A 72,089-nucleotide genomic window follows, 5' to 3' on the forward strand; every position below is an offset into this window, starting at 1 on the left:
TCTACCATCCTAGTCATGTCCGTTGTGTCCTTGGGCAAGACACTTCACCCTTGTCCCTGATGGCTGCTGGTTAGCGCCTTGCATGGCAGCTCCCGCCATCAGTGTGTGAATGTGTGTGTGAATGGGTGAATGTGGAAATACTGTCAAAGCCCTTTGAGTACCTTGAAGGTAGAAAAGCGCTATACAAGTATAACCCATTTATTTATTTATAACCCTTTTGTGTGAATGAGTGTAAATGGGGGAAGGAGGTATTTTGGGTTGGTGCACTAATTGTAAGTGTATCTTGTGTTTTTTATGTTTTTTTAATAAAAAAAAAAAAAGATAAAAAAATGTAAAAAACGATACCGATAATTAAAAAAACGATACCGATAATTTTCGATATTACATTTTAAAGCATTGATCGGCCGATAATATCGGACATTTCTAGTCCTGAGTAGTCCTGGGTTCAATCCCGGGCTCGGGATCTTCCTGTGTGGAGTTTGCATGTCCTCCCTGTGACTGCGTGGGTTCCCTCCGGGTACTTCGGCTTCCTCCCACTTCCAAAAGACATGCACCTGGGGATAGGTTGATTGGCAACACTAAATTGGCCCTAGTGTGTGAATGTGAGTGTGAATGTTGTCTGTCTATCTGTGTTGGCCCTGTGATGAGGTGGCGACTTGTCTAGGGTGTACCCCGCCTTCCGCCCCAATTGTAGCTGAGATAGGCTCCGGCGCCCCCCTCGACCCCGAAGGGAATAAGCGGTAGAAAATGGATGGATGGATGGATGCTGTAACTAGATTATAGAAACGCTCATAAAAACATATATATGACAGACAGAAAGTTACAGGAAAGTAAACTTTATCCCATGCTTACTGTCAGGAACTCGCATGGCTGCGGTTGTAGTAACCCCAAGATGCAGGAACCAGGAGAACAAAGAGCAGGTAACATGATTGTAATATAATTAACATAGGAAGAGCAGTCATGCATGCAAATAGTCAATCCTCGAGCACTGAGGAGCAGGCGAGGCAGGCATAAATAGCAGCCTGCTGATTAGCACCAGGTGTGGCCAGGCTACCAATCAGCAGCAGGTGAGGGGAAAACAGCGTCCTGGGAGACATGCAGGAAATATAACAAGAATGAGGGTGCTCACAGGAAATAAACATAATTGAAGTGACAGATCGCCACGCTTACATCTAATTGCGCAACATGAGATTGTTTTAAGGGAAACTAAAGAATGTGTAAGTATTTCCATGAGCAAAATTATTGAAAAAAGTGGATGATTTTGTTGCCGTGCTGCTGTCAAACTTTGTTTTTGGAACATATCGCTGAATGCCCTTGTCTGCCTTAGCTTGCATTAGTGTGGTGTGACTAGGAAGAGGGTGGCTGGGTTATGAAAATGTTGGCTTACTCTAACACAATTTGATGCAAACTACATCTTTGCACAAACACCGGCTGGAAGCGAACCCACGGGTGGGAGCGAGGATCCACAATTTCATCCAACTGCGGCCGCAATTTGCCGTTCTTGTGCTAGGGGAAGAAGGGGTTACCGTTTTCACCAGTGGCGTGCGGTGAGGTTAATGTCTGGTGAGGCACGACTGCATCATCACAGTCAAATTTAAAAACATATGAACCTGCAGTGCAGGTGTACCTAATGTTGTGTCCATGCGGTCGTTCGCGGCTCCTGCAGCGCGAGCATTGTTGTTTTTGCACTTTTTGGCTTCTTGTTAAGTGACTTTTTTGGGTGGATTTGGTCTTGCACGTGGAGGGTTTGGGTGTGGGCTTTGGTTGGTGTGGCCGGGGTGCTCCCGTCGGGCGGTGCATTCTGCAGCGGAGGTGCTTGGCACCAAGAGGCGGGGTTATGAGACGAGCCTCACACAGCGTGTCTTCGCAGCAGTTTTATGAATGCTCAGCACTAAAAATATGTTACACACATACAGTTGTTGACAAAATACACTGTACATTATATACCTCAGCTAACTAAACTATGGAAATGTATAATATAATTCATATAGCAATACGGTCTCACTGCACAGCAGCTCAGCAGTTAGCCGAGTCATTGCGCACAATCCATGTTGAGGCACAATGCAGTGACGTGCCTCAACTGGCTGCTGATCACCGCACCGTCTCTTCTCAGTATTTGAACGGCAAATGTGAAAATAAAAATAAAAATAATCTAAAACTGGTGAAGTTAAATGGAAAATAACTTTAGTATAATCACTGGATACATATAACAATTAAATTATTATTTTTTTGTTTTTCTTTTTTTTTTCTTTCCATGATGGCAGGTGAGGCCCCGCCTCCCCTGCCTCTAGTGACGGCATGCCACTGGTTTTCACAGACTGGAACTTCCCCTTCCTAACATCTGCCCGCAGTTTGAAAAAAAGATCTTCAGTCTGTACATGTTGCGTCAAACTAACGTAGAACAAACTAAGTAAGTCGTCTACGTTAGTCCTAGTAAGGAGTTGGTTAAGTTTAGGGCGAAGGAAAAGGGAAAGGCCAAAGTTATAACAAGACAAAATGTGGTGTTACCTTTTATACGTTGGTGTACTTTTGTTTTGAAGGCCAGAAAGCAGGAACTGGATCTGGCTGTCAGATACAAAATATGACAAAAGAAGAAATAATGGCTTTTTTGCCAAAATTCGATATTGTCCAACTCTTAATTACTGATACCAATATCAACCGATACCGATATATACAGTCGTGAAATTAACACATTATTATGCCTAATTTGGACAACCAGGTATGTTGAAGATAAGGTCTTTTAAAAAAAAAATAATACAATTAAATAAGATAAATAAATTAAAAACATTTTCTTGAATAAAAAAGAAAGTGAAACAAAATAAAAATAGTTACATAGAAACTAGTAATTAATGAAAATTAGTAAAATTAACTGTTAAAGGTTAGTACTATTAGTGGACCAGCAGCACGCACAATCATGTGTGCTTACGGACTGTATTCCTTGCAGACTGTATTGATATATATTGATATATAATGTAGGAACCAGAATATTAATAACAGAAAGAAACAACCCTTTTGTGTGAATGAGTGTGAATGAGTGTATGGGAGAGGGAGGTTTTTTGGGTTGGTGCACTAATTGTAAGTGTATATTGTGTTTTTTATGTTGATTTAATACAAATAATAAAAAATTAAAAAGCAATACCGATAATAAAAAAAAACGATACCAATCATTTCTTTTAAAGCATTTATCGGCCGATAATATTTTTTAGGCCGATATTATCAGACATCTCTAGAAATAAACAATAGCCTACTTGCTGAAATAATCTCTCATCAAATATTTTCTCCGGACAATAACGTAAACGTGCCAACATGGAAGGAGAAATTACATCACATCCAGTAAGCCTTGCAAAATTATACGCAATTGGTCGATGAAACGCTATCCAGAAACGCCCATGACGGAAACGCTCAGGCCGCAGCTGGTTCATGGGTATATGGGTTCACGGATTTATAGTTTGATCAGTTGAATGTTTTTGCTGATAGTTGGTAATGTTTTTTTAATAAGATAATTCATATGTTAATTAAAAATGTGATATTTGGGGAAAACTAGTTGTCGTAACTTGTTATTCCAAAACGAAACTACTAATTTTTGTGTTGAAATGAAAATATCACAAAACCCTCAACCTTGGATCCCCTTTGGTTAAGAGGGCCTTAGGTGTGACTGTCAGTTTGACCAAGTTTGTGCAAAACATGGAGGCCTAATTCTAACTTGGACGAATTACCAAGGAATGTGATGAAATATTCCCACGTAGTGATCATGTTGTAGTGGCCGGGTGATTATTCCAATGGTGATCAATGATACTTGGATAATCCTCTGGGCTACCACTGAGTACTGTAGTCTACAGTAGGACACACTCAAGGCTATTATTGTTGTGTATCAGAGAAGGGAAGGAGGCAACAACCAGGGTTCCTAGAGGCACCTCTCTGACCTCGCTCTGCTGCTCGTTCACAAAGTCGAATGTCAAATTGGAGGGCCAGTTCAATGAGGTCTTTGCAGGACATGGGTCTGTCTCTCAGTAGACCATCCTTAATTTCCTCGGAAAGGCCGCGACGGAATGCGCTTTGGAGCGCCCGGTCATCCCAACCGCTGTCTGCCGCCAAAGTCCGGAACTCTAAGGTTTTAGCTGCCACATAACGTGAACCCTGCGAGATGTAGTGCAGACGTCCGGCTGCTTCCCCCCCCATCCTTGGGGTGATCAAAGACAACCCGAAATTCTGCATGGAACACAGAATAGTCGGAGTTGAGCCCAATGGTCCTGTCAACTGCAGTTGTAGCCCACTTGAGAGCCGGGCCGGAAAGTAAGGAAAAAATAAATGCAATCTTGGCGCCGTCTGAGGAATAACGGGAGGGCTGGTGCTGAAAAATGAGGTCACGTTGTACCAAAAACCCTCTACAAAGTTCAAAGTCCCCTTCCAAGGGTTTAGGGCTGGCAATCCTGGGCTCTCGTTCCAAAATGCTGTGTTCGGGTCCAGGAACTGGAGAAGCACGTGGAGGTACCACCGGTCCAGAACTGACCCCGGGGCACATGTTGTCCAGCTCGGAATAAAGTCTGGTAAAAGCTCTCTCAAGATGATCCTCAAGGGCAGTAAACCGAACCTGGTGTTAGCTAACGACGGAGGTAAGGATAGCTAGGTCGGAAGATATGGCGATCTGGGCCTGGGGCTTGCTGCTGTCGCCTGGTTCCGACATGTTGTTGGCCAGAACGTACTGTTGTGTATCAGAGAAGGGAAGGAGGCGACAACTAGGCCAGGACTGCGGTTTACAAGGTTTATTTGAAACCTTTGATGAATGCGTGGCGTGTGTATGCTACTCAAAGTGAGTGAATGTTGACTATGTGTAAAATTAATACTGTAAATGTTACCAAGGGTTGTTGTCTGTAAATGTTGGTTGTATCTTTCGTCGTTATCCAAAGGGGCAAGGCGAAGAGGCAGTTCGTGGACAGGCAAGTGGTCGTGGGCAAGAGCAGGGCAGCGTGGTCTGGGTCCGAGCAGGGAGGTCGTGGATCGAGGAGGGCAGTTAGGAATCCGGATGGGTGTCGAGTGACAAGGCACGATCCCGGAGGACAGGGGAGTCACTGTGGAAATACAAAAGGGCATGAACCAGGGGGAAACACGGAGAGATAGAGCAAAACAAGGACGAGGAAATCACTGGGAAAGGAATGCCAGACGTGATGCTTACTGGAAGGTTAGCGACGTTCTGGCAAATGTTCCTCGGGTCCGCTGGTCTTTATGCCGCTCCCCCTCGTCAAGTCCAGGTGCGCAGATCAGTGATTGCTTGCAGACTTGTTGCTGTGTGGGCGTGTTGTGCTCAGTGCGAGCGTGCTGCCAGCAGAGGGGTTAGCAGAGGTGCCTGCAGCTCCAGCTGCAGAGGAAACCTGAGATCGACTCTGCAACATGACAATTATATCGGGTAAAACTAGGGCTGGGTGATGTATCGAATATACTCGATGTATCACGGGTTTGTCTCTGTGCGATGTAGAAAATGACTATTTTGTGAGTATTTCAGTATATGTTCCCACTCAGTTGCTTTTAACTTTGGGCATTACACTACAGGCCATTTTCACTCTTTCTTGTCTGTTCTTCTCACAGAGACATAAAACAATCGCACATTCTTACACACGTCACATACTGTCGCGCGTGCAACGTCATACGCCCTCGCGGAGCAGAGAGGTAGCGGCATGGGTAACGTTAGCAGTGGCAGGTGGTGCAAGCTGAGCGGTGCGAGTGGTAATAGGAGAGAAAGAAGGTGCGAATATGGTAGCAAACGGAGGAAGAAGAATTAATTCCCAAGATAAACAACACAGGGTCCATCGTCTGGCGGTGGTTTGGCTTCAAGCGGCAAGATGTTGAACAGACAACCGTAATACGTCAAGTATGCGGCAAAAGAGGTGCTACAAAAAGTAGCAGCACTACTAATGTGTAGCATCATTTGAAAAGTCACCCGCTGGAGAATAAGGAGTGCTTGAAACTCTACATGTCAACATCTCCGGCCGGTGCCACACTCAACAAAATGCGGAAGCAACCAGCACTGACCCAATTGAGGCTGGCGTCCTCCATTTCCAGATCAACACCGTATGAAAAAATAGTCAACAACAGAAGGAGATAACCTCCACAGTAACCTACCACATAGCGAAGGACATACACTATTTGATTTCCTATTATGCAGCTAATTTTTATTTTACAGTTTTTGAAATATCTTGTGTAACATCATGCACAAAAGGGCACTTTATTTGTTTTAAAATATTGTAGTGTCGTTCTGTATAAAAAGTGCAGTTTAGATTAGTGTTGTTTTGATATGTCATCTTAGTGACATCATGCGCAAAAGTGCACTCATAGCTTGTTTTAAAATGTCTCTGCCAATCTTGCACTTTCTGTTTTGAAATGACATGAATGTTTGTGCCACTGCTTAATAACTGTTTAATAAATACAGTTTTGGTAAATTGACTTAGTTGTGATTTCCCTCTCTGCATGAAAGTTTAAAATTAGCATATATTAATGCAGTATGAACAAGAATGCTTTAATGTAGATACATAGAATCATCATACTGGAGTGATTATATGCATCAAGTGTTAATTCAAGACTAAGGCAAAATATTGAGGTATATATCGTGTACTATGACATGGCCTAAAAATATTGATATATTGTCAAAACGTGGAACTTGGGGTGTTGTGTTTTCCCGGAATGCAAAGGAAAGTCGGCGCGGGCCAGGCGTGAAGGTAGGTACATGATTTAATAATGACTATAAAAAGGAATAAACAAAAGATGCGCACAATGGCGGACAACAAACTTGGCTAATGAAACAAAAACTTGCACAAAGGCAGAGACTATGAACATGAAAACGAAAACAACACTTACTGTGGCGTGAAACAGCATGAAAACTATGGCATGGAATGAAAGGTAGCATAGGTAAACAGAGATAGTAAGGATAATGTCACCAGGACGATTAACAGAAACAGACAGGCTTAAATAGCAGTGACATGATTAGTGACAGGTGTGCGAGTGCAAGGCGTGAGACAGGTGCGTGACATGAGGGTAATGGGAAACAGGTGGAAACTAATGGGTAGTCATGGAAACAAAAAAAATGGAGCGTAAACAGAAACTTAAGAGTCCAATAACTAAACAAAACAAAACATGATCCAAAAGACATGACAGATATTAATAAAAGGCCATATCGCCCAGCCCTAGGTGAAACGAGCGTAAAGGTAATTATATGGGAGATATTTCATGTTTTGTTTCGGAGGGCTCTAATTATATTGAAAATAACTTATTTAGAAGGTTGTAAACTGTTTTAAAATATTAATTACAAACTATACAAGCTAAATTAATTAATTAAAATCCTACTTCACGGACATGTGTTCACCACAGTCAGGCCTGGAACTACGAACGACTCTAAATTGCCATATTGATTACTTTTCCCATCCCAAGGTACTTCAATAAATCCAGGATACTACAGTGAAAAAACATCAGTCCGACTAGCCCACAGACTTTTATACGTTTCGTTTATCCAATGGACGTCAAGGTTTTTTAATGTGTCCCAATATAAAGTGTTTCAAATGATGGTGTGCAAATATTGGTTACAAATACATTCATTATCGAGAAAAAATAACTACACTAAAGGGTTTGTTGCGATGCGTGTCCATCAGTGATTATAAACAAATTAAAATGGATGAATGTTTCTTTTCATATCATTATAATGTTTTGGTGGATGTTCAAAGAGCATAGAACATTCAGAGTTTGAGGGGCAAAAGGAATGACAACTTTGCTTCAACCACAAAGTGAATTGCTGTTCGAATTAATTAAAAAGCAAATTAAATGAGTTAGTTTTTCGACTGAATGATCTGGATTAGTTTGTATTTTATTCAAACCTTTTCTCACCACTTCCATCTACCTTTCGGTGTATTTCACTCTCTGCTTTGAAGTGAGTCTTGCCAATTTCCTCTCATCGCTTCGTCAATATGAGTGAGATCAAAACAAAATAAAGCAATTTGAGATGTATTCATGCCATCCTTGATCCAATCTGCAGTCACCTTGATGCCTGCATCCTTTAAACAGCCACTGGTGCTGTGCATACATTCATTGACTTACTGCCCTTGCGCTTTGTTTTTCATGAACAGTCGCTTTCAATCTGCACTGACTCTTTTACCACGCACTGCATTATCGGCTAATAACCTGGAATTTGTTTGTCGAACCCCCCACCCGCCTCTCATTGGGTCTGATCAAAAGCCAATTCTATCCCAGTCAAATATTTGTATTTCTGCCTTGTCTGTTTGATTAGACTGCCATTCCTGCGAATCCCGTCAATCCCACCTCGAGTGTTCTTTCCCTGAACTCTGGCACAGCTCACTGCCCCGCAATCTTTCCAGATTGACTGTGTAACAGCTCCTGATGACAACCAGAGTCCCCACAGGGAATATTCCATGCCACTGCATTCAAGGTTATTCTAAAGTATAAAGCTGGGATTTGTTGGAACAATGGTTTTATTGAATGACTGTAAAGCCAAGCACATGGTACATAAAGATGCCAAGGAGTTCTGTGACAGACTAACACTTCAAATAGCAGCTTTTATCTGCAGCACATGAGATTTTACTCAAATGTAAGTTGAATGATGAAAGACAATATTTTAATGAATGATTCTTGGCCATTCAGTATATACAGTCGTGGTCAAAAGTTTACATACACTTGTAAAGAACATAATGGCATGGCTGTCTTGAGTTTCCAATCATTTCTATAACGCTTATTTTTTTGTGATAGAGTGATTGGAGCACATACTTGTTTGTCACAAATGACATTCATGAGGTTTGGTTCTTTTATGAATTTATTATGGGTCTACTGAAAATGTGACCAAATCTGCTGGGTCAAAAGTATACATACAGCAATGTTAATATTTGGTCACATGTCCTTTGGCAAGTTTCATTGCATTAAGGTGCTTTTGGTAGCCATCTACAAGCTTCTGGCAAGCTTCTGGTTGAATTTTTGACCACTCCTCTTGACAAGATGTGTGCAGTTCAGCTAAATTGGTTGGTTTTCTGACATGGACTTGTCTCTTCAGCATTGTCCATTGGAGCAAAGGCTTCCTTCTTGCATGGTAGCCTCTCAGTCCATGGCAATGCAAAACACACTTGACTGTGGACACTGACATTTGTGTTCCAGCAGCTTCCAATTCATTGCAGACCTGCTTTTTGGTGGTTCTCGGTTGAATCTTGTTCATCCTGACCAATTTTCTCTCAGCAGCAGGTGATAGCTTGCGTTTTCTTCCTGTTTGTGGCAGCGACAAAACTGTGCCATGCACTTTATACTTATGAACAATTGTCTGCACAGTTGCTCTTGGGACCTTGAGCTGCTTTGAAATGGCCCCAAGTGAATTTCCTGACTTGTTCAAGTCAATGATTAGTTTTTTTTCAGATCTGTGCTGAGTTCCTTTGACTTTCCCATTGTCGTGTTTGTAACCAAGTCTAATGACTGCATCACATGAGCCCTATTTAAATGGGCTCAGAGAAGTCAACAGGTGTCGTCAATCATAATCACTCACATGAAGTTAAAGGCCTACTGAAATGAGATTTTCTTATTTAAACGGGGATAGCAGATCCATTCTATGTGTCATACTTGATCATTTCGCAATATAGCCATACTTTTGCTGAAAGGATTTAGTAGAGAACATCGACGATAAAGTTCGCAACTTTTGGTCGCTGATAAAAGAAAGCCTTGCCTGTACCGGAAGTAGCGTGACGTCACAGGTTGAAGAGCTCCTCACATCTGCACATTGTTTTCAATCATGGACGCCAGCAGCGTGAGCGATTCGGACCGAGAAAGCGACGATTATCCCATTAATTTGAGCGAGGATGAAAGATTTGTGGATGAGGAAAGTGAGAGTGAAGGATTAGAGGGCAGGGGAAGCGATTCAGATAGGGAAGATGCTGTGAGAGGCGGGTGGGACCTGATATTCAGCTGGGAATGAGTAAAACAGTAAATAAACACAATACATATATATACTCTATTAGCCTCAACACAACCAGGCTTATATTTAATATGCCACAAATTAATCGCGCATAACAAACACCTCCCCCCTCCCGTCCATATAACCCGCCAATACAACTCAAACACCCACATACTCACGGTAGGGCGTCTGCTATCCAACTCAAAGTCCTCCTGGTTGTGTTGCTGCAGCCAGCCGCTAATACACCGATCCCACCTACAGCTTTCTTCTTTGCTGTCTTCATTGTCCATTAAACAAATTGCAAAAGATTCACCAACACAGATGTCCAGAATACTGTGGAATTTTGCGATGAAAACAGAGCTGTTTGTATTGGGACACGATGTTGTCCCAATACTTCCGCACAATCCGTGACGTCACACGCAAACGTCATCATACCGAGACGTTTTCAGCCAGATATTTCCCGGGAAATTTAAAATTTCACTTTATAAGTTAACCCGGCCGTATTGGCATGTGTTGCAATGTTAAGATTTCATTATTGATAAATAAACTATCAGACTTCGTGGTCGGTAGTAGTGGGTTTCAGTAGGCCTTTAAAAGGCCATGCCATGCTAATGATTTGATTGTAGCTTTTCCACTTCACCAATTTTTTTTGTTGTTGAAAGGACTAGTTGGTACAATCCCTGGGGACTCTGCATGGCAGGGGCGTCCTCCTCCCTGAGCCAGGCTTGCACCTGACCGCATACCTAAATGAGGCTAAGTGACACTGCTGGGAGGCTTTTCCACCATTGGGACACATCTTCAGTTGTGTGCCCCAGCGTCACGGGGTGTTTCGGCCCGGCTTACCACAAGACACCCTCTGCCGAGGAAGGGCCCACCCCAGGGTGATCAAATCCCTGGGTGTGTGCATCCCATTAGGTTTTAGCCTTAGCAGCCCAGCTGGTGTCACTCCTCCTCAACCCCAACCAATGGCTCGTCCTCTCTGCTGTGTTGGCCAACTCTTTAATGGCCTGTCTGTGAGCCTGCCCCCTGACTCCAACCTCCCTAAGGAGCTTTGCTGTTGTGCTTGCTACAAAGCCCCTACAGCCCACCTCCACCTCCCTTACCCTCCAGCCTATGTCCTCTGCCTCAGCTGCAAGGTTGGAGTACCGCAGCTTCTTGCGTTCATACGCTTCTTCAATGGCATCCTCCCACGGAACTGTCAGTTCAATAATATAGACTGTATGGCAGGTTTCAGACCATAGGACGAGGTCTGGACGCAGGGTGGTCGTTGCGATCGCCGGGGGGAAAATGAGCCTCTGATCTAAGTCGACTCGCATCTGCCAGTCCCTGGCTGCATTCAATGGGCTTGGATCAGGATTTGAAGGTCTCGTCTTCAGCTTTTCCCCCTCCCGAACAAACGCTGGTAGGTGTCGGCACACTTCCTGGTTGTTGATGGGTTGGGCATTGATGGATATCCTCCTGCACTCAAGTTTGTCAGCTAGACATCTGAGGACCTGGTTATGTCTCCACGTATATCTGCCTTGAGTGAGGCTGGTTCTACAGCCAACCATTATGTGCTTGAGTGTTGCTGGGGTTGTACACAGGGGACAGGATGGGTCCTTTCCAAACCATTGTTGTAGGTTTATGGGAGATGGTAGCGTATCATATGTTGCTCGAACGATGAAACTCAGTCTGTTGGATTCCATGCCCCAAAGTTCGCTCCACGTGAGTTTTTTCTTTTCAACACCCTCCCACCTTGTCCAGCGGCCCTGTTTGGCTTGTGTTGCGGCTTTGGAACGTCTGGTTGTTTCCTCCTGACGACGCACTTCCTCTACAACCATAGTTCGATGTTCGGTTGCAGATGCCTTTTGCCAGAGAGGAGTTACGGTTCCAAGGCCAAAGCCTCCTCTGCCTTCTTGGACATGGCCCACTACGTCACGATGGAGCAAAGCTGATTTGGCCTGTAGCACAGCTGTGACTGGGGTCCACTTCCGCCCTGTAACGAGGCAAGTAGCGGCGGCTCTCACTACAGGGTCCCGGGAGTCAGTGAGGGATATCTCCAGCCTCACATTAGCACATTTGAACTCTTCGACCAGGCTACCAAAATGTATAATGTATGGCTGTATGTATACTTTTGACCCAGCAAATTTGGTCACATTTTCAGTAGACCCATAATAAATTAATTTTAAAAAAAAAATTCATGGATGTTTTTGTGATAAACAAGTATGTGCTCCAATCACAAAAATTAAGAGTTGTAGAAATTATTGGAAACTCAAGACAGCCATGACATTATGTCCTTCACAAGTGTATGTAAACTTTTGACCACGACTGTATATCTCAATTAAAAGGGCTATTGTTGAGCATCGTATCAGGGTTAAGAGCTCCCTGCACTGTCCCTTGTATAATTTGTAAATGTGTTCATTCCTTCTCAAAGAATCCCAATGATCCTCGTTTGTTTCCCCATTGAGTGTTGGGAATGCCCAATACCTGCTGGACAGCCTTATTCAGACCCTCCATTACGCTTTAAACTGGAAGAAAAAGAGTTACTGTAAAATTGTTTCTGGTACTAAAGGACTTTGTTTGACCATGTGAGGAAATACACTGATGCCAACATGACAAAACATCTCTGCCTATGTACTACATCGGGGTACAAATTAACTCAATCGTGAGCGACCGGTCTATGTCGGAGGGGGTGTCAGTCGATCGACAGGCATTAAAAACATATACATCAATCTTCACTATGACGTCCCATTCGTCACTTGATTGACATACTGTACACGGCAACCGAGGGTCTCATTTGCAACTTTTTCCACCCCAAAGAAAGAGGCTAAAACACTCAAATGATACGGTAAAGTTTAGTTAAGTTCAGTTTATTGGTTCAGTGGTCTATCGGCAGAGTGTCGGGAAGATATCAAACTTGCCAATCAGAAGTAAAAGTTACATTAAGGATGTTGTAGGTGAACCTCCAGAATAGTCATTACCAGTGTCAGAGGGCAGCAGTGACCTGACCGAGCAAACGGTCCAAGCTTCGGACAGACGTTGGGCGCTATATCGGAACATCCTTTCAACACATTGGCTGTACGCGGCATACTTGCCAACCCTCACGATTTTCCCGGGAGACTCCCGAATTTCAGTGCCCCTCCCGAAAATCTCCCGGGGCAACCATTCTCCTGAATTTCTCTCGATTTCCACCCGGACAACAATATTGGGGGCGTGCCTTAAAGACACTGCCTTTAGCCCCCTCTCTCACCTGAAACCTTCACCCCTTAACAGCCACATGCTGTCCAGGCATCCGCTTTTCCTCCATTTAAACAGCGTGCCGGCCGAGTCACATAATAATGTGGCGTTGGACAGGTTTAACAATGGTCTTTACTCAAAGATGTCAAGAAATGCTGACACGTTGTATGATCTTTTAACTGGTTTAAATGATAACGTTAATTTCAAGCACACACACACACACACACACACACAATTGAATGCCATGCATACTTGGTCAACAGCCATACATGTCACACTGATGGCGACCGTATAAACAACTTTAACACTGTTACTAATATGCGCCACACTGTCAACCCACACCAAACAAGAATGACAAACACATTTCGGGAGAACATCCGCACCATAACACAACATAAACACAACAGAACAAATACCCAGAATCCCTTGCAGCACTAACTCTTCCGGGACACAACAATAACATTACGGCTTTTGGAGCTCAGTGCACAACTGCACACACAACAAGAAGGAGACGAAGCAGAAGAACGAAGAAGAGACATGGCGACGACGAGTAAGAAGAAGAAATACGCTTGCAAGTTCCAAAATGATTGGAAAAAAGAATTTGATTTCATCCAGGACAGCTTGAAGGGGAAGGGGTATGCTGCCTGCACCTCAACCCCCCGCCCCTGCAACCACGCCCCCATACCCCCCTCCGCCCCCCATCTCCCGAATTCGGAGGTTTCAAGGTTGGCAAGTATGGTACGCTGTGGTATGGACTTTCATTTGCGTCTTTATAATGAGGGCTTTTTTTGGACACTGAATGTTTTTTAATAACAATTTTGTGGACTGATTTGTTTAATCCGACAATTTCAACGAATACAAATTTGTGTTTGAAAAGTCAGTTGTCATAATACTATGTTTTTAAATTTGGGTATAAAAAATTCAGTGCAGAAATATTTGTTGCTTCAACACTCCCTTTCGGTAAATTAAGACTGAAGCAATTGATCCTGTCACAGAACCAACCAATGATTTGTCAAGTTTGAAATCATGTGCCCGAGGTCTTGCAAAGTAGCAAAAAGACAGCTGCACGCTATAACAGACCTGGGCATAATACAACTGTGGAGGGAGGTGTGGCCAGCGCGCCTGCAGGAGCAAAGGTCACCGCCTCTGTCTATGGTGCTGAGGACGAGCACCATCGGATAGCGGCGGGGCATGTACTGACGGCGAGACACAGCTGGCAGATGATTAGATTTCACAGGTGGTACGTGTTAATCTAATCATCTGTTGTCTTTAACAGTAAGCGGCCGGGAGCAGGAGGGGAGAGAGGATACGGAGGTGGCTGAAAAGTCACGTCCTGCTGGAGAGAAATCTGTTGATAAAATCTATGTACATTAAAACCTGGTTGAAAACTGCACGCTTGGCTCCGGTGCTGTGTCTAACAGTGGAACGGCTGGGAAGCAACTTCCACAACAACGTAAAAAATATTTCAATCCATCCCACTGGATGTTTCTAAACTATAAAAATTATTCCAATGGTTAGATTCTGCACAGCAAGTTTCTGAAGGCGGACAAGCACGACACGGGCATAGAGTTTCCCTACGATATTCAGGAGGGAGATGCCCCTGTAATTGTTACAGTCGCTCCTGTCTCCCTTATTTTTGTAAAGGGTGACAATCTTGGCATCTCTCATGTCTTGCGGCACGGCTCCCTCTTTCCAGCACTGGCAGAGGACATCATGCAAAGGCTGCAGGAGGGTGTCTTTACAGCGCTTGATGAGGTCTGGGGGGATGCCATCAGTACCAGGTGCTTTGCCAGTTGCTAAGCTGTCGATCGCTTTGTGAAGTTCAGCAAGTGTTGGTTCAGCATCTAATTCCTCAATTATGGGCAGATGTTCAATGGCATCAAGGGCTGAGACGACGACAGTGTTCTCTCTGGAATAGAGTTCTGAATAGTGCTCTACCCATCTGTCCATCTGCTTGCCCTTGTCAGTGATAACTTCCCCACTGGTGGTCTTCAGGGGGGCTGTTTTGCTCTGTGTTGGGCCCAGAGCAGTCTTGATGCCCTCGTACATCCCCCTGATGTTACCTGAGGTAGCTGCAGACTGGATGGATTCACTGAGTTGTTGCCAGTATTCATTGGCACAATGTCTTGCAGTCTGTTGCACTTTGCTTCTTGTAGTTCTCAGTGCTTGCAGGGACTTCTCATTTGGGGAGCGTTTGTATTCAGCTTGCTGAGCGCGTTTACCCGTAATCTCAATGTGGCTTTCGCGCCAAGCGCTCTACAGTGGACATGATATTCTCTCTACGCCAACTTCAGGAGAAATGCAGGGAACAGCAGAAGCCCCTGTACATATCCTTCATTGACCTGACCAAGGCTTTTGACCTGGTTAGCAGAGAAGGGCTCTTCAGCATCCTACCCAAGATTGGATGCCCTCCAAAGCTCCATAGTCTCATTAGATCTTTTCATGACGACATGAAGGCAACCATCCAGTATGAGGGTAGCAATTCTAGTTGGCAAAAAGGAACTAAAATAAATAGAAAAATATATAATTTTTATTTAATAAAGAAATCTTTGAAGGCTGCCTCATACAACACAAATGGAAAATGGGATGACTTTTTTGACTGCCCGTTGCCATGGGATCCCATATTCAAACTAATCTATAAAACCACTATCGATGTGCAAAATCGTTATTTTCAAATTAAAATTATTTATAACTTCTTACCCACAGGGAAAATGTTAAAATTATGGAATATGACAGAGTCAGATGATTGCCGATTTTGTTGTCAGGAGCCTGAATCCACCCTGCATTTGTTTTGGTATTGTCATATTGTGTCTTTGTTTTGGGTGGAAGTTGAACAAATGTGTTTAAGGATTGGTTTGTTTATGAAGGTTAATGTGGTTTCTGTTATTTTAGGAGAGTTCATTGACAATCATGATTTAGTCAATTTAATTATAGTACTCGGTAAAATGTTTATTTTTAAGGCCAAAAACAGATATTCACTTAGTATTACTTTCTTTAAAACATTTTTTCAGTATTTTCTAATTTTAGAAAGTTACATGGTTGAAAACGATAATGAAAATAAAATAAAATAAGATAAATAAATAAAAAACATTTTCTTGGAAAAAAAAGAAAGTAAAACAATATAAAAATAATTACATAAAAAATAGTAATTAATGAAAATGTTAGTGGACCAGCAGCCTGTACAATCATGTGTGCTTCAGGGACTGTGTCCCTTGCAGATGTGTTGTCTATGTTGTGGGAACCAGAATATTGGTAGCAGAAAGAAATAACCCCTTTTGTGTGAGTGGGTGTGGATGAGTGTGCATGGGGGAGGTTGTTTGGGTTGATGCACTGATTGAAAGTGTATCTTGTGTTTTTTCTATGTAGATTTAATTAAAAAAAAAAAAATATATATATATATATATATATATATATATATATATATATATATATATATATATATATATATATATATATATATATATATATATACAAGTATATATATATATATATTTTAATTTTTTTTTTTTTTTTTTTTTTTTTAGAACAGGCCCGCGGGCGACTCATCTGGTCCTTACGGGCGACCTGGTGCCCGCGGACACCGCATTGGTGACCCCTGTTTTAGATCTTACAGCTGCCTTTGATACAGTCGACCACACAATTTTTTTAGACCACCTGAGAGACTGTGTGGGTGTCAGAGGGACTGCATTAGAGTGGTTCAGATCCTACCTGTCAGAGAGGTCCTTCTCTGTCAGGCTGAGGGACGCCACCTCTTCTTCTGCTCCACTTTACTGTGGTGTCCCCCAGGGATCCATTCTAGGCCCCATCCTGTTTTCCTTGTACATTCTCCCTCTTGGAGAGATTTTTAAGAAACATGGAGTGTCTTATCACTTTTATGCAGATGACTGCCAAATTGATATGCCAATTTCAAAAGGCCACGGCCCCCTGACACCCCTTCTCAACTGTCTATGTGATGTCAAGGCTTGGTTAGCCCAGAATTTTTTAATAATGAATGAGGGAAAAATGGAAATTTCTGTTTTTGGTCCGGCCCTCCCTGACTTGGGACCATTGCAAAATTATGTGCGTCCCAAAGTCACCAGCCTTGGCGTCACTATACACAGCGATGTTAAATTTGACAAACAAATCAATGGCGTTTTAAAATCGTGTTTTTATCATCTTCGTCTTTTAGCAATGGTAAAACCATTTTTATCTTTTAACCTTTTTGAACAAGTCGTGCATGCTTTTATTTCAAGTCGCCTGGACTACTGCAATGCACTTTATGCTGGCATTAGCCAAAAAGCTCTCCCGGTTGCAGTTAGTCCAGAACGCGGCAGCACGACTTTTAACAGGGGCCAGGAAACGCGAGCATATAACCCCAATTCTTCGGAGTTTGCACTGGCTCCCTGTTCATTTTAGAATTGATTTTAAATCCTTGCTGTTTGTTTTTAAAGCTTTACATGGACTGGCACCTCAGTATATCTCGGACCTCATCCAAATTTACACTCCTGCGCGTGCTCTGAGGTCCGAGAGCCAGCTCCAGCTCGTGGTGCCCAGGACGAAACTTAAAACCAGGGGAGACAGGGCCTTCTCTGTGGTCGGCCCAAAACTCTGGAACACTCTGCACCTCCATGTTCAAACTGCTTCCACAGTGGAGTGTTTTAAGTCTCGTCTTAAGACCCACTTTTATTCTTTGGCTTTTAACACTACGTGAGTTGTGTGGTCTTCTGTCCTCTGTTGTCCTGTGTGTTTTTTTTTATGAATTTTGATGTCTATTTTACTGTTTTAATTGGTTTTACCCTTTAAAATCGTTTTTAATCATATTTATTTTTTTATATTGTCTCTGTATTGGTTTTCTATTCATTTATTCTTTGTTTTTATTCAGTCATTGGTGTAGCATAATATTGTTTTTAATATTGTTTTTAATATTGTTTTTTAACATGGCTGTGCAGCACTTTGGAAACATTCTTGTTGTGTAAATGTGCTATATAAATAAAGTGGATTGGATTGGATTGGATACATATACAAAGTATACATGTCAGGTGATTTGAAAGACAGTATATACAAAAAATGGGGGGCGGGGGGGGGGGGGGGTATATACACTATGTACATGACACTATGTACATGACTATGCACATGTTGACTCCAAGAGTGTGCAAAACAGAATGAGAAAATATATATACACTATAACCACATATAAACCTGTTTGACGCTTCGGAAAGTTGCTGGGGATCAATTTTGGTTCAGATCAGATAGAGGTTGAGCTGAACCATGATTTTATGGCAGTTTTAACATTCAGTAGGGAAGTTCGAATTTTAAGGTCTGTTGGTAGTGCATTCCACTGTGTGGTGGCAAAATAGTAGAATACATTTTTTCCCCTGAGAGTCTTGAATTTGGGGGGGACGAGGTCTGAGGAACTCCCTCTCGTGTAGTACCTGTGAGCATCACTTACTCTGGTGAAATAGTTCGACAGGAGTGATGAATGACAATTCCATACGAGTAGAAACGTTAGAAGACGGAATGGCAATTGTACTTCCGGTTGAAAGCTCGAAGTAGAAGGGCTCTGCGGCACCTGCAGTGAGCAAACTCGTCCAAAAGATGGCTCCATAGCACAAAAAATACAATTTCAGCGTCTTTGCTTGTTGTTTTAAATCTATTTGCATTGTGGCAATCAGTGAAGAAAAATCCATAAATTAGCCTCACCGTTTTATAAGCCGCAGGGTTCAAAGCGTAAGGAAAAAAGTAGCAGCGAATAGTCGGGAATTTACGGTGTTCATAATTTGTGTATTTCAGCTAATACTAAAGGCTCCAATAACAGTATCCAATCGTAATTTAAATTGTATCAGGACAGGTTTAGCCAAAAGGAACCAAATTGTGACTTTAAATAATGTTACAGCCCTAAATGTAACAGATGTGTGGGTTTGTGTGGCGCGTTGCCATTTTAAGATACATTAAAGGAGCCATTTGTTATAATTTAATGTCAAGTCATCATTAAATGGCCCTGATATGTCAAAAGGCATTAATAAATCACGTTATTTTCGAATATGTCTATAACTGTACAATAGTTCAGCCGGGATATGCTCATTTCAAAATTTATTTTACAGCCCCGAAATCTTGTTATTGTTTTCATTTCGACGCCCTCTATCGTTTGACCAATTACAAAGTCAGTGAGTGTGTCACATCCAGGTTGCCAGTTATGCACCGCCATCTTCGTCTAGCTACTGACACTGGTAAAGTTACTAAACATGTCAGAACTTAGTAAATCTAAAAGGCGTTGTTACGATTCTCAACGTATTCATGACAAAGCCAGGAACAAAACAATGATTTGTATCAAAATCAGAATCAGAATCAGAATCAGAATAGTTTTATTGCCATTGTTTGAGAACGGGTTCACAAACTAGGAATTTTTCTTGGTGGAAACGTGCGACATAAAACACATATAACACATATTTGGTAATAAAAAGAGCTGTGACTGAGCTATCAGATAGACTTAGAAGGAATTCAAGGAATTCAAGGAGCTGCTGTCAGGAGTTATTGTTCATTTGCCTGATGGCCGAGGGGAAAAAACTGTTCAGGTGGCGGGAGGTGTGGGTCTGGATGGAGCGTAGTCTCCTGCCTGAGGGGAGAGGGGAGAAAAATGTGTGTCCAGGGTGAGAAGAGTCAGCTGTGATCCGACCCACACGCCTCCTGGTCCTGGAGGAGAACAAGTCCTGGAGGGATGGGAGCTTGCAGCCAATCACCTACTCAGCAGCACGTACGATGCGCTGCAGTCTATTCTTATCCTGGACTGTGGCGCCGGGGAACCCCACTGTGATGGAGGAGGTCAGGATGGACTCTATGATGGCTGAGTAAAACTGCACCAGCATCTCGGTCGGCACCTTAAGTTTCCTCTGCTGCCGCAGGAAGTACATTCTCTGCTGGGCCTTCTTGATGAGGGAGCTGATGGTCAGCTCCCACTTGAGGTCCTGGGTGATGGTGGTGCCCAAGAAACGGAAAGGAATCCACAATGGGGACGGGGGTGGGAGAGTCAATCAGGGTGAGGGGGGATGGTGGGGCTGTGACTTTCCTGAAGTCCATGATCATCTCCACTGTTTTCTGGGCGTTCAGCTCCAGGTTGTAGAAGCTGCACCAGGACGTCAGCCTGTCCACCTCTCTCCTGTAGGCGGACTCATCGCCATTCGAGATGAGCCCGATGAGGGTGGTGTCATCCGCAAACTTGAGCAGTTTTACGGATTGGTGACTGGAGGTGCAGCAGTTTGTATACAGAGAAAAGAGCCAGGGGGAAAGTACACAGCCCTGAGGAGTACCAGTGTTCGTGGTTCGATTGTCCGAGATAATCTTCCCCTGCCGCACGTGCTGTCTTCGGTCCGTCAGGAAGTCATTTATCCATCGGCAGAGGGAGTCGGGCACGCTGAGATGGTAGAGCTTGTCTCGTAGCAGTCCAGGGAGGATGGTGTTGAAGGCAGAGCTGAAGTCCACGAATAGGATCCTGGCGCAGGTTCCTGGGGAGTCCAGATGCTCCAGGATGAAGTGGAGGGCCAGGTTCACTGCATCATCCACAGACCTGTTGGCTCTGTAGGGGAACTGCAGTGGGTCCAGGAGGGGGGCGGTGATGTCCTTGAGGTGGGGCAGGACCAAGCGCTCAAAGGACTTCATGACCACAGACGTCAGCGCGACCGGCCTGTAGTCATTAAGTCCTGTGATCCGTGCTTTCTTGGGGACAGGGACAATGGTAGAGGTCTTAAAGCAGGACGGCACGCGGCATAGCTCCAGAGAGGTGTTAAAAATGTCAGTGAAGACAGGAGCCAGCTGGTCCGCACAGTGTCTGAGAGTGGAGGGGGAGACACCATCCGGCCCGGGGGCCTTCCGCGTATTCAGCTTCAAGAACTGCCGGCGTACATCCTCTTCTTTGATGGAGAGGGTCTTTACAGTCTTATGATGTTTTTGGAGTCCTGTGATGTCATTGGAGTCTTTGAGTCCTTTAACTTCTTTAATGAAGTGCTGACATTGGTGGGTAGGGTAATGGTGGGGGGAGCATGGCTCTGATGAGCTGAAGGCCGTTCATGACGACAGTAATGTGTGTTGAGGCCCTGAGCGAGAGTCCGGTCATTCAGGGCCTGGGGGGTTTTGGGCTTATAGTTCGTAAGGGCCCTTAGACCTCTCCAAAATGCCGCAGAATCATTGGAGCGGAACTGTTCCTGTATACGGTTAGAGTACACAGATTTAGCTTTCTCCACTTCCCTGGTGAAGTGGTACTTCGCTTCTCTGTATGTACTTCGGTCCCCACTTCTCCACGCAGGCATCGGGATGCCTTTGAAAGATGGAGACGATTGAAGGCGGAGAAGATTTTTTCATCTGTCGCCAAACTTGTAATAAATGGAAATGTAAATGTTTTATGTAAACTATATTGTCCAATACAGTCTATGATCTTGTCTAACAAAGCTAGTATGTTCGTGCAACGAATGCTTAGTGTGATGGTGCTTAGATCCTAGTGTAATGCTTAGCATGCTCGCCCGGTCAATGACACATTGACATATAGGCTAATGGGGGAAAAATAGCCTGTATGTCGATGTGTATTCGAACTGACAGGGCAACATATCTTTTCGACAAATAAAACCTATGTGGATATGAGTAGTGTCAGTGCCTATTTCCTTCTCAATATGCTGATACGCTGAGGAAATGGGTTCCAACATTAACACGGCTGTCATCATGGCAATGTGAAACATATGGAGACAGTCAAATTGCATTATAAAATAATTCTTCATTTGTGTTTGCATATTGTGGACTACATGTACCAAGTTATATGGCAATCTGAAACAGTAGCCTATAGGCATACCTTGGTAAAATGTCTCGTCTTTAGTTTTGGGTGTACACTAGGCTGCTAAGCATGCACTACTTATTTTCACCAGTATAACCATTGCTAGTGTTGGTTGTAGTTTGTTTTAGTCTTTGTTTTCTGATAGTACTGACAATAACCATGTGATTGCCATTCGTTGTGTATGATGTACTTCTTCCTGAAATTAGCCTAATTTCTGGGTAATGTGTCTTGGTTAGAGATTTGTTATTGACAAAACGCTTGTCTATTCAGCTAGTATGTTCCCAGCACCTCAACCCCTAGTAAGAGGCAGTATAAGTTTGAAGTTCTGGCTGACTGGTAGGCCACTTCAAGCACTCACCACTAGCTTGCAGCACATTTGTGTTACTCATACAAATACGTTTGAGCCGGGCAGATTGAGCCCAGTTTATAATTTCCTGTTATACAGTAAACCAGGCAGTCTTGCACTAAAGGAGGACTATGTTATTGTTTACTTCATTACTCTAGTATACTCTGACTGAAGCTGTGTGCCTTCATTGTTTTTGTAGCTGTTGTTTTGAGGCATGTTTAAAAAAAATCTAAAATAATGCACTTTGTGAAAGTCAAAGTATAGTATGTCCCATAGTTGTAGTAGGTATTAGGATTATCTCAAGGAGAGCATGTCCCAAATTCCAAGCTGCTGTTTTGAGGCATGTTAAAAAAAATAATGCACTTTGTCACTTCAATAATAAATATGGCAGTACCATATTGGCATTTTTTTCCATAACTTGATGTATTTTGGAAAACCTTGTTACATTATTTAATGCATCCAGCGGGGCATCACAACAAAATTAGGCATAATTATGTGTTAATTCCACGACTGTATATATCGGTATCGGTTGATATCGGTAATTAAGAGTTGGACAATATCGGGATATCGGATATCGTCAAGAAAGCCATTATCGGACATCTCTATCAACAACCAATTAAGTTCCTTGGAGTATTCAGTCGACCGAGCTGGATTCGGCTGTGTATCTGGCAACCTCAGTCAGGGAGAGGTGGAGGGAACTACAGAATGTTGACTGTGATCGCAGTACTATTTCTGGCCAGATTTTTACATATGGCTCCTTTAAAGACAATATATGAATATTCTACATGAATAACTTCTAGCATATTTTACCTTAAATTTTTCAAACCCAAAAAAAACACACTTCGAAAGAAACCCAACAAAATGTCCCCAGGGTGTCTTCCAATTATATTTTTGTTTCATGGTTGAATATATTTGACAATCAATGCTAAAAGTCATAAATCATGAAAAAATACAAAAACGTCTGGACCTAACTGTATTTTACACATTCAGGAAGAATTCAACTATTACCACTGAATATGAAAATGAAACCAATATTAGCATAAATTCCCAGCAGGCACTGCACTCTTAATTATTGAGAAATACCTACGCATGACATTTCTGGCACCGCACAAGTCTCTCTCTCACACACACACACGCACACGCACACACACGCACACACACACACACACACACGCACACGCACGCATGAGTCCTCTTTGTACTTAAATTGCCATTAAAATGCAGCATCTGCACCTCCCACATGGTCTCCACAGGGTCTCAGGACCCTTCCTAGTCTCCTTCTGCACGTGTCATGCCCTGTCAACTTAATCCCTCACGCTGTAAATGATGGTGCAAGCTAATTATCAATAATGAGGCTATGCGGGTCAGCGCATTTATACCTTTAGCATGTCAGAGCGACACCCCGCCCCCCACCGCGTGGAGGTAGCTGCTGCCATTAGCAAGCTGGCAACCACTGACTAATGAGTCAGTACAGAATTAAAGGTTTGGCTCATTTTTGACTCATGAGCAAAGGTGAGAAAAATTATATTTTCATGATTTCGCTGGTGGTAGCGCATCGTAGGTTTGGCGAGAAAAACGTTTTTCTTTAATGTAATAAAGTACTAATGATTGTCACACACACACTAGGTGTGGTGAAATGATTCTCTGCATTTGACCCATCACCCTTGATCACCCCCTAAGAGGTGAGGGGAGCAGTGAGCAGCAACGGTGGCCGTGCCCGGGAATCATTTTGGTGATTTAACCCTCAATTCCAACCCTTGATGCTGAGTGTCAAGCAAGTGCACACTGATACTGTCATCAGTACTTCTGCATCATACCATGATTCTTTTTTACTTTTAGTTTAGAGGTGTAATGCATCAGTGCACAGCAGGTTTTTTTATTAGTTGTTGCGACCGAAAACACCTGAATTTGCAGATGCGTTATAAGAAAGTTGCGGCAAAATGTGCAATGTCTTGAGGCTTATTTTACGTTAATAACATTAAATCTGTCATGACGTGGAGGTTTTTGCAGATTACTGTGAGGATTGTTCTCCCATGATGCAAACAGACTTTTCTGGACAAGGGTAGAAGGTAAGAACATATTTATTTATCTCTCAAAAAGGTGAAAACAAAAAGGCGGACAAGGCGAAGGCACAACTTAACAAAGGAAACAAAAACTAACACTTAGCATGAACTATGGACATGAAACAATAACTCGCCAACTGTGGCAGGAATAAACAAAACTTACTTGGCAAGGCATGGAACGAGCAGTATGAACAAAGCAAACGCATGAATACAAGCATGAAACTATCAGCATGAACTCTGGCATTAAACAAGTCAGGACAGAGCAATGTCGCCAGACCGACTAACTGGCAACCACAGGCTTAAATAATACTCTCCTGATTAAAGCAAGTGCGTGTCCCGAACAAATGAGGCAGGTGAAACTAATGAGTCGCCATGGTGACAAAACAAACAAGGAAGCGCCAACAGGAACTAAAAGAGTCCAAAAAATAACAAAACTCATGATCCAGACCACAGATCATCCATCCATCCATCCATTTTTTACCGCTTGTCCCTTTTGAGGTCGCGGGGGGCGCTGGAGCCTATCTCAGCTACAATCGGGCGGAAGGCGAGGTGCACCCTGGACAAGTCGCCACCTCATCGCAGACCACAGATCATGACAGAATCAATTGGTGATTTAATGAGTTGGTAAAGCAGTGTTGGGGTGTGAACGTAATACCTCATGTAATTTGTATTGTCTAATAAAAAGGCTACAGATAAACATTATCCATAAATCTAAAGACAAATATTATTTTTTAAATTCTTTAGTAATAGCAACTTGTCAGCTTTTTGTCATTACATGATTTTTACATTTTAATAGATGGGAGTTTTTTTGTTTTATTTATTTATTTTTCAAATGTATGTACATTTATAGGTAGATGCTGTATCGGGACATATCCTATAAGAGTCTGAGCAGAAATATGTCGTATAGGAATTAGCTATACACAATAAACCATCAACAAAATGATGTGTCACATGAACATGGTTTTTAAAGTAACACCTTTGTGACATGAAAAAAACACAAGTAGTGTAAAAAAAACATGGCGTTTACTTTTTGATATCAAAATAAAACACAAAGCAGTTTGGCTAATGAAGATGAAGTCTAATAAACAAGCTTTGATCATCTAATGCCTCCTTGTGGTTCAGTACAACAGTTTGGCCCAAAGAAAAAAAACAGGAGTGACACCTCTCACATCGAATACAAAATCTCTACAGCCTGCGTTCAATTCAATGAGATGACAAAGCATTTTAGCTGTTTTTATTTGAACACTGATACCTTTTGCAGTTAAATAAAGGACGAGTGATCATCCCAGTCAACAAAGCATGCATGCCTTGGAGCCTCTGCCTCGAAAGAAAATGTTTGCCTTGGTGCCCTAAAATATGCCTTGACGTTAAAAAGTTAAAATTTGAGGCCTGTAATAGTAACTGTTCATTAGTAGAAGTGAGGCACCAATATCGAGGAGTGTCTCAAGCCGATATTGATATCAGTCCAATATCAGCAAAAAAAAAAAAGTATGGAATGCTATTGACTTGTATGTAAAATGTGTTATATAATCTCCGATACAAGCAGTCCTGCAGCATGTTTTTTTTTGTCCTGTCCAGCCACTCAGGAAAATCATATTGTTGATGTAGATGCCCATATTTGAAGTGTGGGATACTTCTCTTGTTGCCTTATTGGTATTTGACTTTATTGAAAGGATTTATTTTAATGTTTGGCGCAGCTGGACCGGAGCAGGAGGGGATAGAAAGAGACAAAAAGGAAGACCGAAGGAGTGATTGCGGGGACAAGAGGGGGGTAAGACAGAGAGACAACAACAACAACAAAACAGCATCAGCAAATACAATATGTACAAATATGATACGAAAAGTGATGGCAAAGAAGCAGTTAGTGAAGCAAATATTAATAACACATAAATGACAGTGAACATTATTGTACTACAAATGGAGCAATAAAAATACCAATAGAAATAGCACTATTGACAATAAATAATTGCAATAATTACCACTATCAACAATACAGTTGTTTCAAATGCAACAATATTTGTCATTATGTAATGATAACATGAAATACAAAATGGAGGAGAAGAAAGAGAAGCAAACTGTATTAACCTTGTAGATTGTTATAGTATTATTGGGTTGAACTTTGTCAGTGTGCCGTGTTTTACCCTGTTTTCCCTAGAAGAACAACGTTAATATGCAAACCCCGTTTCCATATTAATGATACCTGGGATTTATATAGCGCTTTTCTAAGTACCCAAAGTCGCTTTACATGTAGAACCCATCATTCATTCATGGTGGTGGTAAGCTACTTTCATAGCCACAGCTGCCCTGGGGTAGACTGACGGAAGTGTGGCTGCAATCCGACCACCACCTATCATTCATCATTCAATTCACCGGTGTGACTGGCACCAGGGACAAAGGGTGAAGTGTCCCGCCCAAGGACACAACGGCAACGATTTTTGGATGGTAAGAGGCGGGGAGCGAACCTGCAACCCTCAGGTTTCTGGCACAGTTGCTCTACCCACTACGCCATGCCGCCCATATTAGTTGGGAAATTGTGTTGGATGTAAATATAAACGGAATACAATGATTTGCAAATCATTTTTAACACATATTCGGTTTAATATGCTACAAAGACAACATATTTGATGTTCAAACTGATAAACTTTTTTTTTTTTGCAAATAATCATTAACTTTAGAATTTGATGCCAGCAACACGTGGCAATGACGTTGGGAAAGGTGGCAATAAATACTGATCAAGTTGAGGAATGCTAATCAAACACTTATTTGGAACATCCCACAGGTGAACAGGCAAATTGGGAACAGGTGGGTGCCATGATTGGGTATAAAAGTAGATTCCATGAAATGCTCAGTCATTCACAAACAAGGATGGGGCGAGGGTCACCACTTTGTCAACAAATGCGTGAGCAAATTGTTGAACAGTTTAAGAAAAAGCTTTCTCAACCAGCTATTGCAAAGAATTTAGGGATTTCACCATCTACGGTCCGTAATATCATCAAAGGGTTCAGAGAATCTGGAGAAATCACTGCACGTAAGCAACCAAGCCCGTGACCATCGATCCCTCAGTCTGTACTGCATCAACAAGCGACATCAGTGTGTAAAGGATATCACCACATGGGCTCAGGAACACTTCAGAAACCCACTGTCAGTAACTACAGTTGGTCGCTACATCTGTAAGTGCAAGTTAAAACTCTCCTATGCAAGGCGAAAAACATTTATCAACAACACCCATGAACGCTGTCGGCTTCGCTGGGCCTGAGCTCATCTAAGATGGACTGATACAAAGTGGAAAAGTGTTCTGTGGTCTGACGAGTCCACATTTCAAATTGTTTTTGGAAACTGTGGACGTTGTGTCCTCCGGACCAAAGAGGAAAATAACCATCCGGATTGTTATAGGCGCAAAGTTGAAAAGCCAGCATCTGTGATGGTATGGGGGTGTATTAGTGCCCAAGACATGGGTAACTTACACATCAGTGAAGGCGCCATTAATGCTGAAAGGTACATACAGGTTTTGGAGCAACATATGTTGCCATCCAAGCAACGTTACCATGGACGCCCCTGCTTATTTCAGCAAGACAATGCCAAGCCACGTGTTACATCAACGTGGCTTCATACAAACCCCGTTTCCATATGAGTTGGGAAATTGTGTTAGATGTAAATATAAACGGAATACAATGATTTGCACATCATTTTCAACCCATATTCAGTTGAATATGCTACAAAGACAACATATTTGATGTTCAAACTGATAAACTTTTTTTTTTTTGCAAATAATCATTAACTTTAGAATTTGATGCCAGCAACATGTGACAAAGAAGTTGGGAAAGGTGGCAATAAATACTGATAAAGTTGAGGAATGCTCATCAAACACCTATTTGGAACATCCCACAGGTGAACAGGCAAATTGGGAACAGGTGGGTGCCATGATTGGGTATAAAAGTAGATTCCATGAAATGCTCAGTCATTCACAAACAAGGATGGGGCGAGGATCACCACTTTGTCAATACATGTGTGAGCAAATTGTTGAACAGTTTGAGAAAAACCTTTCTCAACCAGCTATTGCAAGGAATTCAGGGATTTCAGCATCTACGGTCCGTAATATCATCAAAAGGTTCAGAGAATCTGGAGAAATCACTGCACATAAGCAGCTAAGCCCGTGACCTTCGATCCCTCAGGCTGTACTGCATCAACAAGTGACATCAGTGTGTAAAGGATATCACCACATGGGCTCAGGAACACTTCAGAAACCCACTGTCAGTAACTACAGTTGGTCGCTACATCTGTAAGTGCAAGTTAAAACTCTCCTATGCAACGCGAAAACCGTTTATCAACAACACCCATAAACGCCGCCGGCTTCGCTGGGCCTGAGCTCATCTAAGATGGATTGATACAAAGTGGAAAAGTGTTCTGTGGTCTGACGAGTCCACATTTCAAATTGTTTTTGGAAACTGTGGACGTCGTGTCCTCCGGACCAAAGAGGAAAAGAACCATCCGGATTGTTATAGGCGCAAAGTTGAAAAGCCAGCATCTGTGATGGTATGGTGGTGTATTAGTGCCCAAGACATGGGTAAGTTACACATCTGTGAAGGCGCCATTAATGCTGAAAGGTACATACAGGTTTTGGAGCAACATATGTTGCCATCCAAGCAACGTTACCATGGACGCCCCTGCTTATTTCAGCAAGATAATGCCAAGCCACGTGTTACATCAACGTGGCTTCATAGTAAAAGAGTGCAGGTACTAGACTGGCCTGCCTGTAGTCCAGACCTGTCTCCCATTGAAAATGTGTGGCGCATTTTAAAGCCTAAAATACCACAACGGAGACCCCTGGACTGTTGAACAACTTAAGCTGTACATCAAGCAAGAATGGGAAAGAATTCCACCTGAGAATCTTAAAAAATGTGTCTCCTCAGTTCCCAAATGTTTACTGAGTGTTGTTAAAAGGAAATGCCATGTAACACAGTGGTGAACATGCCCTTTCCCAACTACTTTGGCATGTGTTGCAGCCATTAAATTCTAAGTAAATTATTATTTGCAAAAAAAAAAAAAAAGTTTATTTATTTTCCTCTCCTCTCTGAGCTGCCACCTTACCGTGGTAGAGGAGTTTGCGTGTCCCAATGATCCTAGGAGCTATGTTGTCCGGGGGCTTTATGCCCCCTGGTAGGGTCTCCCAAGACAAACTGGTCCTAGGTGAGGGATCAGACAAAGAGCAGCTCGAAGACCTCAATGAAAAATAAAACCTATGGACCCAGATTTCCCTCGCCCGGACGCGGGTCACCGGGGCCCCCCTCTGGAGCCAGGCCCGGAGGTGGGGCACGATGGCGAGCGCCTGGTGGCCGGGCCTGTCCCCATGGGGCCCGGCCGGGCACAGCCCGAAGAGGCAACGTGGGTTCCCCCTCCAATGGGCTCACCATCCATAGCAGGGGTCATAGAGGTCGGGTGCGATGTGAGCTGGGCGGCAGCCGAAGACAGGGCACTTGGCGGTCCGATCCTCGGCTACAGAAGCTAGGTCTTGGGACGTGGAACGTCACCTCGCTGGGGGGGGGAGGAGCCTGAGCTAGTGCGCGAGGTGGAGAAGTTCCGACTAAACATAGTCAGACTCACTTCGACGCACAGCAAGGGCTCTGGAACCAGTTCTCTCAAGAGGGGATGGACTCTCTTCTACTCTGGCGTTGCCGGCAGTGAGAGGCGACGGGCTGGGGTGGCAATTCTTGTTGCCCCCCGGCTCAGAGCCTGCATGTTGGAGTTCAACCCGGTGGACGAGAGGGTAGCTTCCCTCCGCCTTCGGGTGGGGGAACGGGTCCTGACTGTGGTTTGCGCTTACGCGCCAAACCGCAGCTCAGAGTACCCACCCTTTTTGGATTCACTCGAGGGAGTACTTGAGAGTGCTCCCCTGGGTGATTCCCTCGTTCTACTGGGGGACTTCAATGCTCATGTTGGCAGCGACAGTGAAACCTGGAGAGGCGTGATTGGGAAGAATGGCTGCCCGGATCTGAACCCGAGCGGTGTTTTGTTATTGGACTTTTGTGCCCGTCACAGATTGTCCATAACAAACACCATGTTCAAACATAAGGGTGCCCATATGTGCACTTTGCACCAGGACACCCTAGGCCGCAGTTCCATGATCGACTTTGTAGTTGTGTCGTCGGATTTGCGGCCTCATGTTTTGGACACTCGGGTGAAGAGAGGGGCGGAGCTTTCTACCGATCACCACCTGGTGGTGAGTTGGCTGCGATGGTGGGGGAGGATGCTGGACAGACCTGGCAGGCCCAAACCCATTGTGAGGGTTTGCTGGGAACGTCTGGCAGAGTCTCCGGTCAGAGAGAGTTTCAATTCCCACCTCCGGAAGAACTTTGAACATGTCACGAGGGAGGTGCTGGACATTGAGTCCGAATGGACCATGTTCCGCACCTCTATTGTCGAGGCGGCTGATTGGAGCTGTGGCCGCAAGGTAGTTGGTGCCTGTCGTGGCGGTAATCCTAGAACCCGTTGGTGGACACCGGCGGTGAGGGATGCCGTCAAGCTGAAGAAGGAGTCCTATCGGGTTCTTTTGGCTCATAGGACTCCTGAGGCAGCGGACAGGTACCGACAGGCCAAGCGGTGTGCGGCTTCGGCGGTCGCGGAGGCAAAAACTCGGACATGGGAGGAGTTCGGGGAAGCCAAGGAAAACGACTTCCGGACGGTTTCGAAGCGATTCTGGACCACCATCCGCCGCCTCAGGAAGGGGAAGCAGTGCACTATCAACACCGTGTATAGTGAGGATGGTGTTCTGCTGACCTCGACTGCGGATGTTGTGGATCGGTGGAGGGAATACTTCGAAGACCTCCTCAATCCCACCAACACGTCTTCCTATGAGGAAGTAGTGTCTGGGGAATCTGTGGTGGGCTCTCCTATTTCTGGGGCTGAGGTTGCTGAGGTAGTTAAAAAGCTCCTCGGTGGCAAGGCCCCGGGGGTGGATGAGTTCCGCCCAGAGTTCCTTAAGGCTCTGGATGCTGTGGGGCTGTCTTGGTTGACAAGACTCTGCAGCATCGCGTGGACATCGGGGGCGGTACCTCTGGATTGGCAGACCGGGGTGGTGGTTCCTCTCTTTAAGAAGGGGAACCGGAGGGTGTGTTCTAACTATCGTGGGATCACACTCCTCAGCCTTCCCGGTAAGGTCTATTCAGGTGTGCTGGAGAGGAGGCTACGCCGGATAGTCGAACCTCAGATTCAGGAGGAACAGTGTGGTTTTCGTCCTGGTGGTGGAACTGTGGACAAGCTCTATACTCTCGGCAGGGTCCTTGAGGGTGCATGGGAGTTTGCCCAACCAGTCTACATGTGTTTTGTGGACTTGGAGAAGGCATTCGACCGTGTCCCTCGGGAAGTCCTGTGGGGAGTGCTCAGAGAGTATGGGGTATCGGACTGTCTGATTGTGGCGGTCCGCTCCCTGTATGATCAGTGCCAGAGTTTGGTCCGCATTGCCGGCAGTAAGTCGGACACGTTTCCAGTGAGAGTTGGACTCCGCCAAGGCTGCCCTTTGTCACCGATTCTGTTCATAACTTTTATGGACATAATTTCTAGGCGCAGTCAAGGCGTTGAGGGGATCTGGTTTGGTGGCTGCAGGATTAGGTCTCTGCTTTTTGCAGATGATGTGGTCCTGATGGCTTCATCTGGCCAGGATCTTCAGCTCTCGCTGGATCGGTTCGCAGCTGAGTGTGAAGCGACTGGGATGAGAATCAGCACCTCCAAGTCCGAATCCATGGTTCTCGCCCGGAAAAGGGTGGAGTGCCATCTCCGGGTTGCGGAGGAGACCCTGCCCCAAGTGGAGGAGTTCAAGTACCTCGGAGTCTTGTTCACGAGTGAGGGAAGAGTGGATCGTGAGATCGACAGGCGGATCGGTGCGGCGTCTTCAGTAATGCGGACGCTGTATCGATCCGTTGTGGTGAAGAAGGAGCTGAGCCGGAAGGCAAAGCTCTCAATTTACCGGTCGATCTACGTTCCCATCCTCACCTATGGTCATGAGCTTTGGGTTATGACCGAAAGGACAAGATCACGGGTACAAGCGGCCGAAATGAGTTTCCTCCGCCGGGTGGCGGGGCTCTCCCTTAGAGATAGGGTGAGAAGCTCTGCCATCCGGGGGGAGCTCAAAGTAAAGCCGCTGCTCCTCCACATCGAGAGGAGCCAGATGAGGTGGTTCGGGCATCTGGTCAGTATGCCACCCGAACGCCTCCCTAGGGAGGTGTTTAGGGCACGTCCGACCGGTAGGAGGCCACGGGGAAGACCCAGGACACGTTGGGAAGACTATGTCTCCCGGCTGGCCTGGGAATGCCTCGGGATCCCCCGGGAGCAGCTGGACGAAGTGGCTGGGGAGAGGGAAGTCTGGGCTTCCCTGCTTAAGCTGCTGCCCCCGCGACCCGACCTCGGATAAGCGGAAGAAGATGGATGGATGGATGGAAGTTTATGAGTTTGAACATCAAATATCTTGTCTTTGTAGTGCATTCAATTGAATATGGGTTGAAAAAGATTTGCAAATCATTGTATTCCGTTCATATTTACATCTAACACAAATTCCCAACTCATATGGAAACAGGGTTTGTATGAATAATTGTGTGTATTTGAAAATATTTGTCTCCCAGTGTGTGCTGAGCCAAAGTACGGCCCCAGCCACCCAGAGAGCTCAACCCAAAACAGCAGGTGCGGTGCCCAGGGAACAAAGGACCTCCGACAGGAACCCTACAGCCGATCCCCCACCGTGCACCCAGCAGGGCCAGCGGCAGGCAATACAGAGAAGCAGGGGACAGCAAGCCCCCAAACCAGCGGGAGACCACACCCTACGCAGACAGAAAGACAGGATGCCCTGCCCGGGGGGCCCAGAGACTCCCCGCAGCCGGACGGGAAGACCGCCCCACCCCACCAGCAACCGGGCCCCCACGAGCCCAATCCCCCCCCCACAGGAGAGCACAGCAGGGCTCGCCCTAGCCCCCCCACCCAAGTCGGTCGCCGCAGGACCGCCAAGCATGGGGCCACAGGAACCGATGGAGATGGAACATCCAGCAACTACCCTGGTGGGTCCTCCCCCTGAGAGAAGAGAAGAAAGAAAAAAAAAGTTCACAGACACGCTGACACACAAGGTCACTATTCCAGCAGCTGGCCACCTTGCAGTACTGCAGAATACCCTGCAGCACACTGAGCTGCCACGATAGACGGGTGGTGGGGGGGTGGATGCAGCAGGCCCCAAGATGAGCATCTGGAAGGGGTGGACGGTGGGACCCAGGGGCCCCAGACACGCAGCCCAGGTGCAGTAGCCTGAGGCGCCGACTCTCACCGTCTGTGTGTGTGTGTATATATATATATATATATATATATATATATGTGTGTATGTATATATATATATGTGTATATATATATATATATATATATATATATATATATATATATATATATATATATATATATATATATATATATATATATATATATATATTTTAGCGATCCAGCCCCGGAACCCACTGTCTACCGAGAACCAGCTGATTACTCCCCGCCACCCCAGGTCTGGCCAACAAAATTTAAAAAAAACCATTATTTCTATGCATTTTCCCAGGAAATTTCCCATATTTTGAAATGCAATGTTGACATGTACGCCTCCTATGGAGGTAGAAGCGCTCCATTTGTTCACCCTAATCCACCTATAGACAGGGTAATCTTTCCTCATTTGAACATATTCTTATAAGAGCTATTTTTCAATCAGTGTAGCCCATAATTCCGAACCAAAAGTTATCATGTATGATTCCTGCTGATGTCGTATCGAATTAATATCAGCATCGGTCAATATTCCAGGTTCCAAAGTCAGTATGGTATCGAAAGCGGGGCACCCATAAAGTGGAACAATATTTATGACTCATCTATGTTAAGTGTTTAATTGCAGTTATGAATATGAGAGGGGAAAGCTAAGCTTTTGTGAATGTGTGAATTATTGATGCTCTAGGGACGATAAAGCTTTTTGCACTGCTGTCATCTGTCTGCTTATTGCCATGCACACCGACACCAACGGATAATTCACCGGCATTTCTTTCGCGACGTAACACGCAATCACATATGTACGTTTCATCTCAGACAGTTTCTTTGTTATGTTTCGAAGAAATATGCACTCAGATATCAACCAATGACATCCGTCTTTGCAGCTGTTGGACGTGCCTGCACAGGAACATCTTAGTGTGTGTGCATATCTCTATTTTCTCTGAGATTATGCTTATGTGTGTGTGCGTGTTTCACACATGCACTCATTTGCAATCAGTGTCTTTATTTAGCATTTTTCCAGAAGTCATATTTACTCTCTCTCTCACTGCTGCTTTGTAAAAAGGAAATGTCGGAATGTGATGAATAAAGCACCAAAGGGGTCACACCAAAGGGGTCACAGTGGTTGAGGAGGGTATGGAAATGATCACACTAGGAGCATGTGGGAGGGGAACGCTGCAGAGAGGTATGAAAAAGCGGGGATTCCAAGTGAGCGCTTGTCAAGTGGAAGTGGGTGTGGCAAGTCTTAGCGGTGGCATGGCTAAGCCAAGGGTTTAGTGTTCAGTGATCGGTTTGAGTGTCAAGTTAATCAAACACTGCTGTAGGTTAATACTCTAATGATAAATTACTTTTATCTATGTATTAGTTCATGTACTGTATACTGTATAACAAGTTCAATCATTTATTTTGTTTTGAAAATAAAAAGTACCAAGTTACAATATCAACGCAAAATGTCACGGTGTGTTTTACAACTGTGATGACATGTTTGCAAGTTCAGTCCAAAAAAAAAAAAGTCTTAATTGCATCAAAAGGATGCTCGCTTAGAGAAGAAAAACACAAACATTAAAGAACGACCAAAAACAAGAAGGCTGGATTGGAAGCCTCTAAGACAGGGTTGTCAAACTCAATTTAGATCTAAACAAATTATACTCCCAAGTGGGCCGGACTGGTAAAATCAAAGCACGATAACTTAAAAATAAAGACATCTTCAGATTGTTTCCTTTGTTTAAAAATAGAACAAGCACATTATGAAAATGTTCAAATTATAATGTTGTTGTTTGGTTTTTTTTACACTTAGATGTTGCCTTTATTTGTTGTTATTTATACTTTCTGAATAAAGTATGTGATAATGTTCATCAGTGAACTCATTGGTGTTAATTTTCAATCTATCAAGATAAAACAATAATATAAAAATCAAATTACAGGATGTTATTTATGTAGTTTGCTCATTTTCCTTGACCGATGTACTAAAATCATGTGGTAATTTTTTTTTTTTTACATATGTAGCATAATCTACATAGATTCAAATAATTGCTATTGCGACATCTAGTGGACACATTTAGAACAGCAGTTTATTTCATTAAAACATTTCCGCTCATTGTTATACTTAGCTAACTCATCCCGCGAGCCGGGTAAAACCTGTAAAGCCTGATCCGGCAACACTGCTCTAAGAAACCTAAGGAATGTGCACAACCACGTGTATAGCATTATAAAACTTACGGGGATGCAACAGTACGAGGATGCAACAGTAAGTATTGAGCAAAAGTTAGATTTCAAACAATCCAGAACTGTCAAGACTAGGACTTTGGCGTGATTTGTTCTCCCGTGGTGCAAATGATTTGGACCATACGTGGCGTGAAGGTGGGTACATTATTTAATAATGACTACAAAAAGGAATAAACAAAAAGCGCGCACAAGGCAGAAGTACAAAAACTTGGCTAATGAAACAAAACTTGCACAAAAGGCAGAAACTATGAACAATGAAACAAAAACACTAACTGTGGCATTAATAAACAAAACTTACTTGGCATGGAACTATGGTAGCAGGAATATCATAGGTAGCATGGATGGATAGATAGATAATGTCACCAGGACGAAAAACAGAAACAGGCAGGCTTAAATAGTGACATGATCAGTGAAAACAGGTGCGTGACTCGAAATGTGAAACAGGTGCGTGACATGACAGGTGAAAACTAATGGGTTGCTGTGGTGACAAAACAAACAAAAGTGCACAAAGAGTCCAAAAACAAAGCCGAACATGACTAAAACAAAACATGATCACACAGACGTGACAAGAACAGCAATGACAACTTTTGTCCAAAACACATGCAGAAAATAAATGCAGTCATCCAGCGACTAGCAAACGCTGCAGTTAATTTAAAATAGATGACTCATTTCACACATCTGCACCATCAGTGCAAAGCAAACCTGCTGTCAATGCTCAGACAGGACATGGAACATTTAAAACACAATTTATAATCTCAGTTTGTACGTGTCCCTCATAACAAGTTTTTCAGGTTATGAGCTGTCTCTCGGGTAATTGTTGGGCAAAAGCCTCCCCATCACTAGTTAGTGTAGCGAATTCCACAGTAAGATCCGACCAAAACATCTGATTGTAATCGCTAGCAATATAGTATAGCTAGTAACGTGCTACATTTACTCTATTACATGTACTTAACTAACTTTTCGGATAAATTGTACTTGTCAGATTAATTTAAATACATCATTTCTGTTTGTGCTTCCTTGTTTTGTGTTTATTTCCTACCAGTGCTCTTATTTTGGTTCTATTTCCTGCTTGTCCCGCTGAGCGCTGTTTTTCCCCCTCATCTGCTAATGATTGCCGGTGTGGACCGGCTGCCAATCAGCATGTTTCTATTTATGCCTGTCTCGCGGGCTCCTCAGTGCTCGAGGACCGACTTTATGTTTGGACCTTATATGCACGACTTATTTATTTCCTGTGTTAATTACATTAAAATGCTCTTACCTGATCTTTGTCCTCCTGGTTCCTTCATCTTGGGGTCACTACTACTGCAGCCATGCGAGCTCCTAACACTCATACCTTTTACTTGAGTATTTTTGTGACGAAGAAACACTACTTTTACTCCATTACATTTTTTTTCATTACGATTGGTATTTTTTGTAATCCATTCCGCACTTGCACAATGTATTTGTTTGTGATTTTGTTGGACTAACCCCTGATTTCCACAGCGGCGGTGTACTGGCTTCATGAAACCTTTTCACTTTCCAGTTAGTTAAACACCCCCACACAAGAAGTCGCAGACGTCAGGATGAGTTGGACCCGTTTTTATATGGCAGGTGTGAAACTATAACAAACAGATACAGTATAGGTGCATCAGTATACACAAATAATGCAGCAATTATTAATTAAAGCTTAACATAAATCATATACTGTCTCATTACATTGATATGAGCCAAAATACTGCATTCAAAATAAGACTTGTAAATAGTTCCTTAAACATTAAATTAACTACTTAAATGTACTACTTTCTAACATATATTCCATCTAAACATCATTTTTTCCTGCAATACTCACAGGGAATGCCTTTATGAACTCTAACACAGCTACAGAACAGAACAACATGCCGTCTCCGTGGTCTGAATCACATTACATCATCATCTCTGCGCAGCATGGCCAGGACACTTACTTCCTGATTCTCTTAAAGAGCCAGTGCACACAATACTAATGGCAAAGCCAGAACACTCCCCGTCTGGCATCCTATGGATACCACAAATAAACAAACTTAAACATCACCGGATAACAGAAAAAAAATTCTGATATGGGTCTAAAATAAGTCTTAACAGTCCCTTGTTTAGCGACTCTAACCTCAACCTTTCTCACGGTTCCATCGACACTGGGAACTGTCTTTGCAATGACGCCCATTGGCCACTCATTTCTTCTTGTTTGTTCGTCCTTAAGGAGTACTACATCCCCTTCTTTAAAGTCAGTCCTTTTGTGGTGCCATTTCTGACGAGATTGGAGGCTGCTGAGATACTCCTTTTGCCACCTGCTCCAGAAGTTGTCTGCGAGGAACTGAACACGTTTCCAGTGGCTCTTCAGCATCTCCTTCTGGTCGATGTTGTCACAGATTGGAGGAACAGCATGCGTTTTTTGTGTGAGCAGCATAGCAGGGCTTAGAATGAAAGGATGCTCAGGGTCTGATGAGACTGGTATTAGCAGGCGGGCATTCATTATGGCCTTGACTTCTGCAAGATATGTAGTCAGTATTTCATGGGTAAGTTGGGCACGACCAGCTTGCAGCAACATGTTGTCCAGAATGCGCCTCGCCAGGCCGATCATACGTTCCCATACTCCCCCCATATGGGATGAATGGGGTGGGTTGAATACCCATGTGCACTTGTGTTCCTGTAAATATTGTTGCACTTTGTTCTCGTCTGGCACTGACGTTGTGATCTCTTTGTGAGCACCAATAAAATTAGTGCCACAGTCGGAGCGTAACTGTTTAGCAGGACCTCTCAGCGCAAAAAAGCGCCTCAGTGCATTGATAAAACTTGATGAGCTCATCTCCTCCACAACTTCAATGTGAACAGCCCTTGTGCACAAGCAGGTAAAGAGTACTGCCCACCGTTTGCTGTTAGCCTGTCCTCCTCTTGTACGCCTTGTGAATACTTCCCATGGGCCAAAAATGTCCAAGCCCACATAAGAAAAGGGGGGCTCTAGCTGAAGTCGGTCTACTGGCAGGTCACTCATTATTTGCTCCTCAAACTTTCCTCTCAGTTTCTTGCATGTAACACACTTGTTTATAACTTTGCCAATGCACCTTTTTGCACCTACAATCCACAGGCCACTTTCTCTGACCGCCCCTTCGGTAAAGTGTCTCCCTTGGTGGTTAACCTTTTCATGGTGATGTCGCACAAGGAGGGCGGTTATGTAGTTGGTGCCTGGTAGTATAATAGGATTCATTTCTTTTGCTTCTAAGCCTGAGCGAATAATGCGACCACCGACTCTCAATAGGCTGTCATTTCCAATGATGGGGTTAAGCTTTATGAGCGGGCTGTGTTTGGAAAGATTTTGTTTTGCTGAAATGCATTTGATCTCATCTGCATACGTTTCTTGCTGAACATTTTTCATCATGATGTTCTCAGCTTGCTCTAACAGTTCACATGTAATGGCTGTTTTACAGATATGCCAACCAGTACAGTCTTTGTTTGTTTTGGAAAAGGAGAAGCATTGTGCTACGTGAATCAGGTTTGCTACAGTTCTTTTCAGTGATTTCCATGAGGAAAATCGTTCCCAGCGTTTTGTGTCTAACACGGTTTTTGTAGTGTTTGTGCAGAGGGTTCTTACCTCTGGGCGCACCTCTGCATCACTGTCTGGCTCCAGTAGCTCATACAGATGTTGCTCTGGCTGGATGTCTGAAGAGCACTGTAGGAAGGCCAGCCCTGTGAACCATGACGTTTTCTGCAACTCTGAAGCTAGGACAGCGCGTGAGCCGTGGTCAGCAGGATTTTGATCCGTTGCGACGAAGTGCCATTGCTCAGGTGTTGTTGACTCTCGGATGCGTCTAACACGGTTGTTTACATAGACGTAGAAGCTCCTTGACTGGTTGTTGATATAGCCCAGGATCACCTTGCTATCTGTGTAGAAGCCAATTTTGTCTATTTGATGGTCAATCTCATCGCTTATCACTTCTGCCATTTCCACAGCCATAACTGCTGCACAGAGTTCAAGCCTGGGGACTGTAAGCTCCGGCTGGGGGGTGAGTCGTGCCTTACCCAGAACAAAGCCAATTCCTGTTGTGCCATCAGCAGCGGTAACTTTGATATAAGCAACTGCACATATTGCTTTCATAGATGCGTCCGAAAAGATGCATAGTTCTACACATATGGCTTGAGAAAGTGGGATGTTGGAGTACGTGCGCGGCATTTGGAGGTTACGGAGGCATTGTAGGAACTGCTGCCATTCTATCCATTTCCCTCTCATGTCCTCGGGCAGGGCTGAATCCCACTCTGTAGTGTGCAGCGAAAGTTCTCTCAAAAGGAGTCGTCCTTGGATGATGACTGGAGACAGAAACCCTAGCGGGTCAAATACACTGTTTACTGTTGAAAGGACCCCTCTGCGTGTGTAGGGTTTGTCTGTATGGGGGATGTGAAAGGTGAAATAGTCTGACATCATGTTCCATTTTATGCCAAGGCTTCGCTGATCAGGAAGGTCGTCCTTGAACAGGTCCAAATCCTGGAGATCTTTGGCACGGTCCTCCACTGGAAAAGCATCCATCACCTCAACTTTGTTGGAGGCTATTTTGAGGAGCCGGAGATTTGAGGCTGCTAGCATTTCTTGTGTTCTTTTAACAAGATTGATGGCGCCTTGCTCAGTGGGAACAGACTTCAAGGCATCATCCGCATAAAAGTCTCTTTCAACAAACTGACGCACATCTGCCCCGTATTTTTCCTAACCTTGTTGTGCAGCTCTTCTTAGCCCATAGGTTGCTACTGCAGGGGAGGGGCTATTGCCAAAAACATGGACGCACATTCTGTAGTCCACTATGTCATTTTTGGGGTTGTTGTCTTTGTGCCACACAAATCTTAAAACATCTCTACAGTCCCCTCTTACTAGAAAGCAGTAAAACATCTGCTGAATGTCTGCGGTTATTGCAACTGTATGCTTCCTAAACCTCACCAGTACACCCAATAGACTGTTGTTTAGGTTAGGCCCTGAGAGTAACACATCATTAAGTGACATACCTTCAAACTGTGCGCTGGAGTCAAATACCACTCTTATCTGCGATTTTTTCTGTGGATGGTAGACTCCGAAAAAGGGCAAATACCAATACTCTTTGTTTTTCTGTACTGGGGGTGCAAGCTCAGCATGTCCATTGTCCATCATCTTTTGCATAACGTCTGTGAGGTGGGACTGCATTTCTGGGTTTTTTATGAGTGTGCGTTGCAGTGACTTGAGGCGACTAACTGCATACTGGCGGTTGTTTGGTAGTATTTTCCTTGGCTCACGAAAAGGTAGTGGGGCCACCCAGCTCTTTGACTCATTTTGTGTGAACTCATTGTCCATAATTTTGAGGAATAACAGATCCTCCATCGAAGGTGCAAGCTTGTTGTCATTTTTAGTCTGACAGAAAACAGCTCTTCCAAAGCTTACGTTGCTTGCATTTTCTTTCATTTTTGTGCTACTGAGAGCTAGCTGTCGATCTGGAAGATTAGTCTCTGATTTGATAGTGAAGTGATTTTCACAAGGAGGAAAATGAGTGGGCCTCCCATTTGCTAGAACGTGAGTCTTTAAACTGGTGACCTCTGAAGGCTTATGAGTGCTGCCCAAGCAAACTTCTCCCACTATCACCCAGCCTAGATCCAGCCTCTGTGCATATGGTGCATTGTGTGTTCAATTGATTTGACTGCGCACTTTATGGACTCTTAGAATGTCCCTTCCGAGTAATAGAAAAATCTCAGCACTGTCATCTAGAGGTGGTATTTTGTGTGCAATACGTTCGAGATGAGGATGACCTTGTGCAGCGGCTGGAGTGGGAATTTCCTCTCTTTTTTTTGGTATCATGTTACACTCGATCAACATTGGTAGCTGTATTGCAGTGGCGCCATCGATGGACTCTATGACGTAACCAGAGGCTCTGCGACCAGCTGTGAGACCTACACCAGAACAGGTCTGCAGAGTGTATGGCACTGCAAGGCTGTTAACTTTGAACATATCGAAAAACTCAGAGCGTGCCAATGACAAGTTACTCTGGTCGTCCAACATGGCGTACGTTCTTTTGCTCTTGCTGCGGTCATTAGCTGGGTAAACACTGACCAGGCATATTTTAGAACTTTCCTAAAAAGCCCTCCCCACATACCTCAGTGCAACTTGCAACGACTGTTTCCTCCTGCCCATCTTCTTGCTCCCCGCCGTGACATGCTGGATGTAAGGAAGACCTGAGAGGAAGGGAAGGTGAGTCTGGATGCAAGGCAGAAGGGTGCTTGTCAGAGTCACATTCAGAACATTTAACTGCTGCTTCACAGTTACGAGCCACATGTCTGGTAGATGCACAGCACTTGTAACATATATTATGTTGCTTTAACAGTCTCTTCCTTTCTTGTAGAGGTTTTTCCTTAAAACCTATACAATGTTGTAGTGCATGAGGTCTGTTATGTACAGGACACCATTTGTCTGGTTCATTAGTGGGTGTGGCTGTTACGCTTGTTTTATGCACTGAAACTGTTCTGCGGTTGTTACTGTAATTTTCTCCAAATCTGTCCTTTTTTACTCCGCTGATGAATGATGGCTGGATATGGAAGCTTGGGTCGTTGCGTGCCTTTGCTTGTGTCTGAATAAACTGCAGAAAGAAGGTAAAAGGAGGAAAAATTACTTTATATTCCTGTTTGTAGCGTGAGCCTTCCATCATCCATCTGTCTTGTAGTCCATACGGCAATTTTTCCACGATTGGAGCGATGCCTCTTGCCGTATCAAGATAGGACAGTCCATGTAAATATCCTTCTTGCATTGCTGAATTGATTTCCAACAGTAAATCGCTTAGCTCTCTTAGTGTGTGTTTAGGTGATCTTTTGGCCCTATTTTGGGGAACTGGTCAAGTTTTGCAAAAAGAGCGCCCTCTATGGCCTCTGGCGAACCATAGGTCTCTTCTAGCCTGTCCCAGATGAGTTGTAATGCAGCTGGTGATTTATTTATATTCACTGCTCTGATACGACGTGCATGTTTAACTGACTCTGGGCCCAGTTATTTAATCAGGAGGTCAATTTCTTCCCCAGCTTTAAGATCAAGACTCTCGGTAGCGTTAGTGAATGATGATTTCCAAGCTAAATAATTTTCTGGTTTGTCATCAAACTTTGTGAGCTCAGACGTTAACAACTGACTCCTTACTAGATATTTAGCAAGTTCATTAGTGTCATTAGAATGATAATGAGCGGGTGAGTAATACTGGTTGCGGACAGTAGAGGGCGTTGTATACAGAGGAATATTATGGGCACTGTTTTCTGGGGGTCTTTGGGGTTGATAGTCTTTTGAGATTGTGGGTACAGATTCCTGTTGCCTATCTGATTCCTTAAATTTTACTTTTTTCATCCCTTCATCTAGTTTAATGTCCTTTGTGTTTATTTCACGTGGCTCTTTATCACTGGGCTCAATGCTGGGCTCACTGTGTTTTCTTATGTATTCAGCTGTCCGCTCATGGGCGCTTTGGAGTGAGGGCAGATGAATACAATGTTCCACTGTCGTTTCCAATCTTGCAGCAGCGTCCTCCATCACTGCTGCTTCGGCGGCGGCAGCTTGTGCTTCACCTTCCTTCTCGAGTGCATGGAGTGTTGCTTCCAATCTAGCTTTTTCTAGTTTAATTTATATGTCTTTCTTTGCAAATGTAGCTCTGGCCTGGGCAGCTTCTGCTTTTGCACGTGCTGTGGCAGCTGCTAACGTTAGACTTGCGGCAGACGATCTGCTTCCGGACGATCTGCTTGCCCGGGAAACCGTAGATTCAGCGTTCTCCATTGTTCGTGTTGATGTACTCACTATGCCTTTACGCTGACTTAACAACGTCTGTCGTGCTAGTCTGAAAACAGCGTATGACAGTGCAGCCTGGGGTTCAGCAGTTCATCAAAAGGTGTCCCTTTTCACTGTACTGGCTTCATGAAACCTTTTCACTTTCCAGTTAGTTAAACACCCCCACACAAGAAGTCGCAGACGTCAGGATGAGTTGGACCCGTTTTTATATGGCAGGTGTGAAACTATAACAAACAGATACAGTATAGGTGCATCAGTATACACAAATAATGCAGCAATTATTAATTAAAGCTTAACATAAATCATATACTGTCTCATTACATTGATAGGAGCCAAAATACTGCATTCAAAATAAGACTTTTAAATAGTTCCTTAAACATTAAATTAACTACTTAAATGTACTACTTTCTAACATATATTCCATCTAAACATCATTTTTTTCCTGCAATACTCACAGGGAATGCCTTTATGAACTCTAACACAGCTACAGAACAGAACAACATGCCGTCTCCGTGGTCTGAATCACATTACATCATCATCTCTGCGCAGCATGGCCAGGACACTCACTTCCTGATTCTCTTAAAGAGCCAGTGCACACAATACTAATGGCAGAGCCAGAACAGGCGGACTCTTCTTGTTTTTACTCAAGTCAACGTGTGCCTTTCCACCACCAGCCGAAGGTCACCAACATGGCGGTCACGTTCCGCATCCCTGCGCTAAATATATGCAGGGCTTCTATTTTTGCCGGTTGCCGGAACAGAGCGCATCAATTCAGCTAAAATCTGATTGTGTTGGACAGGAAGTCATGCACAAACCCAAACTAAATTATCCGGTTCACTTTCAGAATGAAATAGTCCGCCTTCAAGGTGGATCATATTTTACACTTTGAAACATCCTAATGGGCGGGGACGGACATTAACCCTTGTGTAATGTTCAAATTGTTGTTACTCAGCCAGCGTTTGTGGGTCTGATGGACCCGTTGCATTTTGTGGCTTTTAATGCCTCTCAATCAAACACTTTTATGTTAAAATACTGAACAGATGTTTATTGGGATAAAGTAAACATCTGTTCAGTATTTTAACATAAAAGTGTTTCATTGTGAGGCATAAAAAGCCACAACGCTGGCTGAGTAACAACAATATGAATGTTGCACGGAAAATGTATCTGCCAGTTTCTGCATCCCACAGGGATTCTTCTTTTGTGTTTCTGCACCTGCGACACTGCCTGCTCTCATTTTCTCGCACATTTGACCCTCTGATGTTCTGTGTACCTACATTCTGTCCTCCTCCTGTCTAGGCCTGCTGTGTGTGTGTGTGTGTGTGTGTGTGTGTGTGTGTGTGTGTGTGTGTGTGTGTGTGTGTGTGTGTGTGTGTGTGTGTGTGTGTGTGGGGGGGGGGGGGGGGTACACAAAATGTCCACACTTATATTAGCCCCGGGTCCACATCTTATATGTAATAGAAATGTGTAGGGGGGTGTGTGGTCATTCTGATATATGTTCTTCACAGAAAATGAGCCAAAGTCACGGAGTCTCAGTTTGAAAAATTAATTAATTGTATAATTTTTCTTTTAATAAAAAATGAAAACGGGTTCCACAGACCCGAACACCACACAAGGGTTAAGTCAACTTGTCAAAAGGTTTTCAGACTTTATTTCACCTTGTTCACCCAAATGCTGATTCTGGATGTCCAAAAATAAATAATCATATACAGGCATATCAGGGGCAGCTATGTGCCGATATGGGGTCCTGTGTCAAATGCCAGCTGATATGGGGGCGGGGAAGCAGGGGTATGGTTTGTGGGAGTTGTGTGTGTACAACCCTGGCCAGGGATGATGTTACTGTTGTGTAGTTGCTTGCTACAATAAAAATAAAAAATAGTTCTGCAAGACAAAACTGACGTCTTTTTATTTTTTAAATGTTTTTAAATTTTAAACAACATAAAAAAAGACAAGATACACTTACCATTAGTGCATCAACCCAAGAAAACCCTCCCTCACCCATTCACACTCATCCACACTCATTTACACAAAAGGGGCTGTCTCTTTCTGTTATTAAAAAAACTTCTGGTTTCTACAATATAGAATAGCACAGTCTGCAAGGGATACAGTCTTTAGAGCACACATTATTGTGTGTGGTGCTGGTCTACTAACATTTTCATTAATTACAATTTTTTATGTAATTGTTTTTATATTGCTTTACTTTCAAACTAAACAAACAAAGGACCTTAACTTCACCAGACCGGGTTGTCAATGAAATCAGATTGTTCAAAAGGGTTCTTAAAACCAGGTCCAGTTCAGATTACGTCCAGATCGGGCTCAGCAACACACACCTTCACCCATGTACACCGAAAACCAGGGAACACAACAGGTTGCATACAATCCACAAACAAAAATACATTTTCAAATTAAGCACCCATGTACAGTCCAGATCACATCCAAGTCGAACTCAGCAACACAAACCTTCATTTATGTACACTTAAAATAGGGAATACAACAACAGATTGCATATCATATATAAACAAAATTACATTTTCAAAATAAGCATTTGAGGACTTCCCATCTTTTTTTATGTTTTTTGGCATCATTATCGTTTTCAACCATATAATTTTCTAAAGTTAAAACATACTGAATAAATGTTTTAAAGAAAGAAATAGTAAGTGAATATCTGTCTGAACTCTCCTAAAATAAAAGAAACCACATCAAGCTTCATAAACAAACTAATCTTTAAACACATTTTTTCAACTTCCACACAAAACAAAGACACAATATGACAATACCATAACAAATGCTGGGTGGATTCAGGCTCCTGACAACAAAATCGGCAATCATCTGACTCTGTCATATTCCATATTTTTAACATATTTCCCGTGGGTAAGAAGTTATAAATAATTTTAATTTGAAAATAACGATTTTGCACATCGATAGTGGTTTTGTAGATTAATTTGAATATTGCATCCCACGGCAACGGGCAGTCAAAAAAGTCCTCCCATTTTCCATATGTGTTGTATGGGGCAGCCTTCAAAGATTTCTTTATTAAATAAAACTTATATATTTTTCTATTTATTTTAGTTCCTTTTTGCCAACTAGAATTTCTTATTAAGGGTTTACAAACTAATAATTTAGTAGTTCCATAATTAATTTGTTTCCATCTTTCCCCAATGACTCCAGTTAGTTGATTAAATGAAAAGCTTGAACTAGCATCACCATACATAGTTGTAAATTCATCATATTTCATAATTTTACTATTCTCATTGATAATGTCATTGACAAAAATGATTCCACTTTCAAACATATTTTTCCAAAAGAAAGGCTGACGTCTTTTTAACAAGTCAAGTTAATGCCTTCAAAGATGTGCCCGCCTGTGGGTATTGATGGACAGCAATAGCTCGAGACGTTCTGCGGTGTTTACTTAAGTGTTTACTTTTTTACATGATTATGCGCGGATTCGCGAGGTCTCGTAAAAGTCTGCACTATTTCGCTGCACGGCGGAGCCGCTACAGAAGGGCGGTGGGGATTGCCGGACAGCAGATGGCGTTGCTGTTCCGTGGCCGCTACGTTTTGCTGGCCTTCCGCAGCCTGCGTTAATCAGGGCTGCTGTCAGATAACTATTTCACCAATCTAATGTGAAGCAATGATGACGTTTGACTCCTTATCACCAAGCAAACTGAGCCAGGCAGTCACAGGACTTCACACAAACTTTCCCAAGCCGCACACAGAAGTATGGCAAAAACAATGGAAGAAACAATGGCATGCTACTCACATTTAAAATCAGAATCAGAAATAATTTAATAATCCCCGAGGGGAAATTAAGTTTATTAGCACAATCTCATTCAAGAGCAGACAAACATTACAGGGAGACAGAACAGGATCGCTGACGGGTCTGCCAACTTTCGCCGCCCCTTACAAAAAAGTTGAGGGCCTAAGCTCGGGCCCCTGCAGAGGGGGTCCAGAGCAGACCTGATGCAACCAGCCATTTCTACATACAGCTACAAAAGTAAAACAACAACAACAACAAAACATATACATTGTGGTGGCCTCTGCGGTGTTCCACACCATCGTCTGCTGGGGTGGGGGGAGCATGGCCATAGACAGGAGCAGACCCAACAAAGCAAACAAGAGAGCAGACTCCACCATCGGCCGCCCACTAACTCTCGGCCAGTGTCCAGTCTGCATGGATTAGCGAGAATGGGTCTAAGGAGACGAATGTGTCCAATACCTGCTTATTCAGCCAATACACTGTAAAGCTTGTCCGTCCCCGTCCGTCCCGGCGGTCAGCGCCAGCTCCGCAGCCCTGTCTCTTCATCCGCATCTCCTTCAGTCTCTCCAAATGGACTATGGTGTGGCAGAGACCCAGCAGCTGGTCTCTGTGGCCAAAAAGCACCCGGGAGGCAAATCCAGAAGTTCAAAACACCTCACAGTACATCAATGTTTACATTAAAGGCTACAACAAATAACAGCTATGTAATGCCGTGCCATTTATGTCGGACTAAAAACGTCAACATTTCAAACCTGAGAAACACGTTACGGTAAGTTGAAGATGTTCTTTATGTTTTGACTGGCATATGCTAAGATTTGTCCTTTAATAATTTCATATGAAACTGTCGAAAGTGTATTTTTTTGCATGCTATTGTCTCTCACAAACACAACTACAGATGTAGCACAATTATCATAAAAATAGCTACGAAATAAAACTGATTTTATTCAAAACTAGGAATACTTGTGGGATCTGAACCGAGGATGTCGTTGTGGCTTGTGCAGCCCTTTGAGACACTTGTGATTTAGGGCTATATAAATAAACATTGATTGATTGATTGATACTTTATTAATCCCAGAGGGGAAATTGAGATTTTCAGCACAATCCCATCCAAGATCAGACAAACATTACAGAGAGAAAGGATCGCTGACGGGTCTGCCAACTTCCTGCTCCGCCAACTTCCTGCTCCGCTTACAAAAAAAAAGGTGAGAAATTGGTAAACTTTGGGGGGGAGAGAATAAAAAAATATTCAGTCAAAGGCTGGACTCCCAGGAGGAAGTCCAGACTGAGGCCAAGGAAAACAAATTCATAGCCATAGCACACATAAACTAGTTACATATAATCACCAACATTTGCAACAGAGGAAAGGGAGTGGGAGCTACGGAGGTCGGCTGCTGCTGTATAAGCGCTAGTCAGCCATCCATCACCCCTAAGGGATTCAAGCGTCGAGACCGTTGGATGGAGGGTGGGGTACGTGTGTGTGCCGTATACAGTATTTATCGTGGATGCATGTGTGTGTGTAAGCCTGCAGCGTGTCTCTGTTTCGCAGCCTTGGTGCGACTGCAGCCGCCAGTCAGTCCAAAGTCAACAACAACAGGGTGTGTCCTTGAGAGAAAATAAGGGAGTTTGTTATGTCTTCGCCGCACATTTGGGAGAGTCTTGGAGCCAGGGAAACAATCCAAATAAGAATAGTTTGTATGCGAGTGAAAATTTCACTCTAAATTGTCTATTACTGGTCCTCAAATTCATCCTGCATGGCAGACAGTATAATGTTGTCCAAATCACAGCGTCCACAGTTCTGCGAGCATCCTCCAATCATTTGTGGCAGCTTTGGGGTACTTTGAAGACTGCCAGCAACTTCCAATTTGTCGACAATCCAGAGCAACTCTTACTCCAATCAGCAGATGTCCTGGTGTCATAATTCCGAATAGGTGGATATCTTCATGTATTCGACTGAAATGGTCGCCACACTCCTTCTTCTCCCAAGAGTCTGTCGTGTGTCCAGCAACAACCGCTTCGTCAAGACAAGCATGTTCCCCCAAACCCAAGATGTTGTCAATTTTTGTTGAGAGGTTAATTAGTTCCAATGTTTAGATTTGGAGAGCAGTGCAAAAAGAGTTAACAAGAAAGTTAAGACAAGACAAGACAAAGAAACAAGCAGGAGATATAAGGGAGAGGAGTGCCAGTGAGAAAAAAGTAAACCTAATCAATAAACCTAATAAACAAGCATAAAATGGGGGCAATTCTTCATTGTCATTTCACTGACCAAAGCAAAGGTATTTTACATTTGTTCAATCTAGTGTACGCAATATATTACCGTTGTTGGTATCATAATTGTACAGCACAGTGGTACAGGGGTTAGTGCATATGCCTCTCAATACGAAGGTCCTGGGTTCGTTCCTCGGGTTTGGGGTCTCTCTGTGTGGAGTTTGCATGTTCTCCCCATGACTGTGTGGGTACTCCTGCTTCCTCCCACCTCCAAAGACATGCACCTGGTGATAAGTTGATTGGCAACACTAAATTGGCCCTAGTGTGTGAATGTGAGTGTGGATGTTGTCTGTCTATCTGTGTTGGCCCTGTGATGAGGTGGTGACTTGTCCAGGGTGTACCCCGCCTTCCGCCCAAATGCAGCTGAGATAGGCTCCAGCACCCCTACTACCCCGAAAGGGAGAAGCGGTAGAAAATGGATAGATGGATATTTGTACATATCGTATTTTCTGATGTTGTTCAGTTATTATTTTGTTGTTTCTCTGTCTTATCCCCCTCTTGTCCCCGTAATTCCCCCCTCTGTCTTCTTTTTATCACCTCCTTCTACAGTCTGGCTGTGTCAAGCGTTGCATACTGTATGTCCATTTGATAAAGTCAAATTCAAATAATGCAACAAGAGAAATATCCCACACTTCTCTTTTGTAAAGTAAATCTGTATAGCAGATATGGACATCTACGTCAACAATGTGATTTTCCTGAGTGGCTGGACAGGACATGTTTTTTTTTTAAAAATGGTGACTATAATGGTAAACTATATTTGTTATTGTTGTGTGTGTGTCTAGATGTAGGTGTGGATGGAGCTAGCACAGCGGTGTGCTTAATCATGCATGCAGGTTGATGCTGTATGCAGGCCATACGTGATGCTGTGTGATAATGTTTGTCCCCTGTCCTGCGGTGATACTAGCTCTTCTTATTATGTCTGTTACGGGGAGCAGTGCAGCGGAACCCAAGATGCAAGGCCGAGTTGTTTGCAAAACGCAAAAGTCTTTAATGAGTTCCAAAAAGGTGCAGCAAAAGTCTAGGGAAAAAATGTTGACAAAAAGTGCAGCAAAGGGCTAGAGAAAAAAATGCTAAAGTGTAGCAAACGGCTAGGGAGTAATGCTACCAAAAAGTGTAGCAAACGGCTAAGGAGTAATGCTTCCAAAAAGTGTAGCAAACAGCTAGGGAGTAATGCTACCAAAAAGTGTAGCAAACGGCTAAGGAGTAATATGCTACCAAAAAGTGTAGCAAACGGCTAAGGAGTAATCTTCCAAAAAGTGTAGCAAACGGCTAAGGAGTAATGCTACCAAAAAGTGTAGCAAACGGCTAAGGAGTAATGCTACCAAAAAGTGTAGCAAACGGCTAAGGAGTAATGCTACCAAAAAGTGTAGCAAACAGCTAAGGAGTAATGCTACCAAAAAGTGTAGCAAACGGCTAAGGAGTAATGCTACTAAAAAGTGTGGCAAACGGCTAAGGATTAATGCTACCAAAAAGTGTAGCAAACGGCTAAGGAGTAATGCTACCAAAAAGTGTAGCAAACGGCTAAGGAGTAATGCTACCAAAAAGGGTAGCAAACGGCTAGGGAGTAATGCTACCAAAAAGTGTAGCAAACGGCTAAGGAGTAATGCTACCAAAAAGTGTAGCAAACGGCTAGGGAGTAATGCTACCAAAAAGTGTAGCAAACGGCTAAGGAGTAATGCTACCAAAAAGTGTAGCAAACGGCTAAGGAGTAATGCTACCAAAAAGGGTAGCAAACGGCTAGGGAGTAATGCTACCAAAATGTGTAGCAAAAGGCTAGGGACAAATTCTAACAAATGGTGTACAAGGCAAAAATATAAACACAAAAAGAGTCAACACAGCAAGGACGGCAACAGAAGGCAAACAACGAGAACAATACTTAGCATGTGGAAATGCAAGATTTGTTGTAAAGGAGAAAGAATAACAAAGGCCTCAGAAGAAGAGTTGAGATCCAATAGTCCTTGCCATGTGCTGCGATGAACCTTAGTAGGCTTAATTGCAGATCTGAAACAGGTGTGTCTCCTGGTACCGCCTTTCACCAGACTTCCTGTGACCTGGCATGCAGGAAATGACAGATCGGGAAAGACAAGGAAATAGCAGGAAAATACAAATACAAAAATATAATGGAATAAGAGTAACAATCATAAAACACCAAAGAACCCTCAAACGTAACAATGTCTGTGTCAACATTATCAAATATTGATTGATATTACCGTCAGTTACAGCAAAAGTCTTGGAATAAGTTATATTCTTTGCACAGTGCAGCTTGCAAGGTAGTTTCTAACAACATGCTAAATTATATACAATGACCAGTTTGCCTTGGTTGCCCAAACACGCCCCAGATCAGACCATAATTGTCTATTCTCAATCACAGAGTGCAGATTTCAGAACCGAAACTGTGGCCCTAAAATAATACAGGTACGGAAGGGTACCGTTGGTTACCTTTACCGTTGTACCTCTAGTAAATATATTATAGATATTAACAAAATCATATAGCATGCAGCTAAAGACAGCAAAATAAATGCTAGCCAGTAAAACAACTTGCACTGAGCCTAGTCTATAAAATCCGCTACACCTCCCTGATACCGAAGTACATGTCAAACTACTTCCTTAATGACCGCCATAACTACAACACCAGGGGGAGCTCCACTAACCACGTTAAACTCAGATTCCGAACTAACAAAGGTCTTAACTCATTCTCTTTCTATGCCACATCAATATAGAATGCACTCCCAACAGGTGTAAAAGAAAGGGCATCTTTATCCTCCTTCAAAACTGCACTAAAAGAACACCTCCTGGCAACTACAACCCTAAACTAACACCCTCCCTTCCACATAATACCTCTTCGGACTATTAGTGTTGTGTCGTTCACGAACGATTCGTTCGAAAGAACAAATCTTTTGAGTGAACGTACTGAACCGAATCACTTCATGAACTGATTCGTTCCTTTCTCAGTTCAGTTGAGCTCCGCCGCGACCATGCCGGTATGAGTGGAACTGGCGCATTCTGTGACTCACTGAACCCTCGACGTCGGCGAACGACGCAGCCAATGAGAGGGCGGGGGGAGGGACTGAGCGAACGATTCCTTCACCGCGGATTAACGACATGAATCACTCAGTGAATGACAACGCTCTCGCTCTCTGCTCTGCTTGCCCCAATTTGGGGCAAGCAGAGCAGAGAGCGAGAGCGTTGTCGTGTAGGGCAGGCTGTTTTGAGAATATTTAAAATAAAAATAATAACTAAAGTATGTACACATACATAGGCTATTATTTACACAGTTATTGTGTAGGCGCCTATTTGCTGCTTCTCCCGCGAATGTCTGCACTGTACTGTACTACGTACTGTACTAAGGGGCGCCCCCTTAGTGTTGTGTCGTTCGCGAACGTGGGGCGGTAGTGTTGTGTGGGCGCCTATTTGCTGCTTCTCCCGCGAATGTCTGCACTGTACTGTACTACGCACGCCCCCCACCCCTCCTATTTATTTATTTGGGGGGGGGGGAGATTTGGTGAAAAATGTTTTTGAACGAACCATTTTAAGGAACTGATTTTAGTGATTCAGTACAGTCAAAAGTACTGCCGATCCCATCACTACGGACTATAAATAATCAAATGTAAACAATCAAACAATTAAATGTAGACACTTTTTCTTACACTTTTTCTTATACTTTCTGTCCACTACTTGCTGTATATATCCTACCAAGTCAGTCCTACACTGTTTCAATATCCATTTCTCTGATGATGCAATTGTTGATGCTGATTGTTGATGTCTGAAGTGTTGATACCAACCAAACCTACGCCCCACCCCCCTCCATATCCCACACCCCGGATTGTAAATAATGTAAATAATTCAATGTATATACTCTGATGAGTATCTTGTGTGATGACTGTATTATGATGTTAGTATATATTTGATAGTATATATCTGTATCATTAATCAAGTGATTAAGTGGGACCCCGACTTAAACAAGTTGAAAAATGTATTCGGGTGTTACCATTTAGTGGTCAATTGTATGGAATATGTACTTCACTTTGCAACCTACTAATAAAAGTTTCAATCAATCAATCAAGCCGTCACTTGGCGTTATCCAGGGCCTCATAATTAACGGAATTACGAAACTGGCGAAAACAAATCTACTATTAAACGCAGAAAGTCACAGATATTGATATAATGTGACTGAAATGCTGTCATCATGAGGATAAACAACGTTTGTCTGCGGAACGCGTCTTACAGTGCTTTTCAGATTGACTCATATGTGTCTCTGGTCTTCTTTAGCATACGTCGCAGATTTTGCATTTTTTTAAACATTCTGTGAAGGAGTGTATTTGTGGGCCGGGCCAGAGAGGTTCACTTTACAGCAGAGTAAAATAGGATATCTAAAGGCATCCTATTTTCAGTCACAATATTTCGGACCACACTGAGCACACTTTCAGAACTGGCATTGCTGTGGGGAATGCATAGTAAAGACTTAATTAATCTTGGCAGCTCAGTGAATCTCATATCCTTTCCAACAATGCCCAATAACTTGTCGCTGGTCCTCTTGTGGAAGTTGCTCGCTTTCTGTCAACTGGTACTCAGCGAGTTCTTTTCTCAGCCTATCTTCACTCAAATTTACCTGAAGGAACAGTGCCCTTAGCTTCTCCACTGTCAAATAAAACCACAGTGTTCCTGACTGAAGATTGCAGAGCTAAATCACACAGTTTTTTATTAATGTATTTATTCATTACACTCAAAGTCTACCCTGCCAAATAATTTTGTGGTGATTTATTGGAAAATTTTATTATCTACCCGTCCCTGGAGTGATGTCAAGGCGTGTTGCAGGGTCCAGCACTTTCAAGTTCTTCAGGAGTGGGTGGTCAAGTGGAAAGGACGGCATCATCTTCTGAAGAACAGCATCATAGAAATGTCTCACAGTTCTTCAACAGAATAGGAGTAGTGGACATTTCAGCCGCAATATACACTTCCATTTTGTCAAAAGGCAGTGGCGGGCCGTGCATTTCCCACCTAGGCCTTCAGTGATGTCTGACTTCAATGATTACCTCTCAAAATACCATCATTTCTGTCACCACATGACCATTGCTGGAGGAATACTATACAAAAACACATTTACGCCCCACTGGGCATTGAACACATCAACAGTAAAAACAATTTTTTATTTTCTGGCGCATTTAAAAATCAATTAAAATGCATCAGCAATTAAAACATATCTCATGTGGTACTGTCAAAATTAAAATAGCAAAAAACATATTCAAAGTGAAAAAATTAAATATTTTAACTCACAATTTGTAGAACCTATTTGAGGCCGTATAAGCCAGTGGTACCCCTTGTCGTCGGCTTATTCGAGTGGAAATGGAGGGCATTTCCCCATTTCATCGCCAGAACAGCTGAGCTAGCTTCCGGGGTTGGCCGACATTGTCTCACAAGATGTAGTTTCTCTTTAAATATCCTTCTTGAAAATGGCTTTGCAAATATATTTGCCACCTACTCAACGTTTTGTTTTCCTTCTCTGCTATCCCGGTCTGGCTATGGCGCAACACTTCCCGCCTTCTGCTAAATTGAAACTTGTGAATGGATACTCACTTTGGAATGACAAGTGAGTATCCAATCACAGTCTCGTTAACATCAGGCTACTTAGATAAGCTACTGTCAACAACTTGTGATCTGTTTGGCTATTGCAACTGTCTATACTCTATGTGTTCTCAAATTCATCCGCTAACGGTCCCGATGAGTATCCAATCACAGGACGGGTAAATGTCACGTTCAACGTGAGGCCAGCTAGAAGGCCTTACTGACAACAACTTGTGATCTGATTGGCTATCGCAACTGTCTATCAACTGTATGTCCCCGTTCACTTACAGTGCACGGACGCCCGCATTGTTGATTCTGAAGGCCTCGGGCAGATTTCGTACAGCATGGCAACATAAGCGCGCTGAATTCTGATTGGATACAAACTAATACTGAAAACAACAGCACTGGAAGTATCATAATATGACATGAAGAGAATATGAATACTTTTAGATATTTAGGGAAAGTAAATTTAAACATAATTGTATATTTAATTATGATCATGAATTCTGGTTATGTTAGGCCAGCAGAGAAGGCCTAGCTGGCCCTGATGGCCCACCACTGTCAAATTGTGATCTCATAATAATATACTATTGAATTAATATACATATACTAACTGACATATTTTCTTCTCAGCTGACAGCGCTTCTCATGAAGGCTTTTGTGTCTGCTCTGATCAAAAGACCTTCATCTTCAACTGATGTTCACCTCCATACTTAACCTCCCTGAGAGCGAGAGTGAAATAAGTGCTACAATAAGAAAACATTACATTTAATAATATAACATTATTCATTTAATTCAACATATTTCAACACCCATCTGAAAGGTAATGTTAAATTCTGACAAAGGCTGAAGAGCAACACTTACGAATAGGAAGTCTTCACAATTGGATCGTGCAGAAGGCTTGCCAGATCACGCACTTTGGTATTCCGCTTCACCTCTTCATTGTTGTAAAAGTGAGCCTGCAGTACATAGGGCTACAGCCAGGTTAGCTATACATTTCAAAATAGTGGCAGATGCAGCCACGGTCCTGTATGTTTGGCTAACTTGTTTTAACCCTGCTGATGACTGAAGTGTGTCTTTCTCTCATGACAGTGGCATGATCTGTGTTAAAGACAATGACGTTTTCCTATGGAATGCCTCTTTTGCTATTGGAAACATGGAGAATGTCCAAACATGTCAAAATGTAAACTTTTCTACATAAGTTTATCTAAAATGCTCTCGCTGTTAACATTCAATGTACATTGGATATGTTAACACAATGCAGTTCTCCTCACTTTAAAGCTTCTCTCAGTTTTTCATATACATTTTCTGTATATATTTTCCCACATTGCATACTGGCATTTCCAGGAATCTTGTTCTAACTTAGAGAGTAGCCTCATCGTGTTGGCAGGGCTGCATTCGCCAGTGTTGTTTGTGTCTGGTCATCAATCAATCAAACTTTTACAATTTATTTGTCATGGCGTGGACTTTTACGCAGCTTACTGCGAGGATTGTTTTCCCGGAATGCAAACGGACTGGACCAGACATCGGTAAAAGGTAGGATCATGATTTAATTTCTACTCAAAAAAGGTTACAAACAAAAGGCGCTCACAGCGGAGGAACAAAACTTGGCGCAGGTAACAAAACTAACACATGGGCAGAAACTATGGACATGAAACAAAACTTATTTGGCAGACCATGAATTAATGGCATGAACAGCAAAATCAGAGTAGCACATAGCAAGAACAGAGTAATGTCGCCAGGACGACTGGCCGGCAATGGCAGGCTTAAATAATGCCTCTGATTAGTGCTCGGGAAGCAGGTGAGCGGGCGAGCACTAATCAGAGACAGGTGAACACAATGATTAGCGACAGGTGTGATCCTAACACATGAGGCAGGTGAACTAATGAGTTGCCATGGTGACAAAAGAAACTCACAGGTGCACAACCAAGAACTAAAGCAGTCCATAACTAACAGAAAATAACTAAACAAACATGATCCGGACCACGGATCATGACATTATTTATATGATTGATTGTTTGATTGCACAAACCACAAAAGCCCAAAATGGGGGAAAAATACAAAAACACTTGACAACCATTGCAGACGGTCACACAGGAGGGGGCTCCTGTGTGACCGTCTGCAATGGTTGTCAAGTGGGTACAGGTTTTGAATTATTGTTGAATTATAAAGTGAAAGTCCAGTCCATTGGGGGCTCGCATAGGGTCGTTGGAGGTATTCTTCCATGTCCTCCAGACTAGTCTCTCTCCAGGGATTACCGGGGCCACCTGGTAACCCTGGCCACCATGCAGGAGAAGGGGGGGGGCAAAAAAGAGAACCTGCATGTCAACTGGTCTAAAACAGAGTCTATGTAAAAGCTAGAGTATATTGATGAGTTTTAATCAATCAATCAATCAACGTTTACTTTTATAGCCCTTAATCACAAATGTCTCAAAGGGCTGCACAAGCCACAACGACACCCTCGGCTCATATCCCACATCAGAGCAAGAAAAAACTCAACCCAATGGAAACATCGAGAAACCTTGGAAGCCACCGCAGATGTGGGGACCCCTCTCTGGGTAACCGTTGCAATGGATGCCGTGTGGATACGGTTAATAATGTGAGAGTCCAGTCCATAATGGGACCAGCAGGGGATTGTCTTGCATGTAGACACAACAGGGAACAGAGAGGTCACCAACTGAGGCATAAGGAGTGGTATACCCCGGGTCCCAACTTCATGTGAAAGTCCAGTCCATTGGGAGGCCAGCAGGGGATCATCTTGAATGTAGACATTTAAGGTGGGATTTAAACACTTCTACCAATGTGCTATGTCTAACTGTTACCAAATAGAAAAAACGCTATATATATGCTTGTTTTGAGATCTGGGGATCACTAATTAACCAGCGTTCTTGGAACGTAGATTTCTGGACAAAACCTAGGGTGCATTACAATCAGCAAGATAATATGGTGCTAGACCATTTAATATTTTGTATGTAAGTAATAAAACCTTAAAGTCGCATCTTACATGTACCGGGAGCCAGTACTGGTGGGCCAGTATGGTTGTTTTGATCATAAGTCCAGCAGCCGCATTTTGTACTAACTGTAATCTTTTTAATGCTGAACATGGGGAGATACAAAAATCACATATATAATATCAAATTTTTTTCTTTAATGTAATTTTTGAAGTCGTATTTATGGCCGGTTGTAACTCAAGGATGACTTGTGCACCTCAGTGCTGAAAAGTGTGAGCAAGGCACTGCAAGAAGTGGACAGTTAAGAAGTAGAAGACATGTTTTTTGAACATTTAGACACTAAATGTTCAAAAAACATGTCTTCTAAATTTCTTAACCCCTTTTAGGGGTTAAGAAACTCGATCCACTATCTGTAAAATTGCTAAACATGGAAATGAATCAGCTACAATCGCGACCCCGAAGGGAATAAGCGGTAGAAAATGGATGGATGGGATGGATGGAAATGAATCATTTGAATTACATTGTTTGTTTTTTTTTAAATCATGTTGTCCAATTAATTGTTGTGTGCATCAAGTGTACATATTTTTTGGTAATGATTACAAATTCATCCTTGCACACTGGAGGACTTTGAGGACAAGCATTATTTCAATGAGTACTTTGGCTTTTGTTTAGTGTTTGTGTACTATTGACTTTGTTTAGTTCAAACAATTGTGTGTATAGTCAAAATATTCAGTTGATTATGTTAAACTGCCACTCACTATTGTAGAGCCTCTGATATAAATATAATTATGTCAACCATATTAATTTTTTGTCTTTTATTCAACCAAACATATATAAAAGTACAAAACCCATTCTGTAAATTTGTAGGAATAAATATGTGGTTGATTTGAGTGTAAGAAATGTGTTTTTTTTAAGATGAGTGAGTGCAAGAGCTGAGGCCATGAGATGAAGAGACATGAAGGTTATGACAGACTGCTTTGGTGTCACATGGATTTCCATAAGAAACACGGTGATCTAAAAGCAGCCGGCTTTAGTGTCGGGGCTCAGCTTGGGCTGATATGGCCATGACGTGACATGGAACCTCATTTTAATGCGAAGGCTGTCAAGTGGTTCATGCAAATATGTGCCCATGGCTGAGCATGTGAGAAGCACCAATATGTATTTCAAATTTTTATTTTGCATACCTACCCACTATGCTATTTATTCACAGCAAAGCTTTACCAATACTGCCCATTATTCTCCTTCCTGGCAAGTCTTATATATTCTTGTTAAACAATTGTTGATGCTTTGAAACCCAGCAAGGTATTACAAATTGCTAGATGGTGCAAAGGTCTGGTGGCAGTTGGAGGCAGCAGGTAGCAAAGTCTGCAATTTCACTTTTATCTCAATATCCACTGTGTTTTAAGAAGGAAACAAGCTTCACTAAAGTAAACTAAAATGGTACCTTAACATTAGGGTTGTGCGGTATACCGGTATTAGTATAGCACCGTAATACTAATGAATCATATTCGGTACTATACCGCCTCTGAAAAGTACCGGTCCAACACCCCAGCCCGCACCCCCGTCATCGTCACGTCGTGCTGATGCTGGTTTACGAGCAAACGAGCATGTGGAAAATCGATGGATGGATTAAAACAAGCGATAATATTTTGTTTTATCTGAAAAGCCGAAATCCGCGAGCCAGATGCAATCATCAAAAGAGCCACACCTGGCTCGCGAGCCATAGGTTCCTGACCCCTGGGTTAGAGCGTGTGCCTCACAATAAGAAGGTCCTGGGCTCAAAACCCGGGCTCGGGGTCTTTCTGTGTGGAGTTTGCATGGGTTTCCTTCCGAATACTCTGGCTTCCTCCCACCTCCAAAGACATGCACCTGGGGATAGGTTGATTGGCAACACTAAATTGGCCCTAGTGTGTGAATGTTGTCTGTCTATCTGTGGTGGCCCTGTGATGAGGTGGTCACTTGCCCAGGGTGTACGCCACCTTCCACCTGAATATAGCTGGGATAGGCTCCATGGATGGATATTAGGGCTGTCAAACGATGAAATTATTTAGTTTCGATTAATCACATTGTGTTAATAAATAAATAAATTAATTAATTAATCGCGATAATCGCAGATAGATATTATTTTTTGTCATTAGTAAGTGTACCCTACACAAATAATTGTTGGGTTTTTAATACCATGACTGGACAATTAATTTGCTTAAATGAAATGTTTTTAAACATGATGCTTTTTGAAACAGCTCAACACAAAAAGGATGTTAACACCCTTTTAAAGAGAGTAAAAAAATGCCTGCAGTGCGTTGGTGTCTTGCTAGAGTTTGAATTTTGCAGGAATACAGAATTTGTAATTCTGCTTTAGGAGCACTTGCATTTAGAGGAGAGGGATTAGACTTCCATGTTCACACATTAATAACAGAAAATTTGGACTGTTAAAGGCCTACTGAAACCCACTACTACCGACCACGCAGTCTGATAGTTTATATATCAATGATGAAATCTTAACGTTGCAACAGTGCAATTTTAAATTTCCCGCGAAACTTCCGGTTGAAAACGTCTATGTATGATGACGTATGCGCGTGACGTCAATCGTTGAAACGGAAGTATTCGGACCCCATTGGATCCAATACAAAAAGCTCTGATTTCATCACAAAATTCCACAGTATTCTGGACATCTGTGTTGGTGAATCTTTTGCAATTTGTTTAATTAACAATGAAGACTGCAAAGAAGAAAGCTGTAGGTGGGATCGGTGTATTAGCAGTGGACTACAGCAACACAACCAGGAGGACTTTGAGATGGATAGCAGACGTGCTATCCGATGCTAGCCGCCGACCGCATCTATGATCGGGTGAAGTCCTTCGTCGCTCCGTCGATCGCTGGAACGCAGGTGAGCACGGGTCTTGATGAGCAGATGAGGGCTGGCGTAGGTGGAGCGCTAATGTTTTTATCATAGCTCTGACGAGGTCCTGTAGCTAAGTTAGCTTCAATGGCGTCGTTAGCAACAGCATTGTTAAGCTTCGCCAGGCTGGAGAGCATTAACCGTGTAGTTACATGTCCATGGTTTAATAGTATTGTTGATTTTCTGTCTATCCTTCCAGTCAGGGGTTTATTTATTGTGTTTCTATCTGTATTTAAGCCCGATGCTATCACGTTAGCTCCGTGAGGTCCCGTAGCTAAGTTAGCTTCAATGGCGTCGTTAGCAACAGCATTGTTAAGCTTCGCCAGGCTGGAGAGCATTAACCGTGTAGTTACATGTCCATGGTTTAATAGTATTGTTGATTTTCTGTCTATCCTTCCAGTCAGGGGTTTATTTCTTTTGTTTTTATCTGCATTTAAGCCCGATGCTATCACGTTAGCTCCGTAGCTAAAGAGCTTCGTCGATGTATTGTCGTGGAGATAAAAGTCACTGTGAATGTCCATTTCGCGTTCTCGACTCTCATTTTCAAGAAGATATAGTATCCGAGGTGGTTTAAAATACAAATCCGCGATCCACAATAGAAAAAGGAGAGAGTGTGGAATCCAATGAACCCTTGTACCTAAGTTACGGTCAGAGCGAAAAAAGATACGTCCTGCACTGCACTCTAGTCCTTCACTCTCACGTTTCCTCATCCACAAATCTTTCATCCTCGCTCAAATTAATGGGGTAATTGTCGCTTTCTCGGTCCGAATCGCTCTCGCTGCATTGTAAACAATGGGGAAATGTGAGGAGCCTTTCAACCTGTGACGTCACGCTACTTCCGGTACAGGCAAGGCTTTTTTATCAGCGAACAAAACTTTATCGTCGATGTTCTCTACTAAATCCTTTCAACAAAAATATGGCAATATCGCGAAATGATCAAGTATGACACATAGAATGTATCTGCTATCCCCGTTTAAATTAAAACAATTAATTTCAGTAGGCCTTTAAGATCATGTTTTGATTGTCAAAGATGTTAGGTGATATTTTTTCTACCTGAATAAATGTTTCTGATATTTTGTACTTTACGTGTTGTACAAATTAATGGCATCCATATCTCTGCAGAACAATGTTTTAACCTTCTCTACTTATTAATGAAATGTCATTTTCAGCCTGTTAAATATTCTGTAATTGCGGACTATCAATTAGAACAGTTTATAAAATAATATACCATTGTGATGTTACCATTGTGTAGTGAACTGTAGTTACCCTATGTGGGCTACATAAGGCAATGCTAGGCATGCCTGCAGTATTAGACCTAGTTTCAGTGGCAGCGAAGAAGAAGACAACATCTTCTTTGCCATTACAATACACTTTTAAATTCAATTTGCCAGAAAACATTTATTTAGGTAGAAATATCACAAAATAGCATGATCCTATTGTAAGACGATTTTTCGTTGTTTTGTTGGTTAAACCGGATGTGAAGTGTAGCGCTGTTATTGTAAAGCCACCAACTGGACGTATGTGATTGGTATGAGAAAAGACGACATGTTTTGGCGAAAACTCCGATAAAAGTGACTCTCTATCGTCTTTTTTCTGCTGAGCTTGTATTCCATCCTACTAAAGCAGTTTGGTTAACAATGAAGATGTTATGTTATTATTGCACTCAACTACATTCCAAATCCGGACGGGAAGCTTCTCCTCTCTACAAGCAGCAATGCACGCCTGTAGGGTTCCCTCCAATGATGTGGTCTCTCGGCGATTGAAGGTACAATTGTCTTGTCCGGAGAACTACTTGCCATGGCTTTGGATCTGAGATTTACATAAGGTCCGCTTTCTGCAGTTCTGCTAGCTATTTTTGAACTTGTGGCTCAACAGTAACTGGAAGCCATTACTAGGGATGGGCGATACCACACTTTTAGGATTCGATACGATACCGATACTTTTTCTTGCATTTTCATCGATACCGATACCGATACCAATAATTTCTTATTGGCAATTTTTTGTCAGTCAAAAATATTATTACTATTGTTATTATTTAAGACAAATCACAAGACAAATACAGACCATTTATACCACATTTATTATGGTCAATATATAATAAAAGTAAAATTAAAATAAATAACAAATATGAAAAATAAATTAAATATTATATATAATAATAACTATATATTATATATAATAATAATTAAATATTAGGGCTTTCCAATTAACAGTCAAATCTGAATTGCAAGAAGCTGCAGTTATTTTTTAAAGTTTGTGATATAATTAGCAATTAATGAAATATGAAATAGGCTAATGTTTTCGAAATGTAAGAAATCATGTTACAGATTAAAACCAAAATCACATTCAATCATATATTCAACATTTTCTTGGAAAAAAATAAAACTGTAATGCAAAGATGAAGAATCTCCAAATGGTATCTCTTTCTTATCTTGTTTTAAATATTCAAGCAATTTTCAACTAACAGTAAATTCCCCTGTGTGGAAATTATTTGAATTTAGGATAATCATTTAAACAAAAATATTCAGTAACATTACTAAAAAAAAAAAAAACAATGCCTGTTTTAAGTCAACAATTGGACAACACTGGATATGCCTGGCTGCATCGCTGTCGGCTGGCTGTGTGTGTGTTGCACGTTGACGACGCTCATTCGCTGTCTCCTGTCACGTGACTGGGCCAGCTCTATACTCTGCCAGGTACAGGGGTGTCCCAGCAAATAGTAAGTTAAGTAAGTCATCAAAAACATCTGAAAGTGATGCTTGCACCCCCCACACGCCGTTTTTTGGTTTATATCGATACTTTTTTCAGAAAAGTGATGCCAAATGAGTAGCGTGTGAGTATCGATATATCGATACCACAGGATCGATACGCACATCCCTAGCCATTGCCCATTTCCCCAATCCACGGAACGGGCCGAGAGTCAAATATGTTACTCGTGCGTTAAAAAAAATAATCGCTGTTAATTATTATTATAGTGTTAAATTTGACAACCCTAATATATATATATATATATATATATATATATATATATATATACTGTATATACACTGTATATACACTGTATATACACTACCGTTCAAATGTTTGGGATCACCCAAACAATTTTGTGGAATAGCCTTCATTTCTAAGGACAAGAATAGACTGTCGAGTTTCAAATTTCTGGACATTTTGAGCGTTTAATTGACCCCACAAATGTGATGCTCCAGAAACTCAATCTGCTCAAAGGAAGGTCAGTTATGTAGCTTCTGTAACGAGCTAAACTGTTTTCAGATGTGTGAACATGATTGCACAAGGGTTTTCTAATCATCAATTAGCCTTCTGAGCCAATGAGCAAACACATTGTACCATTAGAACACTGGAGTGATAGTTGCTGGAAATGGGCCTCTATACACCTATGTAAATATTGCACCAAAAACCAGACATTTGCAGCTAGAATAGTCATTTACCACATTAGCAATGTATAGAGTGTATTTCTTTAAAGTTAAGACTAGTTTAAAGTTATCTTCATTGAAAAGTACAGTGCTTTTCCTTCAAAAATAACGACATTTCAATGTGACCCCAACTTGAACGGTAGCGTATATATATATATATATATATATATATATATATATATATATATATATATATATATATATATATATATATATATATATATATATATATATATATATATATATATATATTAGGGCTGTGAATCTTTGGGTGTCCCACGATTCGATTCAATATAGATTCTTGGGGTCACGATTCGATTCAAAATCGATTTTTTTTCAATTCAACATGATTCTCGAATCAAAAACGATATTTTCCCGATTCAAAACGATTCTCTATTCATTCAATACATAGGATTTCAGCAGGTTTCTACCCCAGTCTGCTGACATGCAAGCAGAGTAGTAGATTTTTGTAAAAAGCTTTTATAATTGTAAGGGACAATGTTTTATCAACTAATTGCAATAATGTCAATTTGTTTTAACTATTAAATGAACCAAAAATATGACTTATTTTATCTTTGTGAAAATATTGGACACAGTGTGTTGTCAAGCTTATGAGATGCGATGCAAGTGTAAGCCACTGTGACACTATTGTTCTTTTTATTTTTATTTTTATAAATGTCTAATGATAATGTCAATGAGGGATTTTTAATCACTGCTATGTTGAAATTGTAACTAATATTGATACTGTTGTTGATAATTTTCATTTTTGTTTCACTACTTTTGGTTTGTTCTGTCGTGTTTGTGTCTCCTCTCAATTGCTCTGTTTATTGCAGTTCTGAGTGTTGCTGGGTCAGGTTTGGTTTTGTAATTGGATTGCATTGTTATGGTATTGCTGTGTATTGTTTTGTTGGATTGATTAATTAAAAAAAATTAAAAATAAAAAAACTTTTTAAATAAATAAATAAAAATTGATTTTTTAAAAATGAGAATCGATTCTGAATCGCACAACGTGAGAATCGCGATTCGAATTCGAATCGATTTTTTCCCACACCCCTAATATATATATATATTTATATACTGTATATATAACAAGAATGGTACTCTATTTGTCTCTCTCTCTCGATATATATATATATATATATATATATATATATATATATATATATATATATATATATATATATATATATATATATATATATATATATATATATATATATATATATATATTGCACATCTCCTGCCGTCTCTGCACGCTAACAGCCAGCATGCAACATTTAAACCCATGACTAGTGACCATACACTCCAGGGCTTGTTCGGCAGTATTGTTGATCTCAAAACAAGTATCAAAACAAGAAGGTTATTGTGCCTCATGCAGAAACACAGCACAAAATATATGACACACAATCAATGCATGCACAACGACGTGAGTATCAGTAAACTGATTCATCACACACACAAACACACACACAGTCATCTTCACAGGCCTGCACACACACCAACACATACAAACACACACACACATCATGCCACACCTCGGTTCTGTTTAGGGAAAAATGTAATTACTTTCTCTCTCTGCCTCGATGCCTTCAGAAGCCTCAGAGGGAAGATTCCCCAGTGAGCCGCTGAAATTCACTTAAACAGCTTTTGAGAGAGTAAGCACTCTTATTGTTGCGCACTAAAACTTTGTTGTTCAGGAGAGAAAAGCAGGAAGATTGGTTGGTGGAAAGCTGTTGGGAAATATGATTCATCTCTGTCTGTTTTCTCCACATTTCACACACCTTTTGACTTATTATTTTTTAACCAAAACTAAAACAACAATGGACAATAAAGCAGAGCTGCAGAACATCCTGCTGTGTTTCTTTAAAGAACTGATTGAGCACAGCGTGTGTGTGCGCGCGTGTGTGTGTGTGTGTGTGTGTGTGTGTGTGTGTGTGTGTGTGTGTGTGTGTGTGTGTGTGTGTGTGTGTGTGTGTGTGTGTGTGTGTGTGTGCGTGCGTGCGTGCTACTCGAAGGCTGCTGTGCTCCTGTTAAAAAACCTTTTCCCTTTCAGAACTGTTTTTCAAAACCAGACAATAGGGATGTCTCGATACACCTTTTTCCACTTCTGATTCAAAACCAATATTGGAGCCTCGAGTATTTGGCAATGCCGATATTGAATTTGTGAGTTGAGTTGAGTTTGAGTTTATTTGGAACAAGCATGCATACAACATGATACATCACAATTTCCATTTTCTCTATCCGACATGTTCGAAAAGGAGTAGGAAGAAGCAGAGCTTATTTAATCCTACCCCTTTTCCTTGACATAGCAGTTGCTAAAACTTGTGTTCACTTACTGTTCTCAATTTATTCACAATATACTCCATAAGTAATAACAATAAAAATAGATGAATAAATAATACTTGGTGAAGTAAGTTATATTTCATATGGTGAGATGAGTAAGATTATCTAGAAAATGAATGGATGGATGAGATAAATTCAGAATGTTTATCATGGTTCTTCTCCTTTGTACTTTGTAAACACTTTAAGTTTGAAGAGTTTCTTGAAGTGGATCATATTAGTACATTGTTTGATTTATTTGCTTAATCCATTCCATAATTTAATTCCACATACTGATATACTGAAGGTCTTAAGTGTTGTACGTGCATACAAATGTTTTAAATTACATTTTTCTCTAACATTATATTTCTCCTCTTTTGTTGAGAAGAGTTGTTGTATATTATTTGGTAGCAAATTATAGTTTGCTTTGTGTATAATTTTAGCTGTTGGCAAATTCATCATGTCGTGGAATTTCAGTATCTTTGATTCAATAAATAAAGGGTTTATATGTTCTCTATATCCAACGTTATGTATTATTCTAACTGATCTTTTTTGTAACACCGTTAATTAATGACGTGCACTTTTGTATGAGGGGCCGTTAGGGACATTATTCAGAATTACCTCTTACATACACTACTGAAATGCTCTCACATAAACAACTGAAATCTTTTTCTTTTATACACACTACTGAAACACTCTTATAAACACTACTGAAATGCTCTTACATACACTACTGAAATGCTCTCACATAAACAACTGAAATCTTTTTCTCTCACACACCCTACTGAAACACTCTTATAAACACTACTGAAATGCTCTTACATATACTACTGAAACACTCGTATAAACACTACTGAAACACTCTTATAAACACTACTGAAATACTCTTACATACACTACTGAAACACTCTTATAAACACTACTGAAACACTCTTACAAACACTACTGAAATACTCTTACATACACTACTGAAACACTCTTACATACACTACTGAAACACTTACATACACTACTGAAACACTCTTATAAACACTACTGAAATACTCTTACATACACTACTGAAACACTCTTATAAACACTACTGAAACACTCTTATAAACACTACTGAAACACTCTTATAAACACTACTGGAACACTCTTACATACACTACTGGAACACTCTTATAAACACTACTGAAATGTTTTTGTCTCACGCACACTCACACACACACACCTGGAATTATTTTTCACTAGTATGTATAAACGGATTTCACCTGTGTGTGTGTGTGCTTTTTACACGTGTGTGTAAGGGACAACAATTTCAGTAGTATGTGTGCAAAGATTTCAGTTATGTGTATGAGCGCATCTTACCATTGTGTATACGAGCATTTTACCACTATGTGTAAGAGCATCTTACTAGTGTGTGTGAGCGATGTTGCATTCCGGTTCCGGTATAATCCCCGCCCCTTTTCAGACAAGTTTATTTTTATTTTTTTTAAAGCCAAGTTGTGGACAAAATGTCTGCCGACAAGCAGCTTAACCGAGGCGGGAGCTCCACTTCATAATTTGAGGGCTTCAGCGGAGAATATAAGAACACTTTCAATGCAACAAGGGTCGGGCTGCTGCCATGGGTCTCCCCCGCAGGACGCGGCACCTGAAATGTAAGACAACATGGCATTGTAGTGAGCTACAATGGTAACATGTCGAAATGTGAGTCACGTCGTGTTACGTCAGTAGCCAATCATATACTAATGATAATGGATTGCATTTATTTAGCGCTTATCATCGACTAGATAAGGGGTCCCCAAACTACGGCCCGCGGGCCGGTTACGGCCCTCCAAAGTCCAACATCCGGCCCGCTGGGAAAAACATTTTTTTTGTATTATTATTTTCAATCTGTCTTTTTTAATCTAATCCATTTTTTGGTGTTCCCTAGCCGCTCAGGCAAATCATATTGTCTACAAATGCATTTCCCTGTATGACTTATATTGTCTTAGCTGTTTTCATGTGATCTGATTGCTACATTCTTATTTCAGAGTCACCACACAGCTGCATGACCATTTCAACAAGGACAGAATAAACAACCTTTGGATTCATGGAACTTCTTTGCACACAAATATATTAATTGGAATATTCAATAAATTTCACATCGAAACATTGTGAATATTATTTTCAACAGTGTGTTGAAAACAACCTTTTTTGGCTCAGAAAGGTTCCTTATGTCTCATTATTCATATCCTTTCAATACTTGTCGGTGTGTAATTCCAGACATAGATGTAAACATTAATGAGACAACAATGAACATTTTTCAACAAGTGAACCCACTTGAAAATGATGGCAACTATGGAATAGACATTTTCACTTCAATTATGCACTTTATTCAGTGGACAACATGGGACTAATAAGGTTTGTTAAAATGTTTTCTTCACTTGTGCAGTGTATTCTGCAAATTAACATTTTGTTTAAACATTTTGTAAAAAATAAATAAATAAGGAACCTGTTATACAGACCTGTATGAAGTTGCCCACTTTATTATTGCAAATATCAGAATAACACCGCAATACGTTTGTGCTGTGAACATTTATGTTTCTACGGTTGATGTTTTTAAGTTATTTTATGTTCTGACTAGTAATGTCATCCAGCCCCCACCACCACACACACTTTGTCAAAATCTCCCCAAACTTGTCCCAAACGCTTGTGATACACAATTTTTTTGTCTTATGATTATTGTATTTAGGTTAGGGGCTAGGTGTAAATATTAACACATTAACTTAAACTATAATTTTAGACAAACAATATATATTGTCTGACTACAAGAAGCATTGAAAAGTATATGAATAATAAGGCATAGGGAACCTTTTTTGAGAAAAAAAAAAAATATATATTTAATGTTTATGAGAAATGTATTGAATATTCCAATTAATATATTTGTGTGCAGAGAAGTTCCATGAATCCAGAGGTTGTTTATTACGTCCTTGTTGAAATGGTCATGCAGCTGTGTGGTGACTCTGAAATAAGAATGTAACAATCAGATCACATGAAAACAGTTAAGACAATATAAGTCATACAGGGAAATGCATTTGTAGACAATATGATTTGCCTGAGCGGCTAGGGAACACCAAAAAATGGATTAGATTAGAAAAGACGGATTGAAAAAAATAATACAACATTTTTTTTTTTCCAGCGGGCCGGATGTTGGACTTTGGAGGGCCGTGACCGGCCCGCGGGCCGTAGTTTGGGGACCCCTTATCTAGACGATGATAAGCACTAAATAAATGCAATCCATTATCATTAGTATATGATTGGCTACTGACGTAACACGACGTGACTCACATTTCGACATGTTACCATTGTAGCTCACTACAATGCCATGTTGTCTTACATTTCGTGTGATTCAACAAATCATTTAGAAATAAATAATGTCTAATTACCTTTTCCTCCTTTTGCCCCGATGTCCATGAACTGAAACGTTGCATGTGTGCGGTGCAAACTCGCAATGGAACGAGTGCTCCAGGCTGCGGCTGTCGGGAGGAGAAAGGCACCGCTGTGTGGCCGCTCAGGTGCCGCGTCCTGCGGGGGAGACCCATGGCGGCAGTCCGACCCTTGTTGCATTGAAAGTGTTCTTATATTCTCCGCTGAAGCCCTCAAATTATGAAGTGGAGCTCCCGCCTCGGTTAAGCTACTTGTCGGCAGACAATTTGTCCACAACTTGGCTTTAAAAAAAATAAAAATAAACTTGTCTGAAAAGGGGCGGGGATTATACCGGAACCGGAATGCAACATCGCTCACACACACTAGTAAGATGCTCTTACACATAGTGGTAAAATGCTCGTATACACAATGGTAACATGCACTCATACACATAACTGAAATCTTTGCACACATACTACTGAAATTGTTGTCCCTTACACACATGTGTAAAAAGCACACACACACACAGGTGAAATCTGTTTATACATACTAGTGAAACATAATTACAGGTGTGTTTGTGTGTGTGCGTGAGACAAAAACATTTCAGTAGTGTATGTAAGAATGTTTCAGTAGTGTTTATAAGAGTGTTTCAGTAGTGTATGTAAGAATGTTTCAGTAGTGTTTATAAGAGTGTTTCAGTAGTGTATGTAAGAGTATTTCAGTAGTGTTCATAAGAGTGTTTCAGTAGTGTATGTAAGAGTGTTTCAGTAGTGTATGTAAGAGTATTTCAGTAGTGTTTATAAGAGTGTTTCAGTAGTGTATGTAAGAGTGTCTCAGTAGTGTATGTAAGAGTATTTCAGTAGTGTTTATAAGAGTGTTTCAGTAGTGTTTATAAGAGTGTTTCAGTAGTGTATGTAAGAGTATTTCAGTAGTGTTTATAAGAGTGTTTCAGTAGTGTTTATAAGAGTGTTTCAGTAGTATATGTAAGAGCATTTCAGTAGTGTTTATAAGAGTGTTTCAGTAGGGTGTGTGAGAGAAAAAGATTTCAGTTGTTTATGTGAGAGCATTTCAGTAGTGTATGTAAGAGCATTTCAGTAGTGTTTATAAGAGTGTTTCAGTAGTGTGTATAAAAGAAAAAGATTTCAGTTGTTTATGTGAGAGCATTTCAGTAATGTATGAGAGGTATAAGAGGTAATTTTGAATAATGTCCCTAACGGCCCCTCATACTTTTTTAGTTGTTTCAAAAATAGTCTGTTTTTGTCAAACCATCTTTTTAATTTGTTCATTTCTTCTGTTATTTGTATTAGCTTCTGCATGTTCTCTCCTGAACAAAACACTGTTGTATCATCCGCAAATAATACTAACTTTAAAGGCCTACTGAAACCCACTACTACCGACCACGCAGTTTGATAGTTTATATATCAATGATGAAATCTTAACGTTGCCACACATGCCAATACGGCCGGGTTAACTTATAAAGTGCAATTTAAAATATCCCGGGAAATATCCGGCTGAAAACTTCTCGGTATGATGACGTTTGCGCGTGACGTCACGGAGTTTGCGAAAGTATTGGGACACCATTGTGTCCCAATACAAACAGCTCTGTTTTCATCGCAAAAGTCCACAGTATTCTGGACATCTGTGTTGGTGAATCTTTTGCAATTTGTTTAATGGACAATGAAGACAGCAAAGTAGAAAGCTGTAGGTGGGATCGGTGTATTAGCGGCTGGCTGCAGCAACACAACCAGAAGGACTTTGAGTTGGATAGCAGACGCGCTACCGTGAGTATGCAGCTTTATTCCAAACATTTGATCGCTTGCCCGTCCGTGTGTGCCGCTATGTGCATGTCACGTACGTAACTTTGGGGAAATATATGTGCTGTATGAACTTTGCGGAAGTGAACGGT

At 42.0% G+C, this 72,089-nt stretch overlaps 2 protein-coding genes across 5 annotated transcripts; one reads left to right on the forward strand and one right to left on the reverse strand.

Annotated features, from left to right (window-relative positions):
* Window positions 1-21,140: 21,140 nt before the first annotated feature.
* LOC133633550 (basic salivary proline-rich protein 1-like) lies at window positions 21,141-33,654 on the forward strand. 4 transcript variants are annotated; one of them, XR_009821781.1, is made up of 4 exons: window positions 21,141-21,504; window positions 24,285-24,353; window positions 26,045-26,118; window positions 32,960-33,654. XR_009821781.1 is itself a non-coding variant. In XM_062026106.1 (2 exons), the coding sequence occupies exons 1-2, from the start codon at window positions 21,441-21,443 to the stop codon at window positions 33,403-33,405; spliced, it is 510 nt and encodes a 169-aa protein (XP_061882090.1). In that variant the 5' UTR covers window positions 21,141-21,440; the 3' UTR covers window positions 33,406-33,654. The 4 variants fall into 4 exon arrangements, 2 of the variants coding, with proteins under 2 accessions (XP_061882090.1, XP_061882089.1); XR_009821782.1 differs by having other exon boundaries at window positions 24,295-24,353; XM_062026106.1 differs by lacking the exons at window positions 24,285-24,353; window positions 26,045-26,118.
* A 3,675-nt stretch (window positions 33,655-37,329) lies between these two features.
* Window positions 37,330-43,049, reverse strand: LOC133633551 (uncharacterized). The gene is made up of 2 exons (XM_062026107.1): window positions 37,672-43,049; window positions 37,330-37,441 (listed from the first exon to the last, which is right to left on the reverse strand). Exon 1 carries the CDS (start codon window positions 40,429-40,431, stop codon window positions 37,855-37,857), a length of 2,577 nt encoding a protein of 858 aa, XP_061882091.1. The 5' UTR covers window positions 40,432-43,049; the 3' UTR covers window positions 37,330-37,441; window positions 37,672-37,854.
* Between the last annotated feature and the right edge of the window lie 29,040 nt (window positions 43,050-72,089).

Source organism: Entelurus aequoreus, linkage group LG18 (assembly GCF_033978785.1).
Source record: "Entelurus aequoreus isolate RoL-2023_Sb linkage group LG18, RoL_Eaeq_v1.1, whole genome shotgun sequence".
NCBI lineage: Eukaryota > Metazoa > Chordata > Actinopteri > Syngnathiformes > Syngnathidae > Entelurus > Entelurus aequoreus.

What these genes read in the sequence shown, in the direction of transcription:
- LOC133633551 (XM_062026107.1), bottom strand. Translation starts at nt 40,431, where the DNA reads ATGCTAGCAGCCTCAAATCTCCGGCTCCTCAAAATAGCCTCCAACAAA.
- LOC133633550 (XM_062026105.1), top strand. Translation starts at nt 26,032, where the DNA reads ATGTTTGGCGCAGCTGGACCGGAGCAGGAGGGGATAGAAAGAGACAAA. An exon ending in ATTGCGGGGACAAGAGGGGG is followed by an intron (nt 26,119 to 32,959) that starts GTAAGACAGAGA and finishes TTTGTCTCCCAG; the next exon opens with TGTGTGCTGAGCCAAAGTAC.